Source organism: Hibiscus syriacus, unplaced genomic scaffold (genome assembly GCF_006381635.1).
Source record: "Hibiscus syriacus cultivar Baekdansim isolate YM2019G1 unplaced genomic scaffold, ASM638163v2 tig00111842_pilon, whole genome shotgun sequence".
In the NCBI taxonomy this organism is placed as follows: Eukaryota; Viridiplantae; Streptophyta; class Magnoliopsida; order Malvales; family Malvaceae; genus Hibiscus; species Hibiscus syriacus.
This window is the reverse complement of record NW_024063197.1, coordinates 576,172-648,260: the sequence shown is the minus strand read 5'-3', so window position 1 is coordinate 648,260 and position 72,089 is coordinate 576,172. Positions and strand designations below refer to the sequence as shown.

The window sequence follows — 72,089 nt, the reverse complement described above, 5'->3', positions numbered from 1 at the left end:
GTGGTTGACCAACTTCTTTAATATTATTTTAAAGACTGCCATGATGCCAGAAGAGTGGAGAGAGTCTATGGTGATACCAATCTATAAGAATAAAGGAGATCCCCAACGATGTGGTAACTACATAGGTATTAAACTACTCAGCCATACCATGAAGCTATGGGAAAGGGTAATAGAGGATAGGTTTAGACAGGTTACTAGGGTTTCGGAAAACCAATTTGGCTTTATGCTAGGCAGGTCTACTACGGAGGCGATTCATCTACTTCGACGGCTTATGGAGAAATATAGGGAAAAAATAGGGATATTCACATGGCGTTCATTGACATTGAGAAGACGTATAATAGCGTTCCCCGCAATACGATCTAGAAGACCTTGGAAACGAGACGGTTCCCAACTGCTTATATCCGGGGAGTTCGTCATATGTACTGTAGATCTACTACATACGTCAGGACTACAGTTGGCGACACCGAGGCATTCTCGGTGGAAATCAGACTCTTCCAGGGGTCGGATCTTAGCCCTTACATCTTCGCCTTGATTATGGACAACTTCTATTGTGCGATACCAGACGGTGTTCCATGGTGTATGCTTTTCGCTGACGACATTGTCCTAGTTGCTGAAACAAAAACTGAGCTGAATAGTAGACTGACTACCTAGAAGACTGCTTTGGAAGAAAAAGGTATAAGGATCAATATTGAAAAGACAAAGTATTTATGTTCAAACTTCAGTGGGAACCAAAACGATGAAGACGCAGAAGTATGCATAGAAAGACACGTTCTCCCCTCAAAGGACTGTTTCAAGTACCTAGGGTCTATGATACATAAAGATGGGGTGTAGATGATGACGTTACACATCGTATAAAGGCGGGATGGCTAAAGTGGAGGGCTTCTACTGGAGTTTACTGTAACAAGAAGGTGTCTCTAAAACTTAAGGGAAAATTTTACAGAATGACAATAAGACCAACGCTGCTGTATGGATCAGAATGTTGGGTAATCAAGAAGGATCACGTAAGGAGGATGGATGACGCATAAATGAGAATGCTTTGATGGGCATGTGGTAGGACTCTGTGGGATATGACACCAAACTCTTCTATTAGGATGTCCTTAGGGGTGGTGCCTGTATCCGAAAAATTGAGGGAGGGAAGACTACGGTGGTTTGGGCATGTCCTTAGGCGACAACCGTTTGATGTAGTCAGGAGGTTAGAGTCGATTACAGCCGACGGTGCCAAAAGGAGAGGACGACCAAGGCGGAAGTGGGAAGACTGCTTGAGATCTGATTTGAAGGATTTATCCCTTACCGAGGACATGACCTCTGATAGAAAAGTATGGAGACTTAAGACCAGGGTAGCCGAGTAGTGTGGGTCACAACCATAGGGTGTAACATCTCTGAGTACTTTTTAATGCCTCTGTAGTAATTTATTTATTTATTCGGGTCTTACGTTTCTGTCTATATGCATAGATTTTTCACAGGGATTTATTTGCAGGGATTACTACCCATTACAGACGCGCATATGAATGATGCATATGAGGATTGTTCAACTATGTATTTATTTATTTATTTATTTATACATGCATTGCATTTTATCTTTATTTTTAATTTTCTAACTGCCGGAGGTCTTCCACGGAAGCTGCTCTCAACCTGGCGTTGGGGGCAGCCTACTACCCTACCTCTCCCTTACTCCATTGCATATGAGAATAGGGTTTTGTTGTTGTTGTTGTTGTATGTAACTTTAACTCCTATTCGGGTCTCGCTCAACCCCGAATTCTCCTCACCATCAGTTAGCTCTCCTTCAACCTAGACAACAATTGTTTTACTATTGTCATGAATCATGATTTTCTCATCTTCATTACATGTAACGTTTCCCTAATCGATCTAATCATAAACAAGATAAAAGATATCATATTGACCAATCGAAACTTAGCTTTATTCGAAATAGAACAAAATCAAACCGACAACCATTCATCAAATCAAAATTCAAACATACGCACACCAAGAGATACTTCGATAAGTCATAAATTTCGTATTAATCCTCATATGTTTTAGTGACCTAAATTATCTATAAGTCTATCTTTTGTTAGATATTATATTTTACAGGTCACAGTATGTGTTTGATGTAACTAAAATTGAAGGTTTTGATGAAGTTTAGATACTAAAAAAATTAATGATATTTTTAATTCCATTAGAACTCTATCTCTATTTTGCAATAATATTAGGATAAGTCAAAAAGGTGTAATCCATAATTTAAACTCTTTTTATTCTCCTATTTGGAATGAATGTGATCACTATTATCTATGAGATCATTAGGAAAGGAAGATAGACATATCTCTCTCAAATATTATCTTTTTAGTTCTATTTTTTTCATGAGTTGTTAAACTCTATCATCTAATCGAATTTATTTCAATTTTTTAAAATAAATCGAGTTGATGGTGTTATAGAAAATTTGATAAAATTGAAGAGCTTTTTGGTGTTTTCTCTACAAGTTAGGTGTTCCAGTTGTGAAAAAGTTGAGAGATTTTCTGAAATAAAAATGAAGACGGGGCATCTAACCACGTAAACCATCAATGTGAGAGCAAGACTCTAAATTTTCTTTCTTTAAAAATTGGTATAGATATTTTACAAAAAATATCAATTTTACCCGCTTTGCTATTTATTCCCCGATCAAAGAAGTTAATTTTTTTTATTAATATGTATAAGTATAAAAAAGAATTTGTTCATAGACAACTTTTAACATTTCGACATTGAACGATTTCACCTCTAACATCTATGGTACTCGAACCCGAATCTTCAAGAAATAACACTTATCTTAAGATAATAATTATTTTCAAATATAATAATAGGTTATCTCTCGGTAAGCTTTCCAATCACTTCACTAGAATTATGTATATCTGGCGACTATCCTTTTTTGTGGTGCGACAGAGCTAGTGCAATAATTATGCTTATTCTATGTCAAAGGTTTTAGGGTAAATTATACCAACCATCATTAAACTTTACTCTCTTTCCTATTTCACTCATTATACAATAAATCTGTTTAATTTTCTCACTGAACTTAATATATTTTTTTGTCACTCCGCCATTAAAAGGACATCGTTTTAGAAAAAATTGAAATTTTCACCAAAACGACTTCGTTTTGCATCTATATAACATACAATTTGTAACGATGTTAGTGAGAAAGCGATGGAGTGACCAAAAAAAATCAAATGTATTAAGTTCAGTGAGAAAATTGAACGGACTTAAAGTACAATGAATGGAATAAAAGAGAAAGTAAAGTTCAGTGAAGATTGATATTATTTACCCAAGACTTTATTAGTAAATCAATATTTCTAAATCCCTCTATGGATGATTATCTCTTTAATAAGATAATAACACTTACATACATGTTTAGATCATTGGCAATATATATTCTTTAACTTCTACTAAGATTTCTTTCTTATCACAATAAAATTTTATCGCATATGATATGCTAGGCATAAGCTCTGGATCAATGTTGAACTTCTTGATCCAAATAATTTCTTTTTGTTATCTCATATATTAAGAATATATTTTTAAATTTTATTTAGTACTTAAAGCATATTCTTAACGTCGAACCAGTCACATTCACCAAGATCTACTTGGTTCGTCATACAAAAATACATATGATAAATCCAACACTATCTCGTCATACTCATGTTAGTTTATTTCAGGATTTTTTTGATATATGTACTTTGACTTAGTCTGAGTAGTTGTCCCCATCTGTCTATATAAATTTTAACTCCTAATGTGAAAGTGACCTGACCTAAGTGCTTCATGAAATTGCACTATTAATAGTGCATGTATTTTACATTTATCATTTGACATACATTGGGCAAAAAAAAGATAATTGGGAAAAATATAAAGAAAAATAGGTATGCTTGTTATACTAAGAATATTCTCGATGGCTATATGAAAGAAACTTGGTCTAACGGAGATGGTTAAATGATTTTTATGAAGTATACGATTTAGTTCGTATTTCAATAGCCATGATATGCTTATGTATGAAGTTCAGTTCATTTATATTTTTATGCCTCACTAAGTAAACACTTTGCGTGTTTTAATTTCATGCATAGGTAAAAGCAAAGACTAGCAGAGTAAGGAGTGCGGCAGAGATCATCAATCCAAGGTTGACTCATCAGTAATTGTATGACAATTATGTTTCTTTTTGATAATTAGATGACATGTATATGAACTTCAAAAATGCTCTGGAATAATTTAAAGTTACAATTTTTGTAATATGTTTCAACGAATGTTTTATTATTGTACGAAAATGTTTTGTTTTATTTTCGAAACAAAATTTTATGGGTTTTACAAATAGGTAAATGTTTTTAATAGTCATGTGACACCTATGACCTGTGTACAGAAACGCATATGGGAAAACAAGTGTTACAACCTTAGCGTGCGAAAACTCATTTTCTCTTGTGCCCCTCTCAAACTCTTTGTCACGAACTAGTTCAATTCACCTTTGACTAGCTCGAACACAAGTCCTTGTCAACTTGACTACAAAAGCAAATTAACTGAACAGTAAGTAAATCAAACTTACCCGGTTCGCACCTTTCACCAAATACAGACGAAACGATCGTTGTCTGCCCACAACGACTCGCTCTGATACCGCTTGTCACACCCTCAGAACCTTCAAGCCCAAACTATCGCAATATCAGAGTTAAGGTCTGACGGGACTGATATGGAAGCGGTGGCGGGTTAATGAACGTTGCTCTTGTTGAAGAATCAAACCTAGAAAGCTCTAGACTCGATGAAAAACAAAAGAAGTGCTAGAAACAAGGTAAGAAACAAGATTAGAACAAGATAAACAAAAGATAAAGAAATTGAGAATAAAGTATGATAATCAAGAAATCAAAAGATCTCCCTTGTGAATGTGGATGGAAAAGAAGATGATGGTAAGGATGGATTTGTGGAAAATAGATGGATAACGTCATATCGAGCCCTCTTAGTCGCAATGAAAAGGCAAACACGATAATATGGCTCTAACCAACCCTCCTAGTCATGGTGAAAAGGTAAATTGGAGTGTGAAGATTAATCTCCCTCACAAGAACTTGAAAAAACTCCAGAAGAAGAAGCTTTGAATGCACACAATAATCAACATTTGTAAAAACAAACTCTCGTTGTATTATTAATCAAAGAAATCTGGTGCATGTATCATTCCCCCACTCCTCAAAAGGATTCGTCATCGAATCTGAAAATCTAAGAGAAAGAGAATTAGATGTGTTGAAAGGAAAACTTGTGAAACATTTACCAGGATCAATGTGATGTGTCGTTATGGGTTTAAGTTGAGGTTTCTTCTTTGTAGGAATTGATTTATTGTAGTATTGAAATCCTCTTTTACATACAAGTCGTGTAATCTGATGTTTTGGTTAAAATTCAACATGGCATCGACCAATGTTGGCTTTCTGTATGATTGCTTCAGATAATTTCTCCATGGTTTTATTCATGTGTGGCATGAATGAGTGTTTAAAAACCATGTCAACTGGTTTGTTAAAGTAATCCCTTAAGTCTCCTAAGTGTGGTTCATGAATTAAGAATTCTCGGGAGGAGATTTGTGGACTGTAGAACCTGTTTAGTTGGCAAGGAAACCCATATACAAGATAAAACTCATTAAAAGAACTTATAAAAGTATGGGTAGAAATATCATAAATATATGAGTTATCGTGATATACATCTTTGATATGTTCAATTCTCGGAATAGTAGTATGTGTTTGATAGGTAAGAGTATACCTTCATGGTAGTGCATCGTCTACTGTGTTTTTTTTACCTCGGTCTTTAGACTCTCGTAAATCATGACTCTTTATTGATATGGCATAGTGATTAGTGCTTTCAGGTGGTAACCCGTCAGGAGGGTCACCTAGCACTATTCGATAACTCTTGGCGATGAAAGATGGTGTGGGTCAATCTCATGTTGCTTTTACTTTTTTATCATTTACATGGATTCCCTGTGCACGAACTATAAAGCCTGTGGAGTTGTTCAAATCTTGTTTCATTATTAAGATGCAGTCACGACAAAGGATTTTCTGGATGTAGCCTTTTTGTAATAAATCTAACTCTTTGGTTTCTTCGAGATTGTATATTTGACGAGGTATGATGGAACCTTGCATTAGATTGGTTTGGTGTTGTTTTCCCCTTTCCAGTTGTAATCCGTCAGGTGGATCACCTAACACTTCTTGAAAATCCTGTAACAAAGATGAAAACACACTAGGAAAATCCTTGTTAATGTTAGAAATCGAAACAATTGATTCCCTAAAGTGAACAAGAATGGAAGGATGTTTGTAAAGAATGTTCTCTCTCAATTCTTTTGTGCTCACATAGATTTTGAGTCACTCTTTTCTTCTCACAATTAGGTTCACTCACCTCCTATGGGTCATTGTTCTTTTGGCTTTTGTAACTAGTGACCTCTTCTACTTTTGCCTCTTTCTCAGCCTTTTCTTTTTTTGCTACCTCCTCACAAATTCTCGTTTGATCTTTAGGGGCTGGAAGTGTGTCATTCTTTGATGGTCGTTGTTTCTTCTTGTAGGGTTTATCATCTCTAGACTTTTTTTGAGAAGGTGGAGTAGAAGATGAGGAATGATTTGAAGGATTACCTTGGTAAGAGGATGAAGTACTTTGGTAATGTTATATGAATCAGAATCTCCTTTGGATTTGTGCTTCGAATGTTATTTCCTTCTTTAGTGTATCTTCAAGGTTTTTGTACCAATGGAGGTCAAGAAGATCAGTGATGTTTGAGTTCAAGCCGATGATAAATCTTGACATGGTGTCCTTTTCTTCTTCAGTTATGTTAGCCCTATTGAGTAACGACTGCATCTCCTTGTAGTAGTCTTCAACTGAACTTCTACCTTGTCGAAGTCAGTGTAGTCGTAGTTTAACTTCTCGTGTATAATGTATCGGTAGGAATCGGTTCCTCATGGTTTGTTTAAGGTCGATCCAAGAAGTGATTGCTTGAATTTGGAAGTTCTCGATCTTTTTCCTTGTTTGCATCCACCAAGTGCTGGCATATCCTTCGAATTTCATGCTGATGAGGGGAACTTGTTCAGCTTGGGGGCAGTTATGGTATACGAACATGAGATCAACTTTTCTTTCCCATTCGATGTACTTGTTTGAATCGTTGTCTCCTTTGAAAGACAGGATCGTGAACTTTGGTTTTGAAAAGAGTTTGGGTGCTTGGAAATATGGTTGTGCTCTTCTGGGTCCCAAAAGTTCAGGAATGTTTGGTCTTGAAATCATAACACTCAAAAGAAAATTTTAATGTTAAATAAAAATAAAAGGAAGAAAATTCAACAAAGCAAGAAACCTCACAAGTAACTCCAAGAAAGTAACACAAGAGAGACAAGTAAGCCGATCTTGTACTCTTTAAAAATCACTTTACCTAGTAGTCTTCCACAGTTCGTATCGGAGTTTGATTACTAGCAAAGGAGATAAGAAAACCTAAAAGCTCTAAGAGACCAAACAAGGGTTAGACTCCAAGAGAACGAGAATGCAAAGAAGGAAGAAGTATGCAAACTCTTTAGTCCTACTAACACAAGAAAGATAATGTGTTAGATAATGCAAAAGAACAATAAAAAGGAAAAACAAAAGAACCTAAAGCACTAAGAGTCAAAGAAAAAAAACCAAACCAGAAACCTAAAAAACGCTGGGTCAACTTGAGGAACATTTTTGAGGGAGTTACCTGTGTCCAAAAATTTTGGGAAAATTCTTGAATGTCTTTCGATGCGTCTAAAAACCACCTGTAAAATTTTAGAACCAAATACCTTTTGTAGTATCAAGTAGACTCTGTTGAACGGTGAGTCCTCAAACAATCTATTTTTCATGATCGCTTTGTTCGAAGATGTTCTTGATCTCTAAAAATTCTGATATTTTTAATGATCTTCAATACATGCAGTTTCAATCTGCAAATTTTCTTCAAGAAATTCTTCATGTAGAATTTTCAAGAGATTAGACAAGATTCTAGACCGAATCTGCCAATGAAACTTGAATGATGTATTTGAAAGCTCTAATGAACTCTGATTGGGGTGAAATTTGGATTTGAGATTACTCTTAGGATGAATATGAGATATGGATAAAATCAGCCCTAAATTCCTTCATTTGCAATTTTTTAAATTTCTGAAAAAATAGCAAACTGACAAGAAGAATTTGAATCTAAATTAAAATTAAATAAAAAGAACCTGAAACGGCGAATCTTTTGTGAACTAGCTATGTTAGGGTACCTTGACGATTTTGTGTGGAAAAACAAGCAAGATTGCTTGCTTCTTTCCAAGAATCGGCCAACTCTGATACCAATTGATGGAGAAGCGGTGACGGGTTAATGAGCATTGCTCTTGTGGAAGAATCAAATCTAGAAAGCTCTAGACTCGATGAAGAACAAAAGGGATGAATAGGGGAAGGTGGTGGCAGTAGCTAAGGTCTTTTAGAGTTTCTTTTAAGTGTTGGAAACAAGGTAAGAAACAAGATTAGAACAAGATAAACAAAAGATAAAGAAATTGAGAATAAAGTATGATAATCAAGAAATCAAAAGATCTTCCTTGTGAAGGTGGATGGAAAAAGTGATGATGGTAAGGATTGATTTATGGAAAATAGATGGATAATGTCCTATTGAGCCCTCTTAGTCACAATAAAAAGGAAAACACGATAATATGGCTCTAACCAACCCTCCTAGTCGCGATGAAAATGCAAATTTGAGTGTTAAGATTAATCTCACTCACAAGAACTTGAAAGAACTCTAGGAGAAGAAGCTTCGAAGGCACAAGGCAATCAGCACTTGCAAAAACAAACTCTCGTTGTATTATTAATTAAAGAAATTTGGTGCATGTATCAGGGACGTGCGGCCTTAGACGCTTCTTGACTCTTCTTGGTCTTCTGTGCGACTAAGTAAGATTTACCCAATCCTAGTGAGCATGTAAACTCACCAAGGTTGGAACCAAGCCCTCAAGGCTTCTAGGATTACGGAAGATTTAACACCAACGTGTCTACTCCAAGCCACCAAGGTTGGACTATTGTGTGGAAGTGCAAACACAAGTGTGGCTACTCTTGGCCACCAAGATAGGTAACAACACAAAGGAACTTGGGAGCAAAGAACACTGAAAGTAGAGTAAATGCCTTAGAGCTTTATTACTCTCTCCCAAGAGAATGGAGGATTGAATGAAATAATGGATGTTTACAAATGAGGAGGGGAGGCTCATATTTATAGTTGAGCTCCCTCGGATCTAACGCTTTAGATTGAATTACATCAACAAACCAGATTAAAATGAAATCCTATCACAATCTTATCTAAAGAATTCAAATTCAAACTAAACATTATCTCTTTCAATTTAAGTATTTATTGTAACATCCCGAAATTTAAGGTCAGTGACTAAATTACAAATTTTGAAAACTATGTGCTTGATTTCGAAATAAGTTAAAAGTTCATGGATTTAGTAGTAAAGCTGGAAAGTAACAAGGGTATTATGGTATTTTCTAAGAGAAGATTTTATTTTTCCCTTTTTAAGGAAACCACGTGGGAAAGGAAAGAATTATCCAGAGTCTTCTTCTCCAGTTTCTTCTTCTCCCCCGTAAGCCTCATTTAAAGGTGAGTTTAATTTCAGCTGTTTAATTCTTGGATTTATAAGTTGATTTTGATTCTTGGAGTATTATATAAGCTTAAGGAAAGCTTATATAAGCTTTAAACATCAAGAATAGAGAATTAGAAAGGAAATGATATGAAGGGTGTAGAAATGAAATTTTGTTATAGAAAAGTTTTTTGAAGTTCTAAAGATGGATTTGACTTGTCAAGGGTATAATTAAGAAGCTAGAAGCAATATAATTGAATTTGGAACATGTTGAAAATTTAGTGAAATTCTTTAATTACATATGGAGAATAGGATTTTGATGTTAAAGAGGTGATTAATGAATAGGAATGAGTTTGAATATGAGTATGTAAGTTAAAAATAAGAAAGGGGATGATATATGAAGTATTAAGCTGAAAAGAGTGGATTTTCGGGCATAAAAGAGGATTCTGGGAAGAGTGCATCGATGCATATTCATAGTGCATCGATGCATCAAGGTTAAAACCCAGAAATTATTTGAAGGAGTATCGATGCATTGGTAATGCATCGATGCACTCTTTTAAAATAGAAACATCGAATGCAATTAATGCATCGATGCATAAGTCATGCATCGATGCATCCCTATAATAATACAACATCGAATGCATTTTATACACCGATGCATCAGTAGTGCATCGATGCATACCTTCATTAAAAGATGAAATTGGCTTTTCTCTGAGCCTAAGGAGTGATAGTTTCGAATATATCAATCAGTATACTGATAAGTATTAATGTATTATTATGTAGATATAGAATGAAAGCTTGTTCCAGAACAAACTAAGGATTAGGATTGATTCAAAACAACGAGGCCCAAGTGAGTGCATCTTATTGTATAAGATTATATGGAAATTGGACTTGTGATAAGTCTATTCTTATAGTAATAGCTCATTAAGTCTTGATTATAAGTATGTTAACGATATAAAGTGTATGTATGTTTGATTATATGAATTGATATGTTTTGTTTTGTATGTGCTATGTGGTTTATGTAAAAATACGGTTAAGTGTTAATGAGAGTATAAAATAAGTTATGAAATTATATGAATATAGAAGATAAGTCAAGAGATGTAGGGAAATGAAAATAGATGTTTATAAAGAGTCATAGGAGAACAAATATAAGTAATATGATAATGAAATATAAGGCTATGTGAATACATGGTTATGAGATAAAATATGTAAGAATAGGAAAAGATGATGAGAGTGAGTTCATGAGAAGTGATATGAACTAGGTAAACATGAGTTGGACAAGTACATAGTGGTATGATCCATTATGGGAATTAGTGTAATAGAGCTTTTTGATTTAATGAGAGTTAAGGGAACTAAATAAGATTGAATTGTAGAATGAAATGGGAATAGTATATCAATTAGGAAACTTGAATATAAAGGGACGATACGAATATACAAGATAAGTTATATGCTAAATATCTATGGAGCTATATGAAAAGATTATAATGAAATTATGAAATTGAATTAAGTAAATAGATTAAATTATTACCTAAATAAAAATACTATTAAATGATATATATTTAGAAATACTATATAAGCTAAGTGAAAGTGTTCTAGGTGTTTCTATATGTTATATGAAGTATATGATCATATGTGAACAAGATATGATAAGTATGTTTACATGAATAAATGTGATTGGGTGAGAAATGATAGAAATTATATGAAAACATGTATATGTGAATTAGCTTTGTAATTAGGTAAATATATGAAATCATAACTATGAATTATGTGATGTGAAAGTAATCTATGTGATTATATGTTATATGAATACAAGAACATGAGATATATGACATGTGAATTATATGGAAATGATCTACGTGTAAGTGAACTATGTGACTATGTGATAATATGAAAAGAAGCTATGTGATACGTGATATGTGAAAGTGAATTACATGTTTATGTGAATATTTGAAATGAAATAAATGATAATGCCCATGTTATGTGTCATGAGAACTAGGGGTATAGTTGGCATGCCAAGAGTCGAGGGTCTACGCGGTCCTTCGGGACATATGTATATTCTTTGGAACATTTATGAGGTCTTTGAGGCACATACTTGGTCCTTAGTATATGTATATTATTCTTAAGGAATGATATGTGGTCCTTATGGATATTATTATATGGCACTACGGTGCAATTCTACGCGGTCCTTCGGGATATATATATATTCTGTGGAACATGCGTGAAGTCTTGTAAGACACATACTTGATCCCTAGTATATGTATATGATTCTTAAGGAATGATATGTGGTCCTTATGGACATTATTATATGGCACTACGGTGTAATTCTACGTGCACTTCGGTGCAATGATACGAGCTGTGGTGACAGCATTAGTGCACAACCTCTATAGACTCACATATCGATAGTTCTCACAAGTGTACCATGGGCTAATCAAAGAGATAATATAATACAATATATAATGTATATGCTTTTGGTGAAATGATATATGAGTGATATGATATACAGAAATGATAAGTACAAGATTATGTGATAAATAATTCGATGATAATGATAGAGATAATGATAATAATATATATGATAATGCTAAGAAAGTAGATGATGATATATGTACATGAGTGTCTTTGTTATATAAAAAGGTATATGATTTTGTATGATAAGTTAGTATTAAATGTTCATGTGTTTTGTTATATGGAATGTTTTATGATTTCTATTATATGTTTTACTTGCCTCACTAAGTCATCGACTTAGCGTGTGATTGTTTCACACGTAGGTTCGAGAAGAATATAGAGAGCAATGTGGAGCAAGACAGGTCAGTTACTTCTTACCGAAGATCAGATCAGAAAAGATGTTTTGAATTAGATGTATTCTGTACATTGAAAATGGTTGTCATGTAAATAAATGTCTGAATTGTATATGCACTGAACGGTTTTGCAAAAACATTTAAGCTCTGAATAGTTCTGGAAATCTTTTGAATAAGCTACATGTATAAAAGTTTTAAATTACTCACTATTTTATACAAGTAAATGTTTTGAAAAAGTCAATGTGACACCTCGGACTCGAATCCAGGTCGGGTACGGGTTGGGGGTGTTACATTTAATGGTATCAGAGCTAAGGTTTAGCCGATTCTAGGCTTAAACCGAAGTCAAAAGAGGTTTAAAAATGTGTACATGCCAACTAAAGGTGAAAATTTCTGATCTGATAGTGTAAGGAGTATACTTTCTTGCTAATAGAATAAGATTTGTATGAGATAGTAAGAATTGATTAATAGAAATTGTCAAAGTAAAGTAAATCGATAACTGACAAATCTAATGGTGATAGCAATTCACCTGCCCTGGCCAGGCAGGATGAAGAGCAGAAACCTCAGAAAGTGTCTTATAAGATTAAAGGTTGATTTCAGAAAGTTGAAATCATATTAGAATAGTGATAGAAGATCTTTATTGTGTTGAATCGAAAAAGTTATATGAATTAGTTTTGTTAGTATGTGGATAAGATAGAATATGGTGAACAAATGTCACCATAAGAGCGTTAAAAAGATCAAATGATATAGTAAGATTTGGTAGAAGAGTTCAAGAATAAGTATGTTAGTGACAAGCGTATAAGATGTATAAGTTAGAGCTTATGAGTTCGAAATGAAGGGATAACATTGTGTATAAGCCAGAGTGTTTATATGATAAGGGTTTGCAGTTAAGACAGAAAAAGTTAGCGTTGGCTAACAAGAATATGTGATGGGAATGTACGGGAAGTATAAGAATGTAAGATATTGTCGGGATATGATAATCAAATATGGAATGGATCTGGATACAGTTGTATATTTGAGTAAAGCTGAGAATTGATAAGAAGAGTTTGAGAATGTGTATATCGATAATTAGTTTATAAGACAAAGAAAGTCATAATGTTGAGTTTGAACAACGGAAATTTCGGGATGTATATGATTGGATGATTAGGACTTGTGCCCTAGATTGAACAGATGTTATTGAATAGTTGTCATAGTAAAGGTGATAGAGTTATAAGATTGAAGGAAAAGATAAAGTTGAGTTAATTGATTATGATGTGAATTTGAATATAGTTGTATATTCTGAGCAGATAGCTATGATGTAGAAACAGAGATAAGTATTTACATGGAACCTTCAGGAAGGAAAATACAAGTATAAGAAATGATAAAGAATGAAGTTATGTATAAGAAATGGGTTATCAGAGTAATGAGGATGCAATGAAGATTGGTACATAAAGATGAGTATAAGTGATAAGACAAGAGTATGTGAACATGAAAGGAAATATATGATTTATGTATAAGGAATAAGGAATAAAAGAAATGAAATGGATTGATTTAAAGGATCAAATACGATAAATATGGAAGTACAGATGACAATTTTGATATACAAATAAGACAAGTGTGCAAGGTGATGTGAAAAGATTCTTTAAAATGTATGTTGAATTGTATTTAAGAAGATTTAAGGTCGTATTCTTGGTTAAATGATGATGGAAAATGAATTTGGTTATTATAAAGTATTTAGAGATGAATTTATGATGTTAAGTGATGAAAATTGATGTTACCGTCTATGTGATTAGTGACATTATATGAAATTTCAGAAATGGTCAAAGGAAAATGCATAAAGGAAGGAGAGAGAAGACATAAATGGATTAAAGTTACTAGTTACTGTTTATATGATAAGTGTCAGTACATGAATGTATAAAGGAAAAAGGCAACAGAAGAAATAAAGGAAGGAAAGATTAAGTGAAAGAGGTAGTATGAGAACATTAGAAGATATGTTCTTATTGATATGTTCAGTGAAAATTCGAGGACAAATTTTCTTTAAAAGAGGGGAGATTTGTAACATCCCGAAATTTAGGGTCAGTGACTAAATTGCAAATTTTGAAAACTATGTGCTTGATTTCGAAATAAGTTAAAAGTTCATGGATTTAGTAGTAAAGCTGGAAAGTAACAAGGGTATTATGGTCTTTTCTAAGAGAAGATTTTATTTTTCCCTTTTTAAGGAAACCACGTGGGAAAGAGAGAATTATCCAGAGTCTCTTCTCCAGCTTCTTCTTCTCCCCGTAAGCCTCATTTAAGGTGAGTTTAATTTCAGCTGTTTAATTCTTGGATTTATAAGTTGATTTGATTCTTGGAGTATTATATAAGCTTAAGGAAAGCTTATATAAGCTTTAAACATCAAGAATAGAATAGAAAGGAAATGATATGAAGGGTGTAGAAATGAAATTTTGATATAGAAAGGTTTTTGAAGTTCTAAAGATGTATTTGACTTGTCAAGGGTATAATTAAGAAGCTAGAAGCAATAGAATTGAATTTGGAACATGTTGAAAATTTAGTGAAATTCTTTAATTACATATGGAGAATAGGATTTTGATGTTAAAGAGGTGATTAATGAATAGGAATGAGTTTGAATATGAGTATGTAAGTTAAAAATAAGAAAGGGGATGATATATGAAGTATTAAGCTGAAAAGAGTGGATTTTCGGGCATAAAAGAGGATTCTGGGCAGAGTGCATCGATGCATATTCATAGTGCATCGATGCATCAAGGTTAAAACCCAGAAATTATTTGAAGGTGTATCGATGCATTGGTAATGCATCGATGCACTCTTTTAAAATAGAAACATCGAATGCAATTAATGCATCGATGCATAAGTCATGCATCGATGCATCCCTATAATAATACAACATCGAATGCATTTGATACACCGATGCATCAGTAGTACATCGATGCATACCTTCATTAAAAGATGAAATTGGCTTTTCTCTTAGCCTAAGGAGTGATAGTTTCGAATATATCAATCAGTATACTGATAAATGTATTATTATGTAGATATAGAATGAAAGCTTGTTCCGGAACAAACTAAGGATTAGGATTGATTCAAAACAACGAGGCCCAAGTGAGTGCATCTTATTGTATAAGATTATATGGAAAAGTCTATTCTTATAGTAATAGCTCATTAAGTCTTGATTATAAGTATGTTAACGATATGAAGTGTATGTATGTTTGATTATATGAATTGATATGTTTTGTTTTGTATGTGCTATGTGGTTTATGTAAAAATACGGTTAAGTGTTAATGAGAGAATATAAAATAAGTTATGAAATTATATGAATATAGAAGATAAGTCAAGAGATGTAGGGAAATGAAAATAGATGTTTATAAAGAGTCATAGGAGAACAAATATAAGTAATATGATAATGAAATATAAGGCTATGTGAATACATGGTTATGAGATAAAATATGTAAGAATAGGAAAGATGATGAGAGTGAGTCATGAGAAGTGATATGAACTAGGTAAACATGAGTTGACAAGTAATAGTGGTATGATCCATTATGGGAATTAGTGTAATAGAGCTTTTTGATTAATGAGAGTTAAGGGAACTAAATAAGATTGAATTATAGAATGAAATGGGAATAGTATATCATTAGGAAAACTTGAATATAAAGGGACGGTACGAATATACAAGATAAGTTATATGCTAAATATCTATGGAGCTATGAAAAGATTATAATGAACTATGAAATTGAATTAAGTAAATAGATTAAATTATACCTAAATAAAATACTATTAAATGATATATATTAGAAATACGATATAAGCTATGTGAAAGTGTTCTAGGTGTTTCTATATGTATATGAAGTATATGATCATATGTGAACAAGATATGATAAGTATGTTACATGAATAAATGTGATTGGGTGAGAAATGATAGAAATTATATGAAAACATGTATATGTGAATTAGCTTTGTAATTAGGTAAATATATGAAATCATAACTATGAATTATGTATATGAAAGTAATCTATGTGATTATATGTTATATGAATACAAGAACATGCGATATGTGACATGTGATTATATGGAAATGATCAACGTGTAAGTGAACTATGTGACTATGTGATAATATGAAAAGAAGCTATGTGATACGTGATATGTGAAAGTGAATTACATGTTTATGTGAATATTTGAAATGAAATAAATGATAATGCCCATAATCTATGTGATTATATGTTATATGAATACAAGAACTGCGATATGACATGTGATTATATGGAAATGATCAACGTGTAAGTGAACTATGTGACTATGTGATAATATGAAAAGAAGCTATGTGATACGTGATATGTGAAAGTGAATTACATGTTTATGTGAATATTTTGAAATGAAATAAATGATAATGCCATGTTATGTGTCATGAGAGCTAGGGGTATAGTTGGCATGCCAAGAGTCGGAGGTCTACGCGGTCCTTCGGGACATATGTATATTCTTTGGAACATTTATGAGGTCTTTGAGGCACATACTTGGTCCTTAGTATATGTATATGATTCTTAAGGAATGATATGCGGCCTTATGGACATTATTATGGCACTACGGTGCAATTCTACGCGGTCCTTCGGGATATATATATATTCTGTGGAACATGTGTGAAGTCTTGTAAGACAATACTTGATCCCTAGTATATGTATATGATTCTTAAGGAATGATATGTGGTCCTATGGACATTATTATATGGCACTACGGTGTAATTCTACGTGCACTTCGGTGCAATGATACGAGTTGTGGTGACAGCATTAGTGCACAACCTCTATAGACTCATATCGATAGTTCTCACAAGTGTACCATGGGCTAATCAAAGAGATACATAAATATAATATATGTTATATGGAATGTTTTATGATTTCTATTATATGTTTTATTTGCCTCACTAAGTCATCGACTTAGCGTGTGATTGTTTCACACGTAGGTTCGAGAAGAATATAGAGTGCAATGTGGAGCAAGACAGGTCAGTTACTTCTTATTGAAGATCAGATCAGAAAAGATGTTTTGAATTAAATGTATTCTGTACATTGAAAATGGTTGGCATGTAAATAAATGTCTGAATTGTATATGCACTGAACGGTTTTGCAAAACATTTAAGCTCTGAATAGTTCTGGAAACTTTTGAATAAGCTACATGTATAAAAGTTTTAAATTACTCACTATTTTATACAAGTAAATGTTTTGAAAAAGTCAATGAGACACCTCGGACTCGAATCCAGGTCGGGTACGGGTTGGGGGTGTTACATTTATCTCCTTAAATGATGAGATAATTATTCCTTCTGGAAACTTCTAAGGAACGGGTCAGGTCTGATGGTCATGAGCAGGCCCGATACTCCGTACGACTCTTTTACGAATATCTGCGCACACATGTCTCAATTCGAACTCCCTGAGCCTCGAAAATTGTCCCCACCAAACCTTGTAACGTCTTCGTCACTTTTGTCTCGGACGCCCTCAGATTTAATCCTTCACGGAACTATCATTCTCCAAGAATCGGGCCAAATTAGCTTGCCCTATCAAGCCCAAGTCTGCGCAAAAAACCTCTTCTGCGGGCTTATACGCACAAGTCATAGACCTAAATTCGCAGACCGTGACAATATCAATTCATGAATATTGGCATATTATACACAATATTTAATAAATAATTCATTGTATTTACCATTACAATCACCTATAAAAAACTCTTATCGTTGATAGTACATTTGTTAAAGTATCGTTAACCTTTAACGTAGATTTTGTTAACTTTTATCGTTGCTATCTAAAATATTAAGCCCGATATAATAAATGACGTAAAAGTTGAAACACTAAATATATATACCCAAGAAGGTTAAAGAATTTTGATCTTTAAAAGACTTTGTTAACAATACCAATAGCTATTACATTTATTAAAGGACCGTTAAGCTTTTAAGTAAAATTTGATATCTTTTGTTATTATTATTTGAAATGTTAAATGTTGGTCTAACAAATGACGTAAAAGTTATAATATTAATTATATAAATATATTGAAAAAGTTAACAAAATCTTAGAAATTTGATCTTTGAAATATTTGTCAACAAAACCGACAACTGCTATATTTGTCAAAACTCTCGAATGTGTCAACATCGTGGTCACCATGAAAACATGGGAGAAGCGTGAGAAAGGATGCATCGAAACCATATTAGATAATCGTATTTTTAAAAATTTAAAATTATTATATATATTTAATTTTTTTTTATAATTTTATTAAATTTTTTTATTTTTTAAAAATTTCATTTCTTTTTAAAAATTTAAAATTTTTAATTCTTAACATAAAATCTTTCGTGTCACTAAAGGTAAGACACAAACTTTCTTCAAACTAATGTGTAAACAGATTCCATACGCCAACATAAATTGTTATGACCATTTCTAGGAGAGTAGATTATTGTATCATAAAAGTCTTTGTTTATACCTTGTGTTTGACTTTTTCATGATATTAATTTTTTAATTTAATTTTTGATATTTAATTTATTAATTAATTATTTTAAATTAAATATGGTAAAGTTTACTATAAAGATTTTTAATGTCTCAACCTACTAAATCTATTAATTGTTGAGTTTTTTTTTTTTTTTGTATAATCATTGGTATCGATCCATTGATTGACTAATTCGGATTGAATATTGCAGATACAAGGGCGACCGTCCCAACCCAATTTGCTCCTTTCACAATCATCAGGATTCAAACCTCTGACATTGCTTAAGGAATCTAGCGCGTATCCCTCTAGACCAACTGATTATTGTTGAGTTTTAATGATCTAATAGGTAATCCCTGCCCAATTTCATAATCTTTTTGATACATATAATGTCATTATAAGAATAAAATTTCAAGTAAAATATTCAATTCAGCTTAATAAATTTATTAAAAAACATAGTTAAATTACATATTTAGTACCTAAATTCAGTTTTTGATTTGTTTTAGTACCTAAATTATTATTTTTTTCAAAACCATGCCTAACATTCAGTTTTGATTAATTTTAATATCATTTCGTTAAAAACTTAACTCGTTTAGTACCCAAACTATCAATTTGATATGTTTTAGGACCTAAACTTTCCATACCTTTTCAAAATTTAATGTTAAATTTAATAAAGATATTAAAATGAAACAAAAATTAAATGTTAAGTATAGTTTTGAAATAAAAATAAAATTTAAATACTAAAGCTGATAATTTAGATACTAAATATGTAGTTTAATCTAAAACATTCATATTTTTAGGAGCCTAATAATCTTATCACATTTCTATATTCTTCTTCCCATATAATTATTAATTTACTTTTCAAAAAATATTCATAATATTATATACACTTGAATTTATTAAATGGTATCAATAATAAAATTAAATATTATTTTTTAAAATTTTAAATTCAAATAATTATATTTATAAGTTGTGTAGTATCACATACTTGGATTTTGTTTTTTGTTTTTTTTTAATTGAAAAGTGGAAACTACAAAACTTTTGCAATAAAGGAGCAGCAACAGAGTCTTGTTCCAATAGGGAGATCACTTAGAAATATTTTGACCAGAAATTCTATTATAATAATATTGTATTAATAAAAAAAAATACATCATAATAATGTTTCTATGCATTTAAGAACCGCCGGACAGTAAATTAAACACCACCTCCGGTGGTTATACTTGATCTAATATAAAACAATCGAAATCAGAGGATGGAGATGGGCGCCGATGGACGGTGGTTGTTGACGACAACGTTGTTAGCCTTGGACAGCTGATCCATGAGGGAAACTATGCGGGCGTTGTAATCACGAGCCTGATAAACGGACTCTGCCTCCAGCTCCCCCAGCTGCGAACACAGCCGCTCCTCCCCTCTTCCGCCACTCTCAGCCTTTTCCATACCTTCCGCAGCTCCATCCTCATCTGCTCCTCTCTTTCCCTGCTCTCCCTTAATTCCTTCTCTAACTCCTGGTTTCTCTTCCTCAACTCTTCTTCCTCGTTCCTCTTTGGTGCCACCGCCATTGTTGGGGCCATTTGCTTGCTTTTTTTTGTTTATTCTTTGATTGGTGGAGAATATGAATATTGTAAACCGCACTTCTGGTTCCGCCAATGTGGTGATGTTCCTTCTTTTATTTTTATAGGCCAACTATACTCAACCAAAAATGTCCAGGTTCAATGTACCTAATTTGCTTTCTTTTTATTTTATTTATTCATTATTATTATGTTTGCTTACGTATTTGCTTTGCAAATTCAATTTTGAGTAAAATATGCATATAGTCCTCCGACTATAGTATGTTTTCTTTTAAATCCTTCAACTATAAAAAGTTATCAAATATGACTACCTAACTTAGAAAAACTACAAATTGGTCAGCTGCAGTTGAAATTTTAGTAGTAAATGACGTCACATTTAATAAATTGACATAATAATACATTTAGCCCTCATATTTTATATTTTATTCTATTTGTTTTCTAATTTTAAAAATATACCCCGCACATTTTGAAAATTACACTACTTAGTCCCTAACTAAAAGGTAAAAAAGGAGACCATGTGACTTTAACTCCTCTTCGGGTCTCACTCAACCCCGAATTCTCCTCACCATCAGTTAGCTCTCCTTCAACCAAGACAACAATTGTTTTGCTATTGTCATCGATCATGATTTTCTCATCTTCAACACATGTAACGCTCTCTAATCGATCTAATCATAAACAGGATAGAAGATATCATATTGACCAATCGAAACTTAGCTTTATTTGAAATAGAACAAAATCAAACTGACAACCATTCATCAAATCAAAATTCAAACATACACACACCAAGAAATACTTTGATAAGTCAAAAATTTCATATTAATCCTCATATGTTTTAGTGACCAAAATTATCTATAAGTCTATCTTTAGTTAGATTTTATATTTTACAGGTCACAATATGTGTTTGATGCGTATTGTAACTAAAATTGAAGGTTTTGATGAAGTTTAGATACTAAAAAAATAGTTAATGATATTTCTAATTCCATTAGAACTCTATCTCTATTTTGCAATAAGATTACGATAAGCTAAAAAGGTGTAATCCATAATGTCGAAACGGTCATCGCCAGGCTTTTTAGGGCTTTTTCGAGAAGCGATTCCAACTTAATATTGAGAATATATCGGGTTTTAAATAAATACAAGCTTAGAGTCGCCATCGACTTTTGGGATAGGAAAGTCGAATACCTAAAAATAACTTTTAAAATAATTTTAAGAAAAATAATTTTAAAAGATAAAAAATTGATCTGTGATTGACCAGATATTCATTTTGAAAAGGGTTCAAGAGTCAGTTATGTGTGGGGAAGGATTAGCACCCCAACAACGCCCAAAATTGGTACTTACGATTATACGTCATCTTAATATTAAAATTGACAAATTCAAGTAATATTTAAATTATGATAAAAAAAAAGGAAAACGAGTTATTGTTTTATACGAATAATCCTCGAAAATACCTTCCTAGCAAGTTAAGGAGATATTTTTATAAATTAATAGAATAAAATAACATTAAAAAAACATTATAATTAAAAAATTCGATAAATATGCAAATAAAATATTAAAAAGTAAACTTAGTGACTAAATTATAAAACTACAAAAGTTCAAGGTTACCTATGTAAATAAATCATATTTTATGTACTATAATTGTAAATAAACCAATAATAATTTAAAAAATAAAAAATATTAAAGTTAAGTGATTAAATTGTAAAACATCAAAATTAATGGCTCTAAATAAAAATATCATGAAATCGAGGGACTGGTAGTGTAATTTAACCTTTACTACTATTCAGGTTTAAAATATAAATTATTAAAATAACAGGGCCTAAAATAGATATTTTACCTAAACATATATACATACTGGTTAGTGACTAAAATAAAACTAAAATAAAATTTGAAAACTAAATTGAAATGCACAGAAACATGATTTCAGTGACTAAAATATAAATGTTACAAAGTACATGGACCATAAACAGGGTTTACCTATACCCAAAATTACGTAGAGGCTCTCCCCAAAATGTCGTCATTCGAGGAAGGGTATAAATAGGCCAAAAATCAGCCTTTTAGGCTTAAAGCTTTCATTTTCCTCTTTTTAGAATCCCACGCCGGGGGCAAACGACCACCGGCTAACCGCCGCATGCCGGCGCCGACAGCTGAAGTTAGGAAAAATACACCCAAACCGTAGATCGAAACACCCTAAACCCAAATATAAGCCTCTCTTAGACTAAAATCTTTCCAAACTCCGTAGATCTAAGAAAATACCTACGAAATTTGGCTTTCCGATGACAAATAGAGGCTCCGACAAGGGTAAGATCCTCAGTTTTCTCTTTCTTTTATTATTTTCTCCTTGCTGTTGGTGGTTGTCTTCGTGTTGTTTTTCCTTTCGGTTTGTTGGTTGCTCGTTTCTGGTTCGAATGGTCGTTGTTCTCTTGGTTTTTGTTACTATCTTTATTCCTGCTGCCATTGGGGTTTTTTTTCTTTGCATGTTTAGGGGGTTTATAGTCCTTATTCCTTCATTATTTTATTTTAGTCCTTGTATTATTATATATATATATATATATATATGTATGCATTCATTTTACATTTTAGTATAAATGTTTGATGTGATAATATATGTACATATGCTTTATTAAAGGTGACCTTTTAAATATTTTAATATATATATGTGTTGAACTTTTAATAAAAATGATATTTTTAATATTTTAGTATTTATAATTTTTTGCTCGATTAACCTATGGAAGATCTCCAAAATCCTGGAGTGCCCTATAGAGGTTATTTGAATAAAGTTGATATTTTATTATTATTCAATATTTGTTCGTATTCTATGTTTTTAAGATATATAAACGTGTTTCATTTAAAGGTATCCTTTTATATATATTTATATAGTAAAATTGTTTTAATAAAAAACAAATTATATATATTTTTGGGAATAACCCGAATGAAGAGAAGTCCAAGGGAAAACCTAAAATTATATGGAGTTGATTCCTTTAAGATAAACGAGTGAGAGAACATCCCGTCAATTTTTAAATCTTAATAAATAAATAAATATTATGTGTGTCATTTATTTATTTATTTATTTATTTATTTATTTATTTATTTATTTTATTCATCATATTATATTTGATAATCCATTCATTTTGTACAGATTGTTTAATATTGCTACGTTCACGAATCATGCATTTGTTTTATTGTTTTCTAAAATATCAAAGGCAATGTTGTCTTGCATGGTAAGTTAATGGAATTACGGCAACATGTCTGAATTTTAATTTACATTAATTTACGTAGTAAAATGTGACATCCTTTTTAAAATAAAACCGAGTGAATTAATATTTTTCATTGAGTTGACTATTTTCTCTAAAAAAAAAAAGAAGTTCACTCATTTTTAAAATTCATCGAAATAAAAAGATCGTAATTTAAGTTTTGGATTCAAATATATAAATTTATACTACTAAGACAATGTATAACTGAGAGATACCAATTTTTGGCGTTGTAGGGATGCTTACCCTTCTCCACTGGTAATCGATTCACAAACCCTTTAAAATGAATCTTTGGTAAATACTGACCAATTTTTATCTTAAAATGATTTTTCTTAAAATTTGTTTAAAAGACGTTTTTAGTATTCGACCTACCTAATCCAAAGGTCGATGGCGAGTCCAAATTTCAAATTAAACAAAAATCTAAATTTTCTAAAAAAGTTATAATTATTTTAAAATTAATTTTTTTATAAAAATATGGTTATAACTATAGACACTAAATTTTTGCCCGTTTTATTAGTATTATTATAATTGTTATTATTATTATTATTATTATATTTTTATTATTATTAATAAATATTATTATTACATATTACAGGCCCAAAATCAGAGCCCGTTTACAACATAGGCCCGATCCAACCCTGCCAGGCCCAACTACAACCGACCCAGCCATACCTTGAAATCAGATTAGGGTTTCCCTCTACTCCCAACCGCCATTGCTTGCTTCCATTGGATCTAATCTTGATCTAACGGTCCCAGATGCACCAGCTTGAAACCTTATGGTATCATAACCCTAAGGCCACGCGGCCGCCGTTGCTTTTACCGTCGCTCTACTCCGTTTCAGCCGCTGCCACGTTCAAACCAAGGGCTCTAGAGAGTTCAACTCCAGCCGTCCACGTCGTAGCTATGGGGTGAGTCATCATATAATTCGGTGACTCACCGAAAACCGCTCTATTACCCGGTTCGAAGATATCGCCGATGGTAGCTATAAAAGCCATCGAGCCCCCTGCCAACAGAAGAGAGAGAGGAAGCAAGCCAGAGAATAATTACCAAACCACCAAAATACAAAAAAAATATAGAGAGAAACCTTACCGAGGAGTCACATAGTTGCCGGAGCCTCCAAATCTCGCCGGAGAAACAAAATACCGAAGGTATTTTTTTAGATCTACGCAAATAGGAGCCTTTTAGGTAAAACTACGGATTAGGGTATAGATCACTCAGATCTATCATTTGGGAGGTTTATGTATTTTTTGACCACCATGTACGGTGGCCGGCGATGGAGGTTGGCGGCGGTGCGAGGCTACCGGTCGACGATCGGATTCCCTCCGGTGAGGGAATCCTAGAGAGAGGCGAGAGAGTTTTTTAAACTCTCTCAGTTAGAGAGAGAAGGGGGAAAGAAGAGAATGAGAAAAATGGCCAAGGGTCGACCATTTTGGGGTTTAAATACCCCTTCTCAAACGATGTCGTTTGGGAAGGGGCATATACGTAATTTTGATAATGGGTAAACTATACCGTTGCCATTACAGTTATGTAATCTTATATTTTAGTCATTGAATCAAATTTTAGATTCTTTTAATTCGGTGTTCGAATTTTACATATATTTATTTTAGTCATTTACATAAAATAATATATATTTTAGGTAAATAATAGATTTAGTCCTTATAATTTTGTTAAATAATATTTTAGTCCTAACTACATGTTTTAATTTAATATTCAAATTTGATATAATTTTATTTTAGTCCCTAAATTAAATAAATGTAAAATAGTATATTTAATCCCTGTAATTTTAAATAATTAATTACGAATTAGGTATTTAATTTTAATATGTTATAATTTAGTCACTAATTTTAATATTTTCATTTAATTTAATTACAAGTGTTTTTAATATATAGTTTTAATTTTATTCATTGTTCAGCCATATTTTAATTTTATATGTTTATTTTAATATATTTAATTATTATTATTATTATTATTTAATCATGTAAATATATATATAATAAATAATATTTATCTATTTATTTTATTTCTATTAAAATCATATTTATAAATTTAATAAATTACTTTTAAACCATTTTAAACATATTTTAATATTTATTTTTCAATATTAAGAAAGGGCAGTCTTAAAGTAACTTGACGTCCATTTTCTGATATTTTTAAATAAATAAATATTTTAAATTATATATATATTTTCATTATTTTTAGACAAATGTTTTATTAATATTTATTTATTTTTTAATATAAAGAAAAGAGTTGTCTTAAAGCACCTAGAAACTCTTTTCTGATATTTTTAAATAAATAAATATTTTATTTATATGTATATATAAATTAATAAATTTTCTTAAATTATACGTATAAATTTTCTTTTATTTTTTTATATTACATCTTTCTTTCCTTTTAATAAGTCTGCATGTATAACATGTTTTATTTTGTCTTTATGACATGTTTTCTTCTATCTTTTGGGATATTGTTTTAGTTGTTTGGTCGTTGTTTTATTTATCTTTTTCTAAGGGTTGATTTAACATCGCTACGACTGATGAAGATGACGCTTATTAGTTTTTTATTTATCTCTTTTTCTTCACAGAACTAGCATTCTCCAAGAACCGGGGCCTATCAAGCCCAAGTTTGCACAAAGAACCTCTTATGCGGGCTTATACGCACAAGTCACGGACCTAAATTTGCGGACAGTGACAATATCAATTCATGAATATTGGCATATTATACACAATATTTAATAAATAATTCATTGTATTTACCACCACAATCACCTCTAAAAAACTCTTATCGTTGATAGTACATTTGCTAAAGTATCGTTAACCTTTAACGTAGATTTTGTTAACTTTTATCGTTGCTATCTAAAATGTTAAGCCCGATATAATAAATGACGTAAAAGTTGCAACACTAAATATTTATACCGAAGAAGGTTAAAGAATTTTGATCTTTAAAGGACTTTGTTAACAATACCAATAGCTATTACATTTATTAAAGGACCGTTAACCTTTTAAGTAAAATTTGATATCTTTTGTTATTATTATTTGAAATGTTAAATGTTGGTATACAAATGACGTAAAAGTTATAATATTAATTATATAAAAATATTTAAAAAGTTGATAAAATCTAAGAAATTTGATCTTTGAAATATTTGTCAACTAAACCGACAACTGCTATATTTGTCAAAACTCTCGAATGTGTCAACATCGTGGTCACCATGAAAACAAGGGAGAAGCGAGAGAAAGGATGCATGAGACATATGAGATATTCGTCTTTTTTAAAAAAATTAAAATTATTGTATATATTTACATTTTTATATATTTTTATTAAATTTTTTATTTTTTAAAAATTTTATTTATTTTTAAAAGTTTTAAAAATTTAATTATTAACATAAAATCTTTCATATGTCTCTAAAGGCAAGACACAAACTTTCTAAAAACATGTGGTTCAAACTAATGTGTAAACAGATCCCATACGCCAACATAAATTGTTATGACCATTTTAAGGAGAGTAGATTATTGTATCATAAAAGACTTTGTTTATACCTTGTGTTTGACTTTTTCATGATATAAATTTTTTTAATTTAATTATCAATAATTAATATATTAATTAATTATTTTAAATTAAATATTGTTAAGTTCATTATAGAGACTTTTAATGTCTCAACCTACTAAATCAATTAATTGTTGGGTTTTTTTTTGTATAACCATCTGTATCAATCTATTGACAGACTAATTCTGATTGAATACTGTAGATGCAAGGGTGACCCTCCCAACTGTTGGAAGAAAAAGTCAAAAAGCTGGATTTTTTCAGAAATTGGGGGCACCACCTTGAGTTTTCAACAATGGGGGGCACCGAATTCGGTGTCCCAATTTTTAATTAAAATATTTTTGGGTTAATTACATTTTTAGCCACTGCACACTTTAGGATATTTACAAGATTAGTCCCTAAGCTTCAACTATAAATACCCTAGCACATTTAGCTTCAAAATCATCACAAAATCACAAATTATTTCTTTCTCCCAATACTAGAGAGCTTTCTTGTGAGTAGTGAGTGTTTTGTAAACACCTGTAAATTTTCTCTCTTAGCAAAGATCTGCAGCAGACGTAAGCAAAAATTGGCTGAACTCCGTTATCAATTTCGGGTATTATTTTTTCATTTTTTATTTCATATTCTCACCAATCTGATTATAGGGAAATTACTCGTACTTATTTTATTTCCCAAAAATTGGTATCAGAACTTTTGGGTGTGAATTTTGTCAATTTTTTGTGATGTTACTATTCATTACTATTCACATGAATAGTGAATTTTGTAAATAGTAAAAATTTTGTCGGTGATACGAATTTGTCGACGGAGGTGTTCAAATACACGACAGTTCGCGAAAATTGTCAGAAACGATCCAAAAAAGCCAGATTCGAGTGGGAGCGATAGCTGCAGACGAAGGGAAGATGAAAATTGATAAGTTCGATGGTGCGGACTTTGGCTTTTGGAAGATGCAGATTGAAGATTTTTTGTACCAGAAAAATCTATATCAACATCTCTCAAGAAAGCAACAAGAGGGCATGAAGAATGAAGTCTGGGCTCTTCTCAACAGACAAGCCCTCGGAGTTATCCGACTGACGTTATCCCGCAATGTTGCTTTCAACATAGAAAAGGAAAAGACCTCGGCGGGTCTTATGGCGGCTCTCTCCAGTATGTATGAGAAGCCATCGGCCTCAAACAAATTTCATTTGATGAGGCGATTATTCAATTTGCGAATGGCGGATGGGGCATCAGTGGCTCAACACCTAAATGAACTCAACACAATTACAATTCAGTTGAGTTCTGTGGAAATTGAGTTTGATGATGAAGTTCGAGCTTTAATTCTCTTATCATCTCTACCAGACAGTTGGAATGCTACTGTTACAGCAATCAGCAGCTCGTCGGGAAACAACAAATTGAAATTTGACGATGTTCGATATCTGGTATTGAGTGAAGAAATTCGACGGAGAGAATCGGGTGAAGCATCAACCTCCTCAGCCTTGCACACAGAGTCTAGAGGGAGAACTTCATAGATAAATTCAAATCGTGGCAGATCCAAATCCAGAACGGGAAAATCAAGAACATGAAAGAAAGATTTTACATGTTATAACTGCGGCAAGAAGGGTCACTTTAAAAGATATTGCCGAGCATCGAAGAAAAATATCAGCGCACAGGAATCTACCAACGTGACAGAGAAAACAGGCGATGTCATGATTCTAAGCGTCAACAATCCGATTGAATCGTGAATCTTGGATTCAGGGGCATCTTTCCACTCCACCCCACGCTAAGAAATCATGGAGAACTATGTCAGTGGTGATTTTGGGAAAGTTCATCTAGCTGATGATGAAACCTTGAAAATCGTCGAAAAAGGATACATCCGATTAAAGCTGCCAAACCAGACCACCTGGAAGCTGACAGGAGTAAGACATATTCTTGGCCTCAAAAGAAATTTGATTTCTTTAGGACAACTTGATGGAGAAAGATATAGTACAACATTTTCAGGCTGTAAATGGAAGATTACCAAAGGAGCACTTGTCATTGCTCGTGGTAAGAAGATTGATACTCTTTATGTAACCTCAAACTTAGAGAATATCATTGCTATAGCAGATGCTGATGGAAAATCAAACCTATGGCACCAAAGGCTTGGTCATATGAGCGAGAAAGGGATGAAGACACTTTTGTCAAAAGGGAAGCTGTCGGATCTAAAGAGTTTAGATGTCAGACTATGCGAGGATTGCATCTTTGGCAAACAAAAGAAAGTCAGTTTTGCAAAGATTGGCAAGACACCCAAGGCAGAAAAGTTAGAGTTGGTTTATATTGATGTATGGGGACCATCTCCAGTTCCATCTCTTGTAGTCTCATTATATTATGTCACCTTTATCGATGATTCTATAAGGAAGGTGTTGGTTTATTTTCTGAAGAAGAAATCAGAAGTCTTTGATACCTTCAGAAAATGGAAGGCCATGGTGGAAAATGAGACTGGTATGAAAGTCAAATGGTTGAGGTCTGACAATAGAGGAGAGTACAGAAATAGGAGATTCAGAGATTTCTGCGCAACAATGGGATCAAGATGGAGACAACAGTTCCCATGACACCGTAGCAAAATGGCGTAGCAGAGTACATGAACAGAACTCTGAATGAACGTGCCAGAAGCATGAGGATACATTCGGATTACCCAAATTTCTATGGGCTGAAGCTATCAACACTGTAGCTTACCTGATCAACTGTGGGCCCTCAGTTCCTTTGGATGGCAGAATACCAGAGGAAGTTTGGAGCAAGAAAGAAATAAACCTTTCATACTTAAGAGTGTTGGTTGTATTTCTTATATACACATAGACTCTGCTGAAAGAAGTAAACTTGATGCCAAGTCTAACAAATGCGTCTTTGTTGGTTATGGTGGTGATGAGTTCGGTTACCGGTTTTGGGACTACAAAAATCGAAAGATCATCAGAAGCAGAGACGTCATTTCAATGAGAATGTGATGTACAAAGACAGGTCAACTATAGAATCTAGTAGCTCAAATACTGAAGCTGAAACAAAGGAATTTGCTGAGTTTGAGGAGATTTCTGGAAATGATGTTCAGATCAATCCTGAAGCAGTTCAAGAAGAACCAGACACACCAGAACTGAGACGATCTTCCAAAATTCCTAAACCAAACCAACGTTATTCGCCTTCTTTGCACTATTTGTTGCTGACTGACAATGGTGAACCAGAGTGCTATGATGAAGCAATACAGGTGGAGGATTCAGTCAAGTGAGAGTCTTCCATGAAAGATGAGATGGACTCGTTTACGTCAAATCAGACGTGGGAATTAGCTGAATTACCACCAGGAAAGAAAGCGCTCCATAACAAGTGGATTTACAGGATCAAAGAAGAGCACGATGGGAGTAAACGCTACAAAGCGAGATTGGTTGTCAAAGGTTTTCAGCAAAAGAAGGTATTGACTACAATGAAATTTTCTCTCCATTCGTGAAACTGTCTACAATCAGACTGGTGTTGAAAATTGTAGCTGTAGAAAATCTACATCTTGAGCAGTTAGATGTAAAGACAGCTTTCCTTTATGGTGATTTGGAGGAAGAAATATATATGAGGCCAAAAGGATTCATAGAGGCAAGCAAGAAAAACTTGGTATGCAGGTTGAAGAAGAGCTTGTATGGTTTAAAACAAGCTCCTAGACAATGGTACAAGAAGTTTGATAGTTTCATGAGTAGCAGTGGTTTTACCAGATGCCAAGCAGATCATTGTTGCTACATCAAGAGGTTCGACAACAACTTCATTATTTTATTATTGTACGTTGATGACATGCTCGTTGCAGGATCAGACATGCAAGAAATTATAAACTTGAAGCAAAAATTATCGAAGCAGTTTGCAATGAAAGATCTGGGCGCCGTAAAGTAGATTTTGGGATGAGGATCAAGAGAGACACAAAGTCGGGGACTTTGATGTTGTCACAGGCTAAGTACATCAACAAAGTACTCTCCAGGTTCAACATGCAAGATGCTAAACCAGTAAGTACACCTTTAGGTGTTCATTTTAGACTCTCCAAAGAATAATCACCAAAGACGGAGAAAAAACGTACACACATGGTGAAGGTGCCATATGCCTCAGCAATTGGAAGTTTGATGTATGCTATGGTATGTACTAAACCAGATATTGCTCATGCAGTGGGAGCTGTTAGCAGGTACATGAATAATTCGGGTAAGGTACACTAGGAAGCAGTCAAATGGATCATCAGATATTTGCGGGGTACCACAAACAAAGCACTTTGTTTCAAAGGTGAAGATACGATACTGACAGGCTATGTAGATGCTGACTTAGCCGTAAATGTTGACATCAGAAAGAGCACTACAGGGTATGTCTATACTCTAGGAGGTACTGTAGTGAGTTGGGTTTCTCAACTACAGAAGATAGTTGCTCTCTCCACAACTGAAGCAGAATATGTCGCTGTTACGGAAGCCATTAAGGAGATGGTTTGGCTCCAAAGTTTTTTGGAAGAGTTAGGCAAGAAACAAGAAAACAATGTCTTGTATTGAGACAGTCAAAGTGCTATCCATATAGCAAAGAATCTGTATTTTCATTCCAGAACGAAGCACATACAACTGTGATATCATTTTATCCGGTCTTTTCTGGAAGATATGATTTTGAAACTTGAAAAGATTAGTGGAGCTCAAAATCCGGCAGATATGTTGACAAAGACGGTGAACACAAACAAACTGAAGTTGTGTTCAGCTTCAGTTGGCATGCTAGAATAACAAGACTAGAAATGTTGTTGTATTGATCGAGGTGTGAAGACGAATTAAAATCAGTCTTCAATTGGGAGATTGTTGGAAGAAAAAGTCAAAAGGGGGGGTGGATTTTTTCAGAAATTGGGAGCACCACCTTGAGTTTTCAACAATAGGGGCACTGAATTCGGTGCCTTAATTTTTAATTAAAATATTTTTAGGTTAATTATATTTTAGCCACTGCACACTTTAGGGTATTTATAAGATTAGTCCCTATGCTTCAACTATAAATACCCTAGCCCATTTAGCTTCAAAACCATCCCAAAATCATAAATCATTTCTTTCTCTCAATACTAGAGAGATTTCTTGTGAGTAGTGAGTGTTTTGTAAACACCTGTAAATTTTCTCTCTTAGCAAAAGATCTGCAGCAGACGTAAGCAAAAATTGGCTGAACTCCGTTATCGATTTCGGGTATTATATTTTTTTTTATTTCGTATTCTCACTAATCTGGTTATAGGGAAATTACTCGTACTTGTTTTATTTCCCAAAACCAACCCAATTTACTCCATTCACAATCACCAGTATTCAAACCTCTTACCTTGCTTAAGGAAACTAGTGTGTCATCCCTATATCAACTGATTGTTGGCATTAATTATAGAGTTTTAATGATCTAATAGGTAATACCACCCAATTTTCATAATCGTATTTGATACATATAATATCATTATAAGAATAAAATTTCAAATAAAATATTCAATTCATCTTAATAAATTTAATAAAAAACATAGGTAAATTACATATTTAGTACCTAAACTCAGTTTTTGATTTGTTTTAGTACCTAAATTATTAATTTTTCAAAATCATATTTAACATTTAGTTTTTGTTTAATTTTAATACCATGTCGTTAAAAACTTAACGTGTTTAGTATCCAAACTATCAATTTAATTTGTTTTAGTACCTAAACTTTCCATACATTTTCAAAATTTAATGTTAAATTTAACATGAGTATTAAAATGAAACAAAAACTAAATGTTAGGTATAATTTTAAAAAAAATAATAGTTTAAATACTAAAACGGACTAAAACTGATAATTTAAATATTAAATACGTAATTTAGCCTAAAAACATTCATATATTTTTACGAGCCTAATAATCTTATCACATTTCTATATTCTTCTTCCATATAATTATTACTTTCCTTTTCAAAAAATATTCATAATATTATATACACTTGAAATCATTAAATGGTATCAATAATAAAATTAAATATTATTTTTTAAAATTTTAAATTCAAATAATTATATTTATAAATTGTGTAATATCAAATACATAGAAATATTTTTTTTTTTGAATTTAAAAGTGAAAGCTACAAAACTATTGCAATAAAGGAGCAGCAACGGAGTCTTGTTCCAATAGGGAGATCACTTAGAAATATTTTGACCAGAAATTCTATTATAATAATATTGTATTAATAAAAAATACAATATAATAAAAAATACATTATAATAATGTTTCTATGCATGTAAGAACCGCCGGACAGTAAATTAAACACCACCTCCGGTGGTTATACTTGATCTAATATAAAACAATCGAAATCAGAGGATAGAGATGGGCGCCGATGGACGGTGGTTGTTGACGACAACGTTGTTAGCCTTGGACAGCTGATCCATGAGGGAAACTATGCGGGAGTTGTAATCACGAGCCTGATAAACGAACTCTGCCTCCAGCTCCCCCAGCTGCGAACACAGCAGCTCCTCCCCCTCTTCCGCCACTCTCAGCCTTTTCCATACCTTCCGCAGCTCCATCCTCATCTGCTCCTCTCTTTCCCTGCTCTCCCTTAATTCCTTCTCTAACTCCTGGTTTCTCTTCCTCAACTCTTCTTCCTCGTTCCTCTTTGGTGCCACCGCCATTGTTGGGGCCATTTGCTTGCTTTTTTTTTTGTTTATTCTTTGATTGGTGGAGAATATGAAAATTGTAAACCGCACTTCTGGTTCGGCCAATGTGGTGATGTTCGTTCTTTTATAGGCCAACTATACTAAACCAAAAATGTCCAGGTTAAATGTACCTAATTTGCTTTCTTTTTATTTTATTTTATTCATTATTATTATGTTTGCTTACGTATTTGCTTTGCAAATTCAATTGAGTAAAATATGCATATAGTCCCCCGACTATAGTATGTTTTCTTTTAAATCCTTCAACTATAAAAAGTTATCCAATATGATTACCTAACTTAGAAAAACTACAAATTGATCTGCTGCAGTTGAAATTTTAGTAGTAATTGACGTCACATTGAACAAATTGACATAATAATACATTTAGCCCTCAAATTTTATATTTTATTCTATTTTTTCCTAATTTTAAAATATGCCCCACACATTTCAAAATTACACTACTTTAGTCCCTAACTAAAGGGTATAAAAGAGGAGATCATGTGACTTTAACTCTTCTTCGGGTCTCACTCAACCCCGAATTCTCCTCACCATCAGTTAGCTCTCCTTCAACCAAGACAACAGTTGTTTCGCTATTGTCATCGATCATGATTTTCTCATCTTCAACACATATAAAGCTCCCTAATCGATCTAATCATAAATATAATAAACGATATCATATTGACCAATCGAAACTTAGCTTTATTCGAAATAGAACAAAATCAAATCAAAATTCAAACATACACACACTAAGAAATGCTTTTAAATTATCTATAAGTCTATCTTTTATTAGATTTTATATTTTACATGTCACAGTATGTGTTTGATGCATACTGTAACTAAAATTGAAGGTTTTGATGAAGTTTAGATACTAAAAAAATAGTTAATGATATTTCTAATTCCAATAGAACTCTTATCTATATTTTTGCAATAAGATTAGGATAAGCCAAATAGGTGTAATCCATAATTTAAACTCTTTTTATTCTCCTATTTGGTATGAAGAGATCATTAGGAAAGGAAGATAGACATATATCTCTCAAATATTATTTTTCTAGCTCTGTTTCTTCATGAGTTGTTAAACTCTATCATCTAATCGAATTTATTTCGGAAAAAAATTAAATTGGGTTGATAGTGTTAAAAAAAAATTGATAAAATTGAAGAGCTTTTTGGTATTTTCTCTACAATTTAGGTGTTTCGGTTGTGAGAAAGTTGAGAGATTTTCTGAAATAAAAATGAAGATGGAGCGTTTAACCACGTTAACCATCAATATGAGTGCAAGCTATAAAATTTCTTTCTTTAAAAATCGGTATAGATATTTTACAAAAAATCTCAATTTTACCTTCTTTGCTATTTATTCCCCCGATCAAAGAAGTTAAGTTTTTTTATTAATCTGGATAAGTACAAAACAATATTTGTTCATAGATATTTTTTAATATTTTGACATTGAACGATTTCACCTATGACATCTATGATGCTCGAACCTGAATTCTCAAAAAATAACACTTATATTAAGATAATAATTATTTTCAAATTTAATAATAGGTTATCTCTCGATAAGCTTTCCAATCACTTTACTAGAATTATGTATATCTGGTGACCATCCCTTTTTTGTGGTGCGACAGATCTAGTGCAATAATTATGCTTATGCTATGTCAAAGGTTTTAGGGTAAATTACACCAACCATCATTGAATTTTACTCTCTTTCCTATTTCACTCATTATATTCAAAACATGTTTAATTTTCTCATTGAACTTAATACATTTTATTTTTTTTTCACTCCACTATTAAAAGGACACCATTTTAGAAAAAATGAAATTTTCACCAAAACGACTTCGTTTTGCATCTATATAACAGACAATTTATAACGTTGTTAGTGAGAAAGCGATGGAGTGACAAAAAAATGTATTAAGTTCAGTAAGAAAATTAAACGGACTTGAAGTACAATGAATGAAATAAAAGAGAGAGTAAAGTTAAGTGATGATTGATATAATTTACCCAAGACTTTATTAGGAAATCAATATTTCTAAATCCCTCTATGGATGCTTATCTCTCTAATAAGATAATAACACTTACATATATGTTTGGATCATTGGCAATATATATTCTTAACTTCTACTAAGATTTTGTTGTTATCACAAAAAAAATTATCGCATATGATATGCTAGGCATAACCTCTGGATTGTTGGGGAAACCGGGCTATTTCCCACGCGAACGTAGTTTCAAAATTGACCTAAAATGTCAAGATCAAAACCACCAAAGGTTGCACATCGGATAAACTCGTCAAACTATTGAATATTGAAACACAATGTAAAAATCGAATAAAGAACAATAAAGGAGAGAATACACCAAATTTACGAGGTTCGACGAGAATATCGTCTACTCCTCGGGCACCACACCGGATGATAACTTCACTATCAACAAATAGTACAACAAATGGAATTCTTTAGAATTCCCAAAGTGAGATAATGAAGAAAACAAGAGGAAGAGAGAACTTGTTTTGGGATGATTTCTAATGAAATACTTAGGCCTATTTATAGTTGAGTTTTAAGGACTAAACTTATAAATAACATAATATTTTAGGGATCAAAGATGAAAAATAAGTTGGCCACCTACCAAATATTTTTCCAATAAGTTAACCACCAACGAAGATGAATTTTCCAATAAGTTGGCCACCAATCAAGATAAAATTTCCAACTTGCAAAACTTAATTTCAAACCAAACATAACAAATATCCACCTTGGTTTGAAATTACCAAGCCTACTCAACTTCTTCAACTCCCCAAATTTGATGTTATGCCTCTAATTGCGCTGACAAGCGCCATACACCGAAGGTGTTCATACTTTCAGGATGTTAATCAAGTTCAAACAATGATTGAACTTGATTACTGTTACTACCTTGGTCATCATATCTGTAGATTTTCTACTGTCGCAATTTTCTGAAGCAGAATCTTTTCTTCTTCAAAGATCTTCCGCACAAAGTGATACCTCACGTCGATATGCTTAGTCCTTGAATGGTAGACTTGATTTTTTGCTAAGTGAATAGCGCTCTGATTGTCACAATAGAGACTAATGTGACTTTGAACAACTCCCAAGTCTTCCATCAACCCGTTAAGCCAAATTGCTTCCTTCACAGCCTCTGAAACTGCCATGTATTCTGTCTCTGTAGTAGACAAAGCCACCGTAGATTGCAAAGTAGACTTCCAACTTACTGGGGCTTTAGCAAGAGTAAACAAATACCCAGTAGTTGATCGACGCTTATCCAAATCACCAGTATAGTCGGAATAAACATATCCAACCACACACTGACCAAGTGCTTCATCCTTTTCAAAAACTAAACCAACATCCACGGTTTGTTGGAGATACCGTAGAATCCATTTGACATCTTGCCAATGTCCTTCTGCATGATCATGCATGTATATGCTCACAACTCCAACTGCTTGTGAAATGTCAGGATGCGTACACACCATTGCATACATCAAGCTCCCAACTGCATTAGCATATGGAACTTTTTCCATATACTCTCGTTCTTTGTTAGTTTTAGGAGATAATTGAGAACTAAGTTTCAAATGAGAAGCCAGTGGGATACTTATATGTTTGGTATTTTCATTCATGCCAAAACATTGTAATACCTTTCTTAGATACTGCTTCTATGTTAAACAAAGCTTCACTCTCTGTCTATCTCTGCTTATCTCCATACCAATAATCTTCTTGGCCTCACCTAGATCTTTCATCTCAAACTCTTGATTCAACTGAGCCTTGAATTTATCTATATCCTTTTGACTCTTCGAAGCGATCATCATATCGTCTTGGGTTTCTCTCCTTGGCCTTGTAACTGCAAGTGGTTCTGGTGTCTCTAATGGTTCTTGGGTTTGAACCTCTTCATCTACTGATTCTTCTATTGGAGTTGAAGAATCAGCTGCATCAACTTCTGGGATCATCGTATGCTGAAACTCCACCTGTTTTGGAGTATGCTCCACCTACTGCGGAGTACTACTTGTCTGTACAACTTTATTTGTTACCTTCTTTAGTCGGGCAGATTCATCAAAGGTAACATATCTGCTACAAATTATCTTCTTGGGGTCTAAACACCAAAGGCGGAATCCCTTCACTCCATGGGTAATTCCCATAAAGAGAGCCTTCTTTGCTCTTGGATCAAACTTGGATTCCTTCACATGATAATAAGCAGTGGATCCAAATACATGTAAGGAATCATAATCAGTAGCAGGTTTTCCAGACCATACCTCCAATGGTGTTTTTCCTCTTATCGATGATAACGGCAGACGATTGATGAGATGGCCATCATATGTCACATCCTTAGCCCAAAATGTCTTGCCTAACCCAGCATTAGACAACATACATCGAACTTTCTCCAATAGTGTTCGATTCATACGCTCTGCCACCTCATTCTGTTTGGTGTATTTCTAATAGTGAAGTGTCGAACAATACCATACTCATGACAAACGTCAAAGAATGGGTCACTTTTATATTCCCCTCCATTGTTCGTCCTAAGAAGTTTGATCTTTCTACCAATCTGGTTCTCGATCATATTTTTCCATTTCAGGAAAATTCGAAGCACTTCATCTTTAGACTTCATCGGATACACCCAAACTATTCTAGAAAAGTCATCTACAAAAGTTACAAAATAATGGTTTCTTCCCAAAGACAATATCTTTGAAGGACCCCATACATCTGAGTGAATATAATCCACAATACATTTTGTATTATGTATAGTGGTGTCAAACTTCACTCTCTTCTGCTTTCCCAGAACACAATGCTCGTAAAAGTTCAATTTACAAGCCTTTACACCTTTCAACAATCCTTTCTTTGCCAGAATTTGCAAAGATTTCTCTCCAGCATGTCCCAACCGCATATGCCACAATTGGGTTGCGTCCAAATCATCACCTCCGAAAGATGCTGCAACTGCTCCAATAATTGTACTACCTTGGTAGTAATACAAATTATTTTTCCTGATGCTCTTCATCATCACAAGTACACCATATGTGAATTTTAAAACTCAATCTCTCATAGTGACTACTGAGCCTTTGGATTCCAAGGCTCCCAACGAGATGAGATGTTTCTTCAAACTGGGCACGTATCGAAAATCAGTCAGAACTCTGGTTGATCCATCTTGATTCTTTAATTGAATTGAACTTATCCCAACAGTTTTACAGGCATTGTCATTGCCCATATAAACAACTCATGCATTTAGTTCTGCTAAATTGGAGAACCACTCCCGATTAAGGGACATATGATAGGTACAACCCGAATCTAATATCCACACATCTGAATGGAATATTGTTGATGAAGCAACCAATGATATTTTAGAGTCATTTGCATCATGCTCTGCAACATGTGCATCTGGAGCAGCTTTTCTTTTCTTCTTCAGCTTCGAACAATCTTTCTTCCAATGGTCTTTCTTATGACAAAAGGAACATTCATCTTTTCCCAATCTGGACTTCGACTTTGATCTCCCTCTCCACTTTGGCTTTTGACTTTTCGAGCGACCTCTTGCCACCATGGCCTCCGCTGCTTCGTACTTGCTCTCCTTCTTGGTTTTCTTCCTGAGCTCATAACTATACAAAGCAACAGTTACATCTTTAAGGGTAACATTATCCTTACCATGAAGTAACATTGTCTCAAGGTGCTCAAATTCATATGGAAGAGATGACAACAACATCAAGGCCAAATATTCATCTTTGAAGGTTTCATCCATGCCCATTAAGTCTGTCACTAGCTCATTGAACGCAGTGATATGTTCATTCATATTGGTGCCTAGTTAATAATCAAATATGAACAATATTTTCTTCATATGAAGACGATTCTGAGAGCTTTTCTTTAGGAATTTTTCCTCCAATGCTTTCCACATCTTAATTGTAAAAATCTTGTTCTTGTAGCTATACTTCTGCTCCCTGGAAAGACAAGATCGAATCGTGCTGCACACCAAACGATTGATTGTTCCCCACTCTTTCTCCTCCATATATTCGGGTTTTTCTTCCTCAATGGCGATGTCTAGACCTTGTTGGAATAAAGCGTCTAACACCTCGCCTTGCCACATGCCAAAATGATCGGATCCATCGAACAACTCCACCAAGAAATTTGTATTTGACATCACCCTCCTCACCGATCCAGATGAAGAGCTTGATGTCTCAACTGATCCGTATTTTGGCATTTTAATTCTAACGAACAATATTCAATATCACGAACTGTATTGTTTCAGCAACGAAACCACCAGGATAACCTCAACCGAAGCTCTGATGCCAATTTTTGGGGAAACCGAGTTATTTCCCACATGAACGTAGTTTCAAAATTGACCTAAAATGTCAAGATCAAAACCACCAAAGGTTGCACAGCGGATAAACCCGTCAAACTATTGAATATTGAAACACAATGTAAAAATCGAATAAAGAACAATAAAGGAGAGAATACACCAAATTTACGAGGTTCGATGAGAATATCGTCTACTCCTCGGGCACCACACCGGATGATAACTTCACTATCAACAAATATTACAACAAATGGAATTCTTTAGAATTCCCAAAGTGAGATAATGAAGAAAACAAGAGGAAAAGAGAACTTGTTTTGGGATGATTTCTAATGAAATAGTTAGGCCTATTTATAGTTGAGTTTTAAGTACTAAACTTATAAATAACCTAATATTTTAGGGATCAAAGATGAAAAATAAGTTGGCCACCTACCAAAGCTTTTTCCAATAAGTTGGCCACCAACCAAGATGAATTTTCCAATAAGTTGACTACCAACCAATATAAAATTTCCAACTTGCCAAACTTAATTTCAAACCAAACATAACATGGATCAATTATGAACTTCTTGATCCAAATAATCTTTTTGTTATCTCATATATTAAGAATGTATTTTTAAATTTTTCTTAAGTACTTAAAGCATATTCTTAACTTCGAACCAGTCACATTCACCAAGATCTACTTGGTTCGTCATACAAAATACATATGATAAATCCAACACCATCTCGTCATACTCATGTTAGTTTATTTCAACATTTTGTCTATATATGTACTTTGACTTAGACTGAGTAGTGGTCTCCATCTATCTACATAAATTTTAACTCCTAATGTGAAAGTGACCCGACCTAAGTGCTTCATGAAATTGCACTATTATAGTGGTGATACGGAATTACAGTAACGTAGTGAGAAAATATATTTGAATAAAGGCAAAACATTAAGTGAGATTGCATTTTCATATTTTTTTATCATGTATGGAGCTCCTTGAAACCTGGAAAGGACGCTCAAGCTCTCTTGGAGCTCCTTGATACCTGGAAAGAGCAAGCATCCATCATTCAAGCAATCCCACGACTCTTCTCCCAAAATATTTTAAGATTTATTTTTATTATTATTTAAAGAAAATATGAATTATAATCGGATTATTCAAATCAAAAATAAAAGTTAATGGTGAATCCCAAGTATTTCTGGTATATTGTTTTTGTCCTTGATCAAACTGGCATATAAAAACAAATATATAGACAATGACTTCTGAATGCAACAATCTACTATCCTTTGTATGTTAATAATACTTTACTTTGCTTTACGATGTTTGTTATACATCCCGATAAACTCCTCCATAAACTATAAGTATGTGATAATTTTTTCACCTATTGAAACTTTCTAGGAATTCCTCCCCAATCACAGTTTTCGTATCCTTAGTCTCCGATCATTTATAATCTCTCAATTTGAGCCCCGACAAATTCACTAAATTTGTCATGCCAAAATTTATTGACAAGTGGTCATGTTTATTTATTCTATCAATTTACGGTTAATTATCATAATCTTAACTAGATTTGATACTACCATTAAAGATCAGCATATAAATCCTCTTGCAAGATTGGTAAACATAATTTTGGACTCTCTTGATATTTTAGTCGTGCTAGTGCTTCATTGGCCTCATCCTGGGCAAGTAGTTCAACGCTTCATGTCTTATTAGTAGTGGTTCTTCAATTATTGGAATGGTTGTTTGTTCTCTTTTCAACCTCTCCATAATCATTCTTGCCACTACCTTTAAGACCATGGTCAGAATGTTTCCTGCTATTTGCTTCAGTTGGACATGTTCATCACCACTGCATCACACATGGATGGTTTTCCCTTGAGCAACTGGTTCCATAGTTTCTTTCTTTGCTGCCAGTTAATTTCTTTAGAAAGCTCTATTTACTGAAATACACATTTTCCATTATAACATTGTTTACAATATATAGGCAGAGACTGTAACTGTCTAACAGTTATATATCAGCTCATACAATCAGCCTATTTTGTAACTGTGACTGTAACTGTAACTGTCTAGATTACATTGTTTACAATGTAACTGCTGACATCATCATTTGGTTAACTACATACACTAATATTGGTACCTATTTTGTAATCTAGAATTTGAGTTATTTGGAAAATATTGGTATTATCGATAATACCTTTAGAGTATTGATACTTCTCTTACTCTTGGTATCGATACCATATGAACAGTATCGATATTGTTCATATAGTATTGATATTGTTCATATAGTATTGATACTGTAAGAACAGTATTGATACTTCGTACGTGAAAAACTGTTTTGGCTCAAATTATAGTTTATTGGAATTTAAATTATTTTTGAAAACTTTGAATAAATTCAATCAAGTCCAAAAATATTTTGTCTTAATTTTTTATATTAAAATATTATAAAACATGGTTCAACAGAGTCGTTGGTCACTTGGAATTCGGACTTCAACCACGTCATTTGTACCCGATAGCCATCGATGAACTCGGATGGTGGCACATTTTCCAAAACTTTGCAGACTAACGTCTTGGGTTGTAATTGTTCCACCTCACCACGGGGCTCCACTCACTGGAACACCGAGTTGGTAAGCGACATCTTCCAAAGTAATCGTCGCTTCAGCGTTCGGGAAATGGAAAGTGTGCATCTCAGGTCGCCAACGTTCGATCAGAGCCTGAATCAACGTCGGGTACACCTTGAAGCCACCACATACAAATTTGGCTAGAAAAAGACTGGATTGATGAAGATATATCAACATCCGCGGATGCGGATCTCTCGCAGTCATCCCGCGCTGACGAATACTCCATTCTTCTTCCGGCCGGAGTTCGATCGACGAAATATAGACGTTGTCGAGGCACAACATTTCTGCTTAGGAAGCCATTTTTCCGGATTTTCACATAAAGTCGAATTTTCAACAATTTTTTTGGATTTTGGGTTTGATAAAAAAATCTAATGGAACTCGTCACCTCGAGATGACGAGTTAACTTTTTTTAATTTCTAATTTTAAAATTTTTATTCAATAATAAAAATAATAATTTTGTATTGGACTCGTCAGTTCGACGTCACTTAGAAACAATAAATTAATGGCTCACGTGAGACTCATTCATCTAAGTCCATTAAAAAATAATATTACATAAAACTCGTCATTTCGAAGTGACGAGTTCGCCCGACACTGTAGCAAATATCGTAGATCCCTAATTAAATGTGAGGATGGATACAACTCTAATTTATAAACCCAAAAGCCCTCTTGGGACAAAAAAAAAGCCGCCTATAATACGATTACTGCAACTCAAGTAACAATGTCATATATGCAAAGCAAACGACCCAGATAGATGGAAATCGATGGAAGTGATTCTAGAAACAAATAATTTGTTGAAAAATAATGAATAGTCTGTATAATAAAATACGTTTTGATTATATTTTTATCCTACGTTGTTAAAAAATTAATAATGATAATAATGCATCATCATAAGATAATTTCACGTTATTATTAAAAAGGTAAAAAAAATATCAAGTCATTGTTACCGTTAGCTTTTTAACAACAGAATATCAAAACGTACTGTTATGTATGATTTAAAATAATAATAATTGGGTGATCAAAATAGAAACCAAGTAAAAGATGGGTGATCAAAATGGTATCATGTTTGTGTTTGTTTGTTTATTGTTGAAGGTGTTCACATTTGGTTCGATTAGCGTTTACGAATATGTTTGTTTATTTTTTATATTTGCAAGTAAATAAAATGATGAAATTACGACACTAGTTGTTAAACTCCATAGACTCCATAATTTAATCTATATTAGATTTAGTCTTTACATTCACCAATATTTAAAATGTAAAAAAATAACAACCGAATAGACTAGTTTTTTCGTGGAACATAATTGAATATGTATATGTTCGTGCTCATTCATTTCTTTAAATAACATAAAAATTTTGCTCATACTTTTTTAATTAATGAATAAACATAAACGAATAGTTCACGAGTTGATCGAATCTATGCTCATTTATACCCTTACTTCTCAGTAATGCAAGACTGTTTAGCTAATCCTACAATCGTTTAAGCAATGAGAATAATAGAGAGATGTGAATAAAATGGCATACATTTACATTGCATAAATAAAATGCACAATCTTTCAAAAATTAAACCTACCCTTTTACTCTTAGAGAAAGGAAAAATTAGCTTGGGGAGGTGTGAAATCTCAGTGACTTGAGAGTATGTTTGCCAAGATGAAAAGGAGAGACAGGAAGTGCAAAGAGGAGATGAAATGTCTACTAGGGTTCCTTGTGTGTTGCTTCACCAGTCCAATATGTTTTAACAGCAACAAGAATTTTCTCAGGATTGAAGGGTCCGCTCTCATGGTCCATGATCTGTGCCTTCCACCTCATTCCATCTGTAATACTCTTTATCTTCACCAGCAGCTCCACCGTGTCCCGGAATATAACCGTCCCTTCCGGACGCAGAATCCGATCCATCTCCAACAAGATGTAAGTCATGTCACACCTTCAATCACCATATTAACACAACTCTAGTCACGTGGAAACAAAGTTTATCAACTGTCTGCAGGAAAAAAAAAAGTTTACCTGTCTTGATACATGGTAAACACGCCATTCGCATTGATGAGGTCGTATGTTCTTGGATATTTTGAGAATGCCTCGCACCAATCCTGGTAAGTACCAATTAGACCTCGTTCATAAATGATTCCCAAAGTGTCACTGTCTGCTTTTTCAGGAACGACATTCATGACCCACACTGGATACTTTGACAATGCAGCCGCAAATCCCCCAAAGTTGGCATTCATGTCCATGATATTCCGATGTCGTCCCGACCGTAGGGGAGTGATAAGTCGATTGTAATGTGCTATCTTTTCATGCCACATTTCCCTGTCTTCCACGAATCTATCGACACGGATGGCTTGTACTAGGCCACGGCTAATTCTAGGAGGGACAGCAAGTACACGCTCCGGCCATTTTAGTAGTTTGCCACCAGCAAAATCATTTGCATGAAATACTTCTGGAAGTGGGGTTATGCAAGCTTCCAAATTTCTATACCTTTTTATCACAAATGATAAGGAAAATGAGACTCAAAGGGGATTTCTGTGTACCTAAATCAATGGGCTAAAGCGATTACCAAGCTGAATCCGGATCCTGTGATTTGCACATGGGAGGTGTTCCATGGCGCTCCTTGAATTTAACACACGCACGGTGGTTGATAGGCTTTCGCCAAATTGCTAGATCATTGTGTTCAGTCACTTTCTTCCAGCATAGGCGTTTGGCGGCGTCTTCGATCGCATCTTGCTCTTGTTTTAAGTCCTCTTTTGTCCTTTCCCATCCTCTCCAATATTTCTTCCAGCGGATAGGAGGACCGGAGAGCACCCAGTAACCTCCGGGCCTTAGAATTCGATCCCCTTCCGTGAGATACAAACCATCTATCCCCAATTAAATGAAACCATTAGCTAATAAATCGAAAGCCCTTGCTGGGTAAGGAACCCTGTGAACCCATGATTCCTATCATCGCAGGAACTCCGCGTTCCAGTGCAAACTGGACCTGTGCTTCGTGTGTATCTCTTGGAGCAAAAGACATTGTCAAGATATTCCTCTTCAACAGGTAAGCACCAAAGCTTGCAACCTAACAGCAGATAAATGAAGAAAAGAATCAGGAAAGGCAATGAGTACAGACTTGAAGTACAAGTTATTAACATAGGCCAAAAGTATATATGGTATCTGTAATAGCAAAGGGATTTCCATTACTTATGCCGCAGCCGGTATCGACTGCTGTTCTGATGCTTCCATTAGTAAGGGGAATGAGCTCACCATTGTCGTCGATGTATGCATCAGCTCCCCGAGGGAACATGGTGCCTCCCCCAGGGAATCTGAAACAATCGCCCTCTACCTGAATCCAATTCTGGATCGCCTTCTCAATGCTGAGTTCTTTATGAGGGATATTGTTGTACCAGGCGTAATCACGGCTCTGAGGCCATTTGAAAGGTTTCTTATAATTCGGCGGAGCCGGTATAAGGCAGAGTAGCTGTTCTTCCTTGGAGGGACAATGCCTTTCTCGGTATTTCATCATGTAGCGATTGAATTTCCGTCCCCTCACTTTATCTTGACAAGGAGTGTACTCACTGTACGACATGTCACACGGTGGGAATTGACTGACTGTTTTCGAGCTCTCGATATCGACCTGATGATAGCTAGTGAAGTCCAAGTTGATCGACAAATTACCGAGACTAGCATTGCCATTGTTGTCCGACGTAGCCGTATTATTATCACAACCAACTTTAGTGTAGAAATCGTATTGAGTACTAGGAGTCGCCTGCCAAGCACCCAACACATAGAACAATATGCAGAGGGCACTAACCCCAAGAATCCATGTGAGACGTCTCCTCTTTGCTTGAAGCTGATGATGCATTTGCGAACCGCTTTACTCTCTCGCCATCACGATTTTCCCACTTTATCTATCTCATCACAAGCTAACAAACAATACACCAAAAATATCAGAACAAGGGGAAATTCAACAGATAATATGGTACCTGAAGAAGATGAGTTAGCTTTGTTGGAACTTCCAACTCCAAATACCAAGGTATCTGTAAGAAGGGTACATGGAACTTCGTTCAAATATACGTATAAACAAATAGAAACTATGATAATAGATAAAAGAGTACCATGAAAGAGGAAAGCATGAGTTATTGGCCATTTCTGTAGTAGGTGAGTAGTGTTGTACTATTAAAAAGAAGGGACGATGGTACTAGTTAAAGACATGTATTTACAATAGCTTGGGAGTTTTGTGTTTGGAAACGAAGATGGGATTGAATATAAGGACGGAAGGGAGAGAAATTAGGAAAGAGAGAGTGGATTTGGTCTAAAGAAGAAGAAGTTGAGAATTCAGAGGAGAGTGAACAGCCTCTTTTGTCTCCCTTCCATTTCCCCACCTGCTTTTTAGTTTCCTACATCAAACCTTTTTCTATATATTCAAACACTCACCTTTTTCTACACCATAGTTTTGCATGGTTTTAGTTCTCTGCCTATAATGGGTACTGGTTTACAGGTGGTATAGTTTTGAGGGATGACACATTTGAACACTTTAAACCTAGCTTGGGCCACATTCTTATCTTTTCCCTATTTCATTAGTCATCAACATCAAGATACCCATGTTATCCGACTCCTTATCAGAGCAATTTTCTTGTTCGGCATTGGTTGATAATCAATTAAATACGTCAAATTCAACAAAATGTTTTATAATACTATAGAGGAGGAGTCTACACTTCAGATCTGCTTCGTCATAAAGAATCTTTGGTCATCTCTTCTCAGTAACAAACTCCACAAGTTAGATCTGGTCAAAATTGGATTTGAAAAGTGATTTGATCTGGAATAATAATATAATTATTATTATAAGTTACTTATATATATATATAAAGATAATATTTATAATATTTTATTTTTATATATTTTCAATTATTTCTATATTTTATCAAATAATAAAAATATTTTTATTAGATCATGTCAAACAAGGATTTTCACCCTAAAATTTAGATTGAATTATTATTAATGCAGCCAAAAATTTAACTTACGTGCATCTCTAGATTTTCATAATCCAGATATATATATGTTTAACTTTCAGTGTAATGGACGTCATATTTTTTTAATATTGATATAATATTATCTTATAATGACATATTAACATTATCATTAATATTTTAATTATAGATTATCAAAATAAAATTAAAATATAACATTATATATAGTTTTAAAAAATAATAGTTAGATAATAAAATTATAATGAAAGGATACCTAAGGCTCCGGTACTTTTCTAAAAAAACAATATAGCCCTTGATTTTTTTTAAATTCAATGTGTCCCTCGGACATAAAAAAACACATTGTAGCCCTTTGACCAATGATTTTCGTCATTGACCATTCTGATATTGACATGATGGTTCACGGTATTGACGTTATGGCTAGTGACGTGAAAAATGAGCTAAAATAATTATTTTCAATTTTGAAGCCCGAGTTGATTTTTTTTAAAATTTGATGTATTATTTGGTTTTTTCTAAAACAAAAATATTTTAAATTTAAAATATCAAAATATCAAAAAAAATTATTAAAAATTAAAAATCTATTATTATTTTATTACCTCTAATTTAACTAACTTTTATTTACATAAATCGAAACTCGTTCATCCTACACAAATTTTTATGTTTTATATTTACATCCAATTATAATAAACTTTAGATGTCTTTCTAATTTTATTTCACTAAATTTTTATAAATATGAATTAGATAAATATTATAAATTATTATAAAAAAATAAAATTATAAAATTAAAATTTATTTATAAATTACCATGAAACTATAGAATTAGAAAATAAAAAAATAGTTATCTAATTATGAGGAGCATTTTTAGTGAATAAACTTGATAATAAATCTCACCTAAATTTGATCTAAAAATATAGGAATATAGACTTATCTAGCCAATTTCTATTATATACAATTCTGTAAAGTCAATGTGGATATGGACTCCACATGTTTGTAGGGATGGGCATTGTACCCGAACTTGACGGCTTTCGAACCGACCCAATCGGTCGGGTTATTTTTAAAAAAATTCAGGTCGAATCGGATCAGATTTTTTAAATATGTTGTTCGGGTCACGTCAGGTTCGAGTTTAGGGTGAAAAATATCCGACCCGACTTGAATTTTTTTTATAACTTTACCTTATATATTTAGGAATAATTACAATGATACCCTCTATATATTATTTTTTCAATTAAGTCATTGTTTTTATTGAATAAAAATAATATTTTTTTATTATTCCGGGTCGGGTCGAATTTTTAAGTTATATATAAGGTCGGGTGAAATCTTGTTTTGGTCGAGTTGGGACGGGTCTCGGGTGGAGGATTCCTTGATCTCGGATCGGGTGCAAAAACCAAACCCATGCCTATCCCTACGTGTTTGAGACTTTTTTTTGTCACCATAATATTTATTTTTAACTTTTTTTTCAAAAACAATAGCAAATATGTCTCTAAAAAAATAAAAATAAAATTCACATTAAATTTTAGAGACGAATTTTAATATAAGTTTTTTTTCCAAAATAATAAGAATATATATTTTTAAATTTTTTAAATTTTTATTTTTTTGTATGATTATAATTTTTTATATTTTAAATTTATGGCAAATTATAATTTCATCCCTAAACTTTACTCTTCTCCTATTTTCAGTCATTATACTTTAGAAGTTTCCAATTTCCTCACTGAATATAATAATTGAATTTTTTTGTAACTCCTCCATCATTAAATAGTTAACGACGTTAAAACAACGCCGTTTTTTAAAAATAAATTTTTTACCAAAACAACATTGTTTTACATCTATATAAAAACTCATTTATAACAATGTTAGCGAAGAAACAAATGAGTGACAAAACACCCAATGTATTAAGTTTAAAGAGAAAATTGAATACTTTTAAAATACTATTAGAGAAATAGGAGAGAGGATAAAGTTTAGTGATGAAATTTTTAATTTACCCTTAAATTTAAAATATTTTTATTTTTTTAAAGAAATTCAAATAAGACCTTAAACTTTTTCTAAAAAAACAATTTGGCCCTCGAACTTAAAAAAATCAATTAACTCATCTACCACATCAACAACCATGTCACCAATTACTGTGAACTACCATGTCATCATAACGAATCGCTACGTTAACACCTTAACGGTCAAGAACAAATGAACATCCTCAATACCGGGTTAGTGATCAAATTGTAAAATTTTAGAATTTATGGACTAGAGTAGATAAATGGAATAGTTTAGGGACTTATATGGGAAATGTTGTGTAGGATTGAATTACAAAGAAGGATGAATAGAAGGAAAAAATGGTCATTTAGTAAAGAAAATAATTTAATTTAGTAGTGGTTATATTAAACCACGTGGAATTGAAAGGAGGCAAAAAATCAAAGTTTCCAGAGTTCTCAGCTTCCTCTTTTTCTTTTTCTTCAGTCGTGAGCCCCAAAAGAAAATGTGAGTTTCTTGTGAGTTGATTAGTTCCTGAAATTAAGTTTGATTTATGATTCTTAGATGATACTTAAGCTCTCGATGATACTTAAGCTTAAAGAAAGCTTAAGTTATCTCAAAACTATAAAATGAATGAATTATGAGGGATTAAAGAGAAGGAGTTTCTAAATGAAATCTTGGAAAATAGTTGATAAGTGAAATTTGAAAATAAATTTGACTTGTCATTAGTTGAATTAAGAGATATGAAGTGATAGAATTGAAATTAGAACATGTTGAAATTTTGATATGATTCTTGACTTCCATATAGAGGATAGAATTTTGAAGATAAAGATGTGTTAGATTAGTACAAATGGGTTTAAGTATGTGTACTTGAATTAAGAGTAAAATCATAGTAGTGGATTTAGAATTAAGTGAGACTAAGGTGAGTGCATACAATAGGTGTAGTTCAATGGAAATAAGACTTGTGAGAAGTCTATTTCCTATATTATTTTTTATGGTCCAATAGTTATGAACATGCATATGTTATGATCATTATAGACACATGCATTAGTTATATATGATTATATGATTTGATACATGTTATTTGATTCATGTGAATATACTTAAACAACATATGTTATATGATATGAGATTGATGGTTACACGTACATGTGATATCTGACGGAAGAGAAGAAATATGTGATTATAATATAAATGATATTAATACATGAATATATGAAGCATAATGATAATGCCCATGTTATGTGATGTGAGAGCTATAGGTATAGTTGGCACTCAATAGTCGAGGGTTACATAGGTCCTTCGGGACATAGATGAGGTCCTTCGAGACATAGATCTCATATGCCACTCAGTGGATTTTTATACGAGCTGTGGTGAAAGCATATGTGCACAACCTCAAAGTACTCGCATACCTTAAGTTCTCAGTAATGTATATGGGCTTATAAAAGATATAAAGAGTATTTACATGATTATATGTTAACATGTTATTATTGTTTATACTAAATCATATATGATATTATTGAATTATGATATGATAAGTATAATTGCATTTGGATAGTTAGATTGCATGTTCATATTTATAGGTAATGCATTGTTATATTTTTTATGCATCACTAAGTCTACGACTTAGCGTGTAAGCGTTTTTACACGTAGGTACAGAGAAGCGAGAGGATCAGGCTTAAGATCTGCAGAACAACATATCTACACTCGAAGATCAGATCAAAGCACTTTGCATAGTATGTTTTGTTTTATGTAATAGATTTTTTGGCATGTAAACAGAGTCGTAAAGTACATGTGCTCTGATCAATTTTGTAATGTTTTGAAATATACTTATGTAAAATATTAACTTTATGTTAATGAAAGTTTATATTTTCTATACTTTTATAAATGTACATGTTTTGAATGGACAATGTGACACCTCGAATTCGTATCCAGGTTGGGCACAGGTTGGAGGTGTTACAACAAAAACCATTGGTCAGAGGGCCACATTGGATTATTTTTTTATGTTTAAGGGCTAAAAATGAGTATAAAAAATTTTTGCGAGCCAAGTTGGATTTTTTGAAAAAATACAAGGGCTTAAGTATACTTTTGCCAAATATAATCTAGCAGTAGATGTGTGCTCAAATAGATAATTTACCTTTCAGAGAGAAAATGATAATTCTTTTCCAAATTAATTGGAATTGTTAAGAAACAAAACCAAAAACAGTAGGATATAAGCCAATTGATTCCATTCTGATTTGGACTTTGAAAAATTGCATATTAGATGGGATTTATTTTAATCAAATCAAACAGTCATGCAACAAGACAACAACCTCAGCAATAAAACACATAGCACTTTCATTAGAGTAAAAGTGTATAAACAATCGTTCTTCTTCGGCTATCTCCCCTTTTCACTAACATGGATACCATCAAGGAACTTCCTTATATCCTTATTCTTCACATGGCATTTCTGTTCATCTAAATCCAAAGGTCCAACACTCATATTATTACTCGAAAAAAATTAAAATGTTTAACTTGCTAGACGTTAAAGAACTCCTAACTTTATAAACTCAATTCAATTCGAAAATCCAAGATGGTACCTGGTTTATCAAAGCTGCAGATCGAGACACAAGTTCAACATAATTACCATCCAAAACAATCTCATCCTTCACCTTCTCAGATCGAGCAATGGATACCCCTTCCAGCATATCCACCTTTCGCACTTGAAAAAAATTATAATAATTTCATTTTCATGTAAAAGAATAAAATGGGAAAGAAAGGGGAAGGGAGATAATACCTTCTTCTCGCCAAGGAAATTACGGATCTCGATGGACTTGTTGTCGTTTGTAATGGAGGCATTTATGGGAAAGTGGGCATAGACGAACCTCATCTTACAATGATAACCCTTGGTTACACCGGTGATGAGATTCTCGATGTGGCTGAGATTGGTGTGAATGGCAACACTGGTCTTCCTGGAGCCGAACCAGGACTCGATCCTGAGCTTGCGTTTGCCGGTTTCATTGTCTTTGATGAGATGGAAGTCGAGGTTGAGGTGTTTGAAGCAGGGTTTTAAATCATCACGGTCACGTTTTCGGTCATTTTGAATTTACCGTGATTGTGGCCGTTGCGGGCTATATTACGCACTATTACGGGTGTAGCGGGTAACTCGGACGACGGCAAAACTACTATTTTACGGACAAAATCATGTTTTCATACCGTGATTTGAAACTCTGGTTTGAAGTTACGACTAAGCTTGCTCCTTGGGCCTTCCACCTTGATCATCTTGGCCTTCACCTTGATGCTAACACTATCAGGGATGTCCATCGTCTCTGAAGAAAGTATGGTCTTCATCTCCACAAGAGTATTCACCAACACCACTTGCCTTCCACGAAACCCTAAACCTAATTTCTTTTATATATACCTGAAAATGATTCCTCGCTTAAAAAATAGGAGTCGGATTATGGGCATTATGTTGCTTTCATTTTAGACCCAATTTTGTGGTAAAAAAATAATTCAATAATTTTTTTGTTTAGATTTCGGATTTGAGGATTGAATTTATAGAGGTCATAAATATAATAATTTACTGCCATCTTTGATTCAGGGAGGTTCTACAACCTTTTTGATTGGCTAAAATTAAAATAAGGGTGAATAAAATTATGACTTTATGGTGCCTAAGTCTCCCAATGCAGGTATGGCTAGGGATTTTTGCCCTATTTCTTGATGCTCGGTTGTCTATAAAACTATCACTGGAATTCTTGTGAATCGTTTGGCTGGTTATTTTTCATACATAATTTTGCCAAATCAATATGCTTTCATTAAGGGGTGTAGTATGGTAGATAATACATTGTTAGCTCAGGAGATTGTTAGGGAATACTCTCGTAGTTCTCTTTCTCCTAGGTGTGCTCTCAAAATTGATCTAAGGAAGGCTTTTGACTTTGTTTGTTGGGATTTCCTGATGAAAGTACTTGCTTTCTTGGGGCTTTCTGAGGTGTATATGGGTTGGATTAGTGCTTGTGTCAATAGTGCAAGGTTTTTTGTGGCTTTCAATGGGAGTCTAGTGGGCTATTTTAAAGGGAGAAGGGGGATAAGACAGGGTGACCCACTGTCTCCTTATCTCTTTATTCTTGTCATGAATGTATTGTCTTATTTGTTAAATGTTGCTGCTATATATGGTTTGCTTCGGTTTCACCCCAAGTGCAAGCGTGTTTTTCTTACTCATCTTAGCTTTATTGATGACTTACTCATATTTTGTCATGGTACTGAGGACTTAATCTTGGGTGTTCTTGGGTTCTTGGGGTTTTTTTATGAACTATCTGGGTTGCAGCTTAATGCTAGAAAGTCTGAACTTTATGCTTGTGGGGTGCAGGAGGATGTATTGAGTAGAGTTCAGGAAGCTACTGGTTTTAAGTTGGGTAAGTTCCATGTTCAGTACTTTGGTGTGCCATTAGTCACCAGAAAACTAACTGTTAAAGACTATTTTCCTCTGATTAATAAGATTAGAAGTAAAATGAGTGTGTGGTCTAAGTTGAAGTTGAGTTATGGTGGTAGACTGCTACTCATCCAGTTTGTCTTATTCAATATATCAAATTTATGGTGTAAGCAGTTGGTTTTGCCTAAAGAGGTCATCAAGCAAGTTGAGCAGCTTTGTATGAGGTTCTTTTGGAAGGGTGATGATTCACCAGCTAGGGGGCTAGAGTTAACTGGCAACAAATGTGCTGGTTAAAGTCTGAGGGAGGATTAAACTTAAGGAGTTTAGGTTGTTGGAACAAGGTGTACTGCTTTCTTTTGATTAGAAATATCTTAGCTAATGCTAGTTCACTTTGGGTGGCATGGGTCAATAGTATGCCCTGAAGGGGTTGTTTTTTGGGATGCTAGCTACAAGTCTCAACTTAGTTGGGTGCTGAGGAAGTTACTTAAACTCAGGAATGAATTAGCTAAATTATTTCGCAATGTGGTGGGTTGGAGTATGGTAAAAAACAGTTAGGTTTGGGAGAGAATGAGGGAGAATAGGGAGAAGGTAAGGTGGGATCATCTTCTCTGGTTCCCTTTATATATTCCAAGAATATCAATTGTTGCTTGGATAGTTATTTTAAATAGACTCCCAACCAAAGACAAGCTCACTTGAATGGGATTGGAGTTGGATGGGTGCTGTGAACTCTGTAATGTAGGGTTAGAAAGCATAGATCATTTGTTCAATGATTATGCTTTTGCAGGGGGGGTCTGGAGTAAAGTTCTGCAGGCTTGTAGGTTACCTTACAGGTTATTATGTTGGAATGATACTTTGGCTTGGGCAGTAGGCAGGTTCAAGGGGAAATCCTTGCTTGTTTGTATCTTGAAGCTAGCTTGGATCTGTCTTATAACTGGGAAGAGCGAAACTTCAGGCATTTTAGAGGCTATTCTCGGGTAGAAGAAGAAATTTTTGAATGCATCAGGAGGTCTGTTGGTGCTAAGTTACAAGGCTTTAGCATAAATAAATTTGATAGGGTTAACCTTCAGCTTTGTCTTGATTGGAATATTGACTAATTTGTTGTTTGCTGTTGGTTTACTATGTGGTTGTTTAGTTGCTCACATGTTGATGAGAGGGGCCTAGGGGTTGATGATCCACGGGTAGTCACTGGCATAGCTTCCTTGTTTGTTGTTTGTTTTGTTTTGCATCTTTTTTGTTTGATCTAGGCTGAATTATTTTTCGAATCGGTTTGTTGCTTAGTTTGTTAGTAGGGGTTGATGATTATTTGGTGATATTTTGTAGCAGGCAACATTGCCTTTTCTTTTGGGTTATAAAATTTGAAATTATCCAAAACAAATTCTGACTTTATTCAAAAGATTAAATTTTTTTGATCTGACTCGAATTGACTTTAAGTTGTAATTTTATAAATTTAATTTGAAAAAATTTCAAATTCAAACCGTGTTATAAAATACAACATGAATAACTCAAAATTTTTAATAATTAGTGGATTGACTTTCAAGTTTGATTTGAGTTCCTCGACTTTGTGTAATATATTTTTATCACATATGAAAAAAATTGAAGAAATATATATATGTATTGTATATGGTTATAGAAAACTATTTAAATTAGAATCCAATAGTATCATAACATTACAAGTATTTACAATTAAATTTAAACAAAAACTCAAACAACTTGACTCGAATTTTATAAACTCGATTTGACTCGAAAAATGTTTAAGTTATAAAATAGAATTCATCAACTCAAATAATTCAAAATTTATTGATCCAACTCGACTCGATCAAATGCTCACCCCTCCGTTAAAAAGAAAAATTTAGTTTGATTTCTAACAATGTTACATTGAGTCCAAAATAGTTCGAAGATAAGATGAAATGGAATTTTAACTCTTCTTTCGGAGTTTCAAACTATATCCTATTGTAGGGATCAAAATAAAAGAAAACCATAATTTGAGACCTTAATTTAATAATTAATCTTACAATAATCATCCATGAAACAACAAGGACTAGTTTACAAATAACTTAATATTGTAGGGATTAAAAATAATTGACAATTGATATGTATTGGCTGCTGTTGTATTGTAGTATTTGCGACGATGGAAACAACCAGGCCTGCAGTCGACATCCCCATTATTTTAAGCACCAAGTTTTGCCATTTTCTTCATTGTCCACTAATGGCAAACCAAAGATACACTTTATAAATCAACAATTATAAAGGAGCCGATCCTCTTCTACCAAGTGGTTCCATAAAGGGAGTAATTAACTATGACCACTGCTGCCGGAGTTCGTGGCCGAAAGAAGTCATCATCCAGAGGACACCATAGATTTGTTGGGGTTAGGCAGAGACCATCAGGGAGATGGGTGGCTGAGATCAAGGATTCTCTGCAAAAGGTTAGGCTTTGGCTCGGAACTTTCGATACTGCTGAGGATGCGGCTCGAGCTTACGATGATGCGGCTCGGGCATTGCGTGGGACTAATGCACGCACCAACTTCGAGCTGCCTCCATCGTCGAAAACATCAGCTAATTGCATCTCGCTGGATAAAATCGAGCCTTTCTCATTTGAGGAAGTTTGTGGGACAGGGAACGATGCTGATGGTTTTCTCGGTGCACTCAAGGCTAAGTTGCTTGATCGCAAAGGGCTTAGAGTCCTATCACCAACTAGTTGTGCTGGTGCTGGTGTTTCTAAGGCTTCACGAAACAACAATAATGTTAGAAGAGAGTCAACTGTGGCTCCTCAATTAATTGGAAACCCGAACCTGAACTCGAACTCGAACCCTGTTCAGGATCAACTAAGTCTGTGTTCTAACAAGTCTGACCTTGTCCTAAATCATGATCATATCGGGGTTCAGTGGCCTGAACCTAGTCGAAGCCAGATTGCTTCTGTGGCAAGTATGATGTGGTCCAATGAACCTTCATTTGAAGCACCATGGGGCACACAGATGAACCAAGTCCCTCCAAATGGATTCTTTAATATCACCACTTGTACAACTGCTACCGCTACATGGCCGCTTTCCGAATCGATGATGGGCTTGTCATATTCGGACCAGTTCCCGATTGAGTTGCAGATGAATATGAACGGTAAAACAAACATGATGAGCATTCCGATGTCTCAAATCGATGAAACAACGGAAGGTGTTTGGCCATCGGAACAGCAGTTTGAGCAGTGCGACAACAATGGTTGGAGTAGTGGTAATGGCTCTTGGGATCCTTACCTCTATATGTCCTCTGTGCTGGGTTGAGTATTACCAATTCTTTCATTATCTTCTCCTTTTAACTTGTAATTCACAAACTAATTATTCTTTACTTTTAGCCCAAAGAATTATAAGCTGTAAATTGAATATTTTTCACTATGTATTAGTAGTACGCAGTAATTATTTTGTTACTTCAGATTGTAACCTGTTGCTGCAAGTTTGTGGGATGTAACCTTTTTGGTATTTCTATCTACACCTGATGTTTCGTTTATCAATAAACCCTTCATTTAGGACTATCAAAATAATTCGGGACGGCTACTTCATATTCAGATATTTTAAGATATTTGATTTATTTGTATGTTAAGATATATTCAAATTTAAATATTTTAATCAGTTCTGTCATGGACCCACGCTATGCTAACATATTTGAAATGAAAGCATATATTAACCCCTGTATATTCATCATCCAAATCTATTCTATTTCTTTAATTTTTGTCCAAACTTCTTTATACATATATTGACTTATGAAATTCAAATATTTAACGGAATTTATTCGATAAATAATTTAATTAATTTAGATTTGTATAATAATATCCATAAAGAGATCCTACTTTTAAAACACATTGTATATTCATGTCGAATTTTACAAAAATAGTATATGTTTCATCTGTTGTGATATGTATTTGTTGACCAGAATTATTGAGTTATGATGGTTATATAAGAGGGTTCATTCTTTCTAGTTCAAATAAAAGTTGCAATCAATGAAAGAACAATTGTTGATCGTTATTTAGATATTTTGTCTCCATAAGGAGGTTGAAGAGAGAAGTGATAATCATAGAAGAGAGGTTCCAAGTTCTCTCGGTCTAGGTTAATGGATTTTGTAGTGATCTTTTATTCTAGTGTCAGACGCAGTCATGATAATTATTTATATGTTAGTAAGTTAAGTAGATATGATCAACTGATGATAGATTCAAGTTGATATATTACGTGGGTCTGTCAAAAATCATGTTGAAAGATAGTGACTTTTCTAGTTGTTAGGCTCCGGAGCCTCTTTGTGCAGAGATGATCTTCCTCAATTATCTGATGATCCTATATCGTAGAAGGGACAGGGGGTTTAAAGATGCTCTTAAATTCTTTCTCCGGAGATATTAAGGTGCGGTGAAGATTTGACAGAGGTATAACAATACTCTATAAATATATATAATCAATTAGGATAATTAAATATAATATCTTTTACCAATAATACATCAAATATAATCTATTCAAATCAGGATTATAAGCTTTGCTTTGATCATATAAGTGCATACTTTCAATGATGAACTGGTCAATGGAGAAGCCTACTAAATGTTAATGGTTGAACTTCACCAATCCCTAAGCTTCCAAGTGTGTCCAAATGCTCATGAAATCTTGGCTTGATTGTGGTCTGCTAAGAAAATTGATACCGACCCCTCCATCTATAGGTCTTCTCAATTGCTAAAAATCTGGGATGAGACAACCTGCTTGTGTCCAAAACCAGATGTGAAAAACAATAATAAAACCTGTCCTTCAAACACCAAAGATTTTGTTCTTATCCCCATGCAAGATGCTAATCATTAGGGGAAATAAAAGGGTTTTTTTCTCATATCTGTACAAGATGCTATCAATGGTAGTTTCTTAGTAGATATCGTGTCCCAAGTGTAAACGAGAGTGCTAGATGATGAAAACACTGTTTTAATTAGATAGTAATTATGCTTGTATTCTTGAATTAATTATTCTAAATCAGAAAAGAACAAGAGAAATACTGAAGAGAAAGAATAATGTTGACAACATGAACTTATTCCACCAAATGGATTAGGGACTTGTTTTATTTAGTGTACTGTAAGTGACTCGAGATCCCTTTCGAAAACATTTTAACCCTTCTGTGAGTACCACGAATATTTTTTTTTTTTGGATAATTAGAATTTTATTACCTAAAGAATAGCAGAAAACTGCTACAAAACATACAATCAAAAACAAATGAAGGGGATCCTAGATACAACAAGAATCAAACTATCCCCAAAAGTTACAAAGAGAAAGATTGGTTCTATCTAATCTGTTAACATTCCTATTACTAAGCTGAATTCCTACAATCTGTTTGATTGTATCTAGAATCTAGTTTTCCGATCTGTTGGTTTGTCTAAAAAACCTCCGGTTCCTTTCTTCCCAAATGGTGTAGTTAAGGGAGCACCAAAAAAGCTTCAAGATACTAGTAATCAAAGATTTCCCTTTCCATGTCTTAATTGCCCAACAGAGCAGATCAGACCAATTAAGAAGAAGTTTTTGAATGCCTGCAATCTGAAGTAGAGATTTCCAGATAGTAGCAGTAAAATTACATTCTGTAAAAAGGTGGTCTTTGGATTCCTTTGCTGCAGAACAGAGAATGCATTGATCGTTAACAACAATTTCAAATCGTTGTAATTTATCCTTTGTAGGGAGGCGGTCTAAAATAACCATCCAAGAGATTAAACTGTGTTTTGAAACGTGAAACGAAAACCAAATTAGATGCTGCCATGGAACTTTACTGTTTTTCAGTCGAATATCTTCCCAGATCTGCTTGGTAGACATAGCTCCAGAATCAAGGATAGGCCGAGCTATTGTACGGAAGTTCATGATTTTCCTTAGGAGCCATCTAGTATTCAAACCACGAATATTTGGAACCATTCGTTGAAAAGAGATTTTCAATTGAATTTTGGATAATGGAATTTGTTCGTCTAACGAGGAGATTGAACCGGAGGATGCAATGTATCGTGTTGTAATTAGATTATTGGAAAGTTTAACTTAAAAATGTGTTTAGATTATATATATATTTTTTTATCTTTTATATATTTAATTTTTTTCTCAAAACATGTATTAATGGTTATCTTGTTATTATTTAAGGGTTTAATATAAAAATAAGTGTCTAAATTATACATTAGGTTTATTTTAGGTGCTTAAATAATTTTTCGCTAAAAATAAATGTCAAATGTCTTTTCATCATACTTTTAGGTGTATAATATTTTCGAAATTATATTTTTAGGTATCTAAACTATAATGGTCGTAAAAAATATCATTATTTTATACATGTCACTATTATATTTTTTGAAAATTTTATTTCTCTTAAAATTAAAATATTATTATCTAAAAACCTAAATTTTTTAAAATTACCAAAAAACATAAATATTAATCCCTAATTTTAAATTCTATTTCTAGTCATCGTAAATCATTTTCGACTACCGCTTCTGTCACCTAATGGGTGAGGATTTGATTGGAGATTGAGAGAAGGGGACAAGGGGTAGGGGTGGGAATAGGCCAGGCCAGGTCAGGCTTTAATAGGCCTGGGCCTGGCCTACACTGATTTGTATTGGCCTAGGCCTGGCCTGTGGCCTGTCAAAGGCTTTTATTTAGGCCTGGCCTGGGCCTGTTTAAAAGCCTGTTTAACAATAAACATTTAATATTTTCAGTTTAACCATTAATTTTAGAGTAAAATCCCTATTAAGTCACTCTAACTTAGTATATTTTACAAAGTAGTCACTCTAAATAGGCCGGCCTATCAGGCTTATAAGGCTTTTTAATAGGCCTAAGCCTGGCCTGTTTAGTTAAATAGGTTTTTAAAAAGGCATGGGCCTGGCCTGTTTAGTTAAATAGGCCAGGCCAGGCCCAGGCCCCTGGAGGCCGGCCTGGCCTATTCCCACCCCTAACAAGGGGCTTAGGGACTCGGAGGGAAGGGGAGAGGTTTTTAAAAACATTAAAAATAATATTTTTTTAACTTTTATTAAAAAAATAAAAATACTAAATGAATATAAATACAACACGTCATTTAACAAATTTTTTAATGGTTGTTATCACGTAGCCACTTAAATATGCAACATTAAAAATGTTAAATACCTAAAAGTATAACGGATGAAATGTAAGGTACTTATTTTTAACGAAAATATTTAGACACCTAAAGTTAATTTTGGATTAAATTTAAACATTTATTTTTACATTAAACCTCATTTAAGTATATTATCCTTTAAGGGATATTAGAATAACAATTTATTGTTATTCAATTGGTGTTTAACATGTAATATATTTTTTAATTTATTTTAAAAATCTAAACTTATTAATTAAAAAATTTATAAATCTCTTAATTACTTAAAATTTCTAAAATTGAAATCTCTAAATGACATGTTATTGATCACTCCTTTTAGGGGTGTTTGAATGGGGGTATATTACCGGGAATGTCATTACCTCCATTTCTTTAGGTATTGTTGGATTCCCGGCGTTTTGGACTAAAATGCCCTTAAATTTTTTTTAAACATCATTTTTCTGTTAATAAAAATTTTACGAATGTTAAATTACAAATTTATCCTTAAACTATTTTAGATTTACAAAAAAAAGTCTATAATTAAAATTTTATATGAAGTTCAGGGGTTAAAATAAAATTTTACCCTTTCATTAAACCTTTTTATATTTTCAATTTTGTAAAACAAATTATATAAAATTTATGAATTTAAATTTTTTAAAGGAAATATATAAATATTTTCCAACTTGTTAAAAAAATAAATATATAATAAGGACAATTTGGTCAAATATACATTCCAATAATCTTTTATTCCTTTAACCAAACACGGTAATCTTACATTCCTGCTAAGGCAACCAAACACAAAATACAACATTCCCAGTAATCTTATTCCCTGGTAATCTTCCATTCCCACTGGTAATCTTCTATTCCCACTGATAATCTTCCATTCCGTGAACCAAACGCACCCTTATTGTCAAACTCCCATCACTCGATCTCTCCTTTATCGTCACACGTCATCGTACTATAGAATAGTCGTTGTACTTAGTCGTTAATCTTGTCATACAAGATTGTTTTTTCACCTAATCATAGTATGTTCGACGTCTATGAGGTTACACCGTCGCTTGAGCCTCTGTTCGTTATCTGGTCTGTAATCATTTAAGGAGATTTGGAGTTTGGTTTTTTTTTGAGAAATTATAAAATTTAAGGTTTATGGAAATTTTGAAATTTATTTTTTTATTTATAAAAAATTAATATTAATAAGAAAATAATATTGTGTGTTAAGCAATCATTGATTAATGAAATTTTTTTAACGACCGTTGATGAGATGACCTTAAAATAATAATAATACAAACTTTTAAACACATTAAATGATAACAAAATAAGTATGAAGTAGATACTTTGACAAGAAAAAACTGTAGGCATCTAAAAAAAATAAGAAGTATGATATAAATACTAACTTTTTTTTAAATAAACCTTATTGGAATGGTTCTATTTTGACCGTTTAATTGTGAATTTTTTCAATTAAATGATTAAACTATTAAAATGGTTTTGATCCAACCAATGGATATTAATTCTTAATAAAAATATTGATCTAGCAGTTAAATAAGTTTATATAATATACATTTAATTTTATTATTTATACATTCTATTAATTTGATTTTTACTTAGAGATTTGATCTTTGTTTATGAGATTTAATGAAAACAATATAAAAAATATTGAAAGGCTCAAACTTAGGAAAGAATAGTTTAAGAGTACCCAATTGTAGAATAAAGTCCAACCCTTAATTAATGATTGACAATATTCTATAAGGTAAATTACTTGAATGACCATCCAATTATAAGATTGGTGTCAAAATAATCATTATTTTCAAAATTTCATCAATATGACCAATTAATTAACTAATTGGATTTTATAACCACTTGTCGATAACATTTAACGGAAATACTTACATAGCATTTAAGAAAATTTGTATAATTACATATTCGATCCTCAATACTTGTAAATTCTATCAATTTAATCATAATTTTAATTTAATTCAACAAATTTAAACATCTAATCAAATGGCGACACATGTCCCCATTTGATTAAATGATATTTTCCATAATTAAATATTTATTTAATTATTTATCTTCACCATCTCGTTAATAGAAAATCGAATTATGAAGATAGGAAAAATAAGGGAGTTAGATGGATTTGAACTCAGTATCTGGGGAACCCAAGTGTCACATCCCAAAATAGGGCTTAGGTTTTGATATTTAAATTCTAAGAACTAAATTGAAAATTCGGTAAAATTCATAGATTAAAATGAAATTTCAATTAAAATTCATACTCAAATCGGAAAGTAACCAAAGCCCAATGACCTGTGGCAAAATTTAACCATTTTCTTTTTGTGTTGGGTTTAAAACACCCCAAAAAAATCTGCATCTTCCCATTTCTAGAAACCTCAAAACCCTTTCTCCCTCACTTTCCTTTTTTGGTAAATTTAAGCCAATAATTTTAATCGTCGTTTTGCTGTCGATTTTTATTCCATTTTTGACACCACCCTCACCATTGTGTTCCTTGGATCGTCCCGAGTCTATCGGTGTTTATTTTGCTCTCTCCATCATCGGCGTGTGAAGTGGTGAGCAATAGAAAGTTTCTGACGAAGTGTAATAGAATCTCCACTTCACCGTTGTGAACCGAGCTAGGTAAGTACCTTAAAATTTTACGTAATTTTTTCGATGCTCCAAGGCCCCGCACGTACCCCCGCTACGTATGGGGATCATCCACCGCCTGGTAACCTTCTAGAAGCGGGTCAACCCGACCTGTTGGCCCGATCCAACCCATTCGATCCTACATGCTATCTGACCTGATATGTTAACCCGTTCAACCCAAAACTCTTAACCGATCAAATCCAGACCAACCCATTTCTAAATCATACCAAACTGGTGCAACTAACCCAAACTAAAATAATCGAATCGAACTGATTAGCTGAGTCGTGCCGAGCGGATCCGTTAACAGTTGACCGACATTAACTTTAACCTTTGACTAACGTTGCCTTTTTTTAAAACCTCCCTCTTGAAGTTTTTTGATGTTCTGAGTCCGATTTTGTTGTCCGTTTTGTCAAATTCTAACCCCAAAAGTCCCAAATCAAGCCCATTAAACCAAAAATGCTTAGTATCTTTAGCCTTTCTACTTATTTATTTGTGATTAAATTATAGAATTGATCTTGGATTATATTTTCATGAAGGTACTCATGATTCCCCTAATCAAGGGTAGACTAGATCTGGTGCTTCTCGTCTGATATATTAGTATGATCTGCGTACTTCAAGAGTTAGTCGTAGGTTTCTATAAATAGTTAAATTGAACTTTATTATTTATTCTATTTGGATTTTGATACAATTATTCTAAATCGTAGTATCTAGCACTGTCGTTGACCATGATAGATAGACCCGAGAGTAGACTACCGTCTCAGACTTCTCAGATCGATACAAGTTTGTTCCTATTAGTGTTATAGTGTTGTTTTGAAATATCTTTCTAAACTATTTTAAATTCTGATTTTTGTTAAACACTTTGACTGTATGATATCTGATTTAACTACTATTTTCACTCAAATACATGCACATTTACTATCATTAGGGGGTATGATAGGAGGAAGTATCTCAGGTTTAGTTTATGACTTGTAATACCTTACCGTAGGTTCCCCTGCTTTGTGCACAAGGTAAGTCCTTACCGTATGCCCTTATGCTATCAATATAAGGTTCTTACTGGGTGTACAAGTGGTGTATGGTTTAGGGGAACCTACACATTCTGGTGTTCGGATGGGGGTAGTATTAATGTTTTTAAAACCTATTTTATACGTAAACTTCACCAAAGAATTTTATCTGTATGTTTTTATACACCACAAGGAGCGCACTGAGCTTTTTAGCCCATTCTTTAATTTTAACTTTTCAGATACTACTCGATAGTAGGCTAGCAGACCTGACATTAGGAGGATCGATTATTCTCCATTTTTTACTATATATTTCTATATGCCTTTTCTATTATATTTTGGTGACACGTGTTTTACTACAACTTATGTATATACGTTACCGATATTTTGTTTCTAAACATGTATATACATACTTATGATGTTAATACATGTATATATTTATCGTATGAACTTTATCATTATATATTTCCATATTTTTATCGTTATATGTATTATTTGAACTAAAATAATTTCTGTATACGATATGTGACCGCATAGATTCAGTCGTAACGTCTAGGTCGGGTCTAGGGGTTACACCAATAATGCACACCACCACGTTTGGGTTCTGTTTTGCAACATAATGTATATATTTTATAAACTAGTTATTGCTAGAAAAAATGAAAATGCTTATGGAGAGGGATTTGAACTTAGGCCACATGAAAAACTTGAAAGCTCCAAACCACTAAATCAAACATTACATTTAATTAATTTTATTGATAAATTTTATATATACATTTAACACATATTTATACAATATTAAAATTAAATTAAATTATTTTTTTAATAAATTTAATATTTTCTTTTTCACATTTAAAATTAAATGATTATGCATAATGTTAAATTGATTCTTTGTAATTTAATTATTAAAAATTAAAATGTATAATTTAAGTTATAAAAAAACAATGATTTTAAATTACATATTTAAACTACATTAATAAAATTAATAAAAATATAATGGTTCATACACTTTATTTTAATAAAAAAAATTATTAATTAAATTAAAAAGACTCAAATTATATTAATATAATCATTGAATTATAATTATGAGAAAATATTAAATTTATTTTAAAAATATATATATTTTAAATTTAATTTTCTTTTAATATTGTATAAATCAATGTTAAATCTATATATAAAATCTATATAAATCAATGTTAAATCTATATATAAAATCTATATAAATCAATGTTAATGACTTTTAATTTTTCTTTGATTTTATTTAGTCAGCGGTGATACCGGTTTTGATGCTGGTTGATGACCATCAGTTGTCTTTTTTCTTTGTCTTTTTTAGTTTTTTAATAAGAATAATTCTGTCTTTGTGGCACGTTTTTCTCTGACTTTTGGTAGTTTTGGGTCGCTTGGTCGTTGTTTTCATTTATCTTTTTTCTCAGGGTTGGATTTGACATTGTCACAATTGATCAAGATGGTGTTTATCTGTTATAATTATGGTCTTCCTTGCTTTGGATCCTCTAATTGATTTGTATAAGCATTTTGCGTTCGTGGATAGTTTTCTCACGTCGTTTGGCTCTGATTTGTGATTTGTTAGTGGCATGATAACTCCGTAAGAAGGTCATATTTTGGGACCTTTTCACTTAAGTTATTGAATGTCTAAGAGCTCATTTAGGACCATATAGATGCATTTAGGAGCATATAGTTGCATGTGGTGGAATTCTATTTGCCGCAACATTTTATTTTATAATCAGTGATGCTTTATGGGAAAGGTGTTTGTTTGGTGATGTGTAGGATTTGAGAGCAAGAAAAAGCGAAAGGGAACTCCCATGACATAAGGAGACTGCTGAGCAGAATGAGAATGTCGAGTTGGACTGGCATTTCGAGAGCGAACAAAATGAAAGAAGATATTTTGAAGCCAACTGTCCCTACTTTCATGTGACCTCTGACCGTGAGGAAAAAATCTGCCTGGAGGGGCTCAGCACTGCTACAGCCGATCTTGCTAAACCAATCCACCCTGCTGCTGAACTTGTATGTCCTTTACCTCCAGCAGCAGGATCCAGTCGAGTACTCAGCTAGCCATCCAGGCTGGACCACTGCCATGTCTGCCCGATCCTCACGTGAATTAAGCATGGTTTGGGGGTATCCTAGGAATTTCAACACCAAGTCATAGGGTTAATCTTCCCCTATAAATAAAGGATGAATTCATGATGGAAAAGACTTTGGATCCACGCCGTTTTGAGATTAAAATTCAGAGGAAAATGGTCTCACCTTTCTCCGTCAATCCTATTTGTCGTGGCATTTCTCCATTGACAAGCTTGAAGGAGTGGCGTTCTAGGCATCCGAGAGGAGCTAGTTCACTAGGACAGTTTGTGGTGGCTGAGAGAAGCTCCGGTAGTGCACGTCGAAGGCTTTTCCTCATTCTCTTTGCTCTTTGCTTTCATATTTTATCATTTGGGTTGTAAGGAACGGATTAAATTATTTTATGATTGCTTATTTCGAACCCCACCATGAACTAATCCTATTTGGTGGGAGTTCATTTTGGATATTTATGTTTTATTTTAATGAATGGTTGTTTTTCTATGCTAAAATTTGTTTTAGAGATAGAGTTCTTTGACATTTGGGCATTGATTTCATGTGACTGTTCCTATCTTCTTTTGGAGACTTGTATATTTTGCTTGCGATAGACTACGTATCTAAGTGGGTTGAATCGATTACCACACCGAAGAATGACTCTAAGACGGTGCTCAAATTCCTTCACAAGAACATCTTTACTCGATTACCAAGAGCCATCATCAGTGACGAGGGCACTCACTTTGATAACAAGCTAATTGCCAAGGCATTAAAAAAATATGGAGTACGACATAAGATTTCCACAACATATCACCCACAAACTAATGGGAAAGCTGAAGTGTCCAACCGTGAAATCAAGCAAATCCTAGAGAAGATGGTGAACCTTAGACGGAAAGACTGGTCCCCAAAATTGGACGAAGCACTCTGGGCCTACCGGACGACATTCAAAACACCTATGGGAATGTCAACTTTCAAGATGGTATATGGAAAATCTTATCACCTGCCCGTGGAGTTAGAACATAAGGCATACTGGGCGATCAAGAAGTTGAACTTCGACGCACAATTAGCTAGGGAGAAAATGTTGCTCGATATGAATGAAATATAATAGTTTCGAGCACAAGCATATGAAAATGCCAAACTTTACAAATAAAAAACCAAAAAGTGGCATGACATAATGCTTTTGCCACAATATTTTCATATTGGCCAACAAGTGCTCTTGTTTATCTCGAGGGTTAAGCTTTTCCCTGGGAAACTAAAGTTACGGTGGTCGGGACCATTTGAAGTCCACCATGTTTACTCTCATGACGTTGTGGATATCAAGAACATGGATGATGGGTTCATATTTAAATTCAATGGCTAGCGTCTGAAGGCTTATCAAGGAGTCTCACCCATGCATGACAAGTCTGCACATCTCTTGCACGATGTCGAGACTAACTAAGCATCTTGACGATACCGTGACATTTTAGATTTACTCCAGTGCCTAAATAATATATTACTTTGCTCTCATTTTATTTTATATTATTTTTAGTGATTATTTGTTTATTTTATTTTCAAGATGAAATCCACCCAGCCAGCACATGAGTTGTACGGTAAAAACAAAGAGAAATTGGGCGACAACAAGACAAAAAAAGAAGAGGGAAAATTTTAATTTTTTTTACTTTTTCACTTTTACTTTTGCTTTAGTTTTTTTACTTTTTTTATTTTCCCACCTATACCCCACTAACTCATTAAATATCCCCCAAAAAATTTTATTTTGTTCCTATCTGCTTCACTTTTTCACTTTACTCTCTTTCTTCTTCTTTCCTCCCTTCTGCCGAACCTCCATAGCCAAGAAAAACTTCAAGCTTTCTCACTCTTTCTTTGTTTTGTTCATTAATCATGGTGAAATCCCGCCCCTCTAGCTCGGCTACAACAACTCCACCTTGCTTCGTGGATGAAGCCGCACAAGAACGATTTCAAAACCTTAAGAACCGTCAGGTGTTCTTCGAGTTGGGATTTATCTTCTCCGATGAGGAAGATGCTGACCTTGGCAGTGATGTGCTCGACATTGTCAACCAGCACAAGTGCAAAATATCATTGAGCCGAATCAACATGCCATGGTGGTTCATGGCATTTCCATTCCCTTTACTTTTACTGCTATTAATCGCTATTTAAATTGTAGGATGTCGTTGACCACCACACCACTTTCGCGATGAAGCCGCACAAGAACGATTTCAAAACCTTAAGAACCGTCAGGTGTTCTTCGAGTTGGGATTTATCTTCTCCGATGAGGAAGATGCTGACCTTGGCAGTGATGTGCTCGACATTGTCAACCAGCACAAGTGGCAAAAATTTGCCAGGCATCATGAGAACGTAAAAGCGTCACTGGTGAAGGAATTTTACGCCAATATCATTGAGCCGAATCAACATGCCATGGTGGTTCATGGCATTTCCATTCCCTTTACTTTTACTGCTATTAATCGCTATTTTAAATTGTAGGATGTCGTTGACCACCACACCACTTTCGCGCATGAGGCAAACAATAAAACATACCATGGCATTTTGGAAGACCTTTGTCTTCCCGACACACAGTGGAATGGCCAACAACTGAGCCGCAGGACAGTGGACCGAGAGAGGTTGCAACCGAAAGTCAAGTTGTGGAATTACTTCATGAAGTACAAGCTTCTCCCCACTTCCCACAACACCACCGTTTCATGTCATATGATGCTTCTGTTGCATTCCATTATATTCAGGTGTTCCATTGACGTAGGGAAAATTATTGTGAAACAAGTTCATGCGTACCTGAAGCAACTTGCCAGTGCCTTGGTATTTCCAAATCTCATTACGGCTCTCTACCATAAGAAGAAGGTGTCCGAGGAGCAATTTGACGAAATATTACCTGGCGTGGCTGGTCTTACAAAGGCCAAGATCCCTATGTTACTTGGATTGAAGAAAGCCCAGGGAAAGGAGAAAGAGGAAACCATGTCTCGCGCTGCTGCAACCCCAAATGCTAGGGCAAAACCAGATACCCTGGAAGAGGTCACAAAGCAAACTCAAGCGTAGGTAGAGCAGTTATTCGAAAAAAATGATGACCTACTTTGACTATGCCAAGCACCGAGATGAATTCATTACCAATGTTTTCCTCAAGATTCTCCCGCACGTAAATTTTATCATACTTGTCTTCCCTGTCACGCTCTTGTAACCATCTGAAAATACCGAAGCATCAACAGATGCTCCCCATTCTGCCACTGACGATGCTCACCAGCCCGCCAATGAAAAGGTTCACCAGCTAGCCGATGCGGAAGACCCAGATGATCCGGATCCATTCCACATTGTGTCGTCAACTGAACATCGAGAAGCCAACCTCCAACTTATTGAACCACTGACGGAGGAACACCCTGAAATATCGCAACCTGTATAGCCAATGAAGGAGGAACAATCTGAGATGTCACGGTAAGTTCCTTTGCGAAGGAGTAAACGCTGACTAAAGAAGGTGTCTAAGCGCAAGGAGCCCCAGCTATCAACATTCCCAGAAGGCCCAAATACTCCACCTACTGCGCCAACATCCACCTTTGAACACTCCAGCCCCACATAACTGCGGAAGCGCACACGTCGCACCACCACAAGCATGAAGTTGATGTACCTTGCATTGCATAACATTTCATAACATGTAGTTTAGCTTTAACTTAGTTTTATTTTAGCATTAAGGACAATGCTTCTCTCAAGTTTAGGGGAGGTAGGGTTCCCAAATCATTGCATGATAGTATTAGTATAATGAATATGCCATGGCATTAGTAAGTGTTTGAATAGTTTTCTGGAATTAATTAAGGACGCCCGATGATGAAGAATTCTTGATGGCTAGGATAGAATGTATATGACTGGTTGAGGATGATAGAACCAACTCTAGGACTTTCTTCTTTGAAACCCTTGAATACACAATTGTATGTTTTCCATGCTTGAGAAACTTAGAAATTTTTTATAAGAGAATTCTTAAATATCGTGGCTTAAAACTTTGAATGATGAAACCCACAAAAAAAAAATTTGATGTTGTGAATAAATGCTTCGACATATATATGTAGAGGGACACTCCGCTATGCCATGGCATATGAGTGAATGAAAGTAGTCATGGGATAACTCTACCTGACTAGCTCGGGGATGGAAGGTATGCTCTTTTTCACCTAGAGTGTGGGATGGTAGGTGTGATAGGCTGACTCCCCTCGAAGCAGAATTAATGAAAGAAAAGAAAGCAATGTGGGAGTAAAATTTGTAAATGTCGTGGCAAATTAAGAAAGCTTGCTTAGAAATTTTTTAGGTTTGTTAAGCATAGACTGGATACAAACACGTACACACACACAAAGAATCTTGCCCTAGGGGACAATACTTGATTTCTCAAACTAGTCTAGCATGTTGAAGCCAAATACTGAGGGCTGAAATTTTATCCCATATAACAATTCTGCTTCTGAACTTGCCATGGTATTTTTGTTTTGCTTAATATTATCCATTGCTTGAGGGCAGGCAATAGTTTAAGTTTGGGGGTCTGATAACTCCGTAAAAGGTCATATTTTGGGACCTTTTCACTTAAGTTATTGAATGTCTAAGAGCCCTTAGGACCATATAGATGAATTTAGGAGCATATAGTTACATATTGTGGAATTCTGTATGCCGCATCATTTGATTTTGTAATCAGTGCTACTTTATGGGAAAGGTGTTTGTTTGGTGATGTGTAAGATTTAAGAGCAAGGAAAAGCGAAAGGGAACTGCCGTGACATAAGGAGACTGTTGAGCAGAATGAGAATGCTGAGTTGGATCGGAATTTCGAGAGCGAACAAAAATGAAAGAAGATATTTTTAAAGCCAGTTGTCCCTACTTTCACGTGACCTCTGACCGTGAGCTAGAAATCCGCCTCGAAGATCCGCTTGGAGGGGCTCAGCGCTACTACAGCCGATCTTGCTGAACCAAGCCGTCCTGCTGCTGATCTTGTTTGTCCTTTACCTTCTGCAGCAGGATCCTGTCGAGTACTCAACCAGCCATCCAGACTGCACCACTGCCAGCTCTGTCCGATCCTCACGTGAATTAAGCATGGTTTGGGGGTATCCTAGGAATTTTAACACCAAGTCCTAGGGTTAATCTTCCCCTATAAATAGAGAATAAATTCACAATGGAAAGGACTTTGGATCCACACCGTTTTGAGCTTAAAATTCAGAGGAGAAAGGTCTCACCTTTCTTCGTCAATCATATTTGCTTTGGTATTTCTCCATTAACAAGCTTGAGGGAGTAGCGTTCTAGGCGTCAGAGAGGAGCTAGTTCGCTGGGACAGTTCGTGGTGGCTGAGGGAAGCTCTGACAGTGCACGTCAAAGGTTTTTCCTCCTCTTTACTTTTTTCTTTCATATTTTATCATTTGGGTTGTAAGGAACGAATTAACT

At 33.7% G+C, this 72,089-nt stretch overlaps 2 protein-coding genes and 2 pseudogenes across 2 annotated transcripts; all 4 read right to left on the bottom strand.

Annotated features, from left to right (window-relative positions):
* Positions 1-20,007: 20,007 nt before the first annotated feature.
* Positions 20,008-20,433, bottom strand: LOC120172118 (annotated as a pseudogene).
* A 12,969-nt stretch (positions 20,434-33,402) lies between these two features.
* On the bottom strand, positions 33,403-33,812 carry LOC120172107 (protein RESPONSE TO LOW SULFUR 3-like). Its single transcript, XM_039179664.1, has one exon. The coding sequence runs from the start codon at positions 33,747-33,749 to the stop codon at positions 33,423-33,425; it is 327 nt and encodes a 108-aa protein (XP_039035595.1). The 5' UTR covers positions 33,750-33,812; the 3' UTR covers positions 33,403-33,422.
* A 10,446-nt stretch (positions 33,813-44,258) lies between these two features.
* On the bottom strand, positions 44,259-46,474 carry LOC120172119 (annotated as a pseudogene).
* A 4,689-nt stretch (positions 46,475-51,163) lies between these two features.
* On the bottom strand, positions 51,164-52,867 carry LOC120172137 (60S ribosomal protein L9-1-like). Its single transcript, XM_039179679.1, has 4 exons — positions 52,741-52,867; positions 52,299-52,561; positions 52,100-52,224; positions 51,164-51,205 (listed from the first exon to the last, which is right to left on the bottom strand). Exons 1-4 carry the CDS (start codon positions 52,848-52,850, stop codon positions 51,164-51,166), a joined length of 540 nt encoding a protein of 179 aa, XP_039035610.1. The 5' UTR covers positions 52,851-52,867.
* Between the last annotated feature and the right edge of the window lie 19,222 nt (positions 52,868-72,089).

Bases quoted from the DNA above. Each gene is read 5' to 3' on its own strand.
- LOC120172107 (XM_039179664.1), bottom strand. From the start codon at position 33,749: ATGGCCCCAACAATGGCGGTGGCACCAAAGAGGAACGAGGAAGAAGAG.
- LOC120172137 (XM_039179679.1), bottom strand. From the start codon at position 52,850: ATGAAGACCATACTTTCTTCAGAGACGATGGACATCCCTGATAGTGTT. The intron at 52,562-52,740 runs CTTCAAACCAGA...TTTAAAACCCTG, and splicing joins AGGAGCAAGCTTAGTCGTAA to CTTCAAACACCTCAACCTCG. The intron at 52,225-52,298 runs AGGTATTATCTC...ATAATTTTTTTC, and splicing joins TAATTTCCTTGGCGAGAAGA to AAGTGCGAAAGGTGGATATG.